The 72,089-nt window shown below is 45.0% G+C and overlaps 1 gene segment (V, D, J or C); it reads right to left on the bottom strand.

The window, feature by feature from the left end:
• Positions 1 to 18,956: 18,956 nt before the first annotated feature.
• On the bottom strand, positions 18,957 to 53,170 carry LOC120231558. The segment is given in 2 exon segments: positions 18,957 to 19,300; positions 53,108 to 53,170. Coding segments are annotated over 2 exon segments (393 nt in total).
• Between the last annotated feature and the right edge of the window lie 18,919 nt (positions 53,171 to 72,089).

Here is a 72,089-nt window from a genome sequence, read left to right as displayed (position 1 = left end):
ACTGTCACAGATCTCCACATCACATTCTCCTTCCCAGAGTGTAGGACAGAGGTCTGCAACACTTGGTCAAAATAGGCATTGAGTGCAGTGGTGTCTTCAGAGCTCTCCCTCTTCATTCTGTGTTCCTTTCTCACCCTCCTTTTGTTCTCACCTGGGATCCAGAGCACCAGCAGCCCCAGCAGCTGAGCAGGGAACCTCATTGTGAGGAGTTTATGTGATGAGTCCTGGTCATTCATGGCAGGATCTGAGCTGATCTTGTATGTCAGGTGCGAAGGTTTTATCTGAGACCCTGTGCCTTAGTCCTCCCTTAGGGAACAGTATGCAAATCTCCTGGTGGGCACAGCAGCCTGGGAGGAGGCGGGGGAAAGAGGGCTCCCACGTGAGCAAAGCAATATAATGTGTCTGTGTTTGAAGGGAAAGTAAGACATAAAGTCCCAGCTGCCTAAAGAGTAAAGGCGCACACTGGGGCACCTGGGCAGCTAAAATGACTGGGACACCCAGGTGCCACAAAGAGGAATGGAATTCTAAGCAAACATTGAACTCTGTCACTTGGAGTTCTCATTCTCAGATATAGGCACTGGCAATATTTGATCACCTTCTATATAGTTCAGGATTGAGCAAATAAGTGATCATTCTGTAGATCATGGGAGCCCACGGTTGTCACCAGCAGGCACTGGAATTACAGCCAGAGAATGAAGGAAAAATAGAAAGGGACTTATGCTCTTTTCTTACTTTAAGTTATTTTTATTTCGATACCATAATGTGTTTGGAAATAATTTAAAAAATTTTTTTAATGTTTTATTTATTTCTGAGAGAGACAGCATGAGCAAGGGAGGGTCAGAGAGAAAGGGAGACAGAATCTGAAGCAGGCTACAGGCTCTGAGCTAGCTGCCCGCACACAGCCTGACACGGGGCTCGAACACACGAACTGTGAGATCATGACCTGAGCCGAAGTTGGACGAATAACCGACTGACCCACCCAGGTGCCCCTAGAAATAATTTAGACTCACCTAAAATTTCACAATGAAAGTGGGTTCCTATTGATGCTTGCTCTGGCTTCCCCTGAGGTTATCACCTCACATAACCATTGCCTCCTTAGCAGAACTGAACATTAGCACTAACGCTGTGCTGAGAACTAACATCAAAGCCATGTGCGGACCTCACTGACTTTCCGCTACTAAAGGGAGGTCCTCAGTCTTGGTGCCATGGAGAACAGGGGACCCTTCCTTCAGGGTTGGCACTCCTGAGAGTCAAGAGGAAGAGCGATGGGGAGCCATCTGAGAGCCACCTCAGGCACGCTGTCCTGGACACGGACCTTACAATGAAAGAGATGCTGGGGCTTGGGATCCCACTCTGAGGATCTCCCTGATGGCCTCCAAGGGTCCCCTGCCATTTGCACCTCCTGAAGCTTGGTTCTTCTCTGAGAGAAGCAGCTGATGACTAAGGCCTGGAGGAGACAGCTGCTCAGTGAAGCAGAACAGCCGACCCCTCTCGGGAGGGTTGTGTTTAGTGCTGTCATGCTATGCAGGGTCCCTGTGTGCCTTCTGTGCCAGCCATGTGCACAATGTCTCCACGCTCCATGCTGCTCCATGCTGTTGATTGTGCTTGTGAAATCCGTTCCTGACCCACGGCTGCTAGCCTGGGCTGGACCCCCAGGAGCCCTGTGGACACCCTACATGTCAGTGGTTGTGGAGTTTGGTGTGGCTTCTGCTGGAACTCAGGAAGGAAGGTGTGTCCAGTGCCATGGATGGGACTGAGATTGACCTCGTAGGAGATGGAGACAGTCCCTCCAGCGGCCACAGACAAGAGTGATGGAGCCCTCGGCACAGCTGCCTGTGGGAACCTGGAAAAAGAAAGAAATTCACCATGGAAATGCAAATATGAAAAAAGAGTTCTGAAATGAAGAAATGATGTACCAGGAGCCCCTGGGTGGCTCAGTCTGTGAAGCGTCCAACTCCTGGTTTCTGCTCAGGTCATGATCTCACAGTTTCGTGAGTTCGAGTCCTGCATCAGGTTCTACATGGCTGTGTGGAGACTGGTTGGGATTCTCTCTCTCCCTCTCTATCTCTGCCCCATCCCTCTAGTGTGTCGCCCTTTCTGTCTCTCCCTCTTAATAAATAAACTTTTTTTTTTTTTTAATGTGAGTTTCATGGTGCCTGAATGGCGCAGTCGGTTAAGTGTCTGACTCTTGGTTTTGGCTCAGGTCATGATCTCACAGTTCATGAGTTCAACCCCTGCATTGGGCTCTGTGCTGGAGGTTTGGACCCTCTTGGGAATCTCTCACCCACTCCCTCTACCCCTCCCCATCTTGTGCTTTCTCTTTGTCTCTCAATAAACAAATAACATTAAAAAATATGTGAGTGTGATCTACAGGTCTCAAATGTCATGAGTACTGGCCTGGGGAGAAGTATTCTTCATGCTGCCAGAAGAATACTCTGCACCAAGTTCAGCATGCAGCGACCTCATGATTCAGCAAGCCAACGATGCTTAACGTGCCCGTGGCAAGTAGGGGCGGTGCTTGCAGGCTCCAGGAAACCCAATAGAACCACAGTACAGACTTTGGGTATTAGAACAACAATGTCATGGTCTCTTCTGAAGATGCCCATCCCTTTTAGGTTAATAGCCCTGACCTATTATTAAGCCTTGCTAGAGACTACGTGCAGTCTTTAGGACACAAAAAATCCATGTGATCTGCATTGTCCTTTATAAATTCAGGGGTATCTCATCTGCCCAGAGAGAAATGTATACTACACAACAGCCTCCCATCATGAGGTAGAAGTGGGATATACAGGCTAGTCCCTGATAAAGTCCCCAAGGCACACATGCCGTGCATATTGAAGTTGTTCAATGTTTGTGGGGCCTATGCTTTTTCAGTTCCCTCTGTTATCTCTTCTTGTACCTACAGCCTTATGTGAATTCTCTCTAGACACTGAATGAGAAAGAAAATAATTTAGATTTAATTTATGTAGGATATGCTGTCAACCCTCCAAAGTAGATTTTTAACGTTAATGACTACATTAAACATAATGAGGGGAAGACTACGTGTGAAGAAATTCATCTAGTGTACAGGGCTTGGAGTTGTGTTTTACAATCCATGTTACCTCTCAGATAGAACCCAAATCAGAGATCTGCAACATTCAAAGGGAGTCATTAACAGTGTGGTCACATGTTCAGAAGGTTGGATCAAATGACCTGGGAGGTTGGTGACAAGATGCTCAAAAATAGAGTTTTATGAATGAATCTTTGGACCAGACACTTACAGGAAGAGTATTTGTGTCCTGTGCAAATACTCTGGACAATGCATGCCCTGTGCAGGGAGCTCTCAGTCATCAGGCAGTTGCAATGACCAGCTCTGAGGATGCAGTTAGCCTCTTTCCCAGACACCCTAGTGCTTGTACATTGGGCTCGGGCATTAGGTGGCCATGATGGTGAGAATGGCAGCAATGTATGGGCTCCACAACACAGACTTCAACTAACTGAGATTTACATGTCATTTTCCCACCAGGTCATCCCACAATAGTTGAAAAGAAAAGATTGATCCTATCCCTGAACACTGATAGGGCTTCAGTGCCCAGGGGATCCAGCTACATCTGGAAGTAGCTATATTTTATACACCCCTTCCATCATGAAGGGGACAGCCATTTGTTGTCTCTACAGTAGACTCTAAGCCTGGCTACTGGTTGCCATCCTTGTCTACCATGCTACTGTCAGCACCTCTGTCTGTGCCTCACAAGGTCCTTTTTCAGCATCACGCTACCTGACCAAGAAACTGTGTCAGCAGGAGATATGAAGGAATGCTTTTGATTGAGAACAGACTGCAGGTGGACGAGGGGAGAAGCTGGCCACGTTTGTGGAGAGGGCAGCCCTGTCCCAGGGGAAAGATGATGGAAGCTTCCACCAGATCAGGCAGTGGGAATGGTGAGAGGTGCTCAGATTGGGGATATATGTGAGGCTTCAGATTATTTATTATGTGACTGTCCACCACCAGATGCTATGGCCTCTTGGACAGTTTTTCCAGTCAGCCAGATGTGCCCAATTCCTCTGGGCAGTTACACCACCCACCACCCTTCCATGAATCAGATTTTCTGATTAGAATCCTGACTTACTGTCTGAATGACCTTGGACACATTTCAGAACCTCTCTCTGCCTCATAGTCTTCAACTGGAAGTTGCACATGAAACATCTCATATCAAGACTTAGCTCAGTTACTGCACATAATAAGCATTAAATACACTATGCAGCCATTCTTCTCTTTATTGTTGTTATACTTGTAATTGAAGACATGAATAGTAGGTTAGAAGATCACTGCCACATGTTCCTTCCACTGAGAGTGGAATTGATATCCTTATGACTATAAATTCTATCTCTTGATTTTTTATAATTGGTCATTTATTTTTGAAAGAGTGACAGAGCGTTAGCAAAGAAGGGAGGACAGAGGACAAGACACAGAATCTGAAGAATGCTAGGGTCTGATGTGGGGCTCACTCTCATGAACAGTGAGGTCATGACCTGAGCTGAAGTCAGACATTTAACAAACTGAGTCACCAAGACAGTCTTATTTCTTAATTTCTTGAATCAAATTGCATCTTGGGCTGGGCTTTGTCAAACAGCATGTGGTGAAAGGGGGGCTTGGACCAGTTCTGGTGTCAGGCCTTCGAGGGGCCTTGCAGCCTTCACCATCTGCCTTACATGTAACACAGCTTATCAGACTCATGGCTGATGAGAGGCCATGTGGAGCACAGAGGCACCCGGCCAACAGCCTGTATCAACAACCAATCATGTGAGTAGACCATCCAATGGTGAGACAGGGAGTGTGCTGTGGGGAATGGAGTGGTCCTTCCTGTGGGCAGAGGAACTTCCCATTGACATTGTTCACATTTGCCAGTGGATGGTGATAATAAAAGTAGCATTGCTATTAATTTATAAATTTCTACAGTCACTTCCATCCTTAGAGCCTGCACGTGAGGATGGAGGTGTCTAGCCACACCTGCCCTTGTGTGTGACTGAGAGGAGACTCAAGGCTCCCCAGGGAACAACTAGCATCACCAGGTTGATATGGAGAGAGACCAGTTAGGGTCTCTCAGGCCAGCTGACCTTCCAGCTGCCCGCAGCTGCATGAGAGAGTCCTGGCAAAGCAGCAGAGAGACCACCCAGGCACCCCTGGAATCATGGGAAATAATAAACTGTTATTCTTGTAAACCTTTACCTTTTGGGGTGCTTTGTTCTGCTGCAATAGATCACAGGACAGTACTAAGTAAATCCATCTGCAGCATCATCCCGGATCGCTGCTTGGCTCTGTCCACTGCCTCCGTCTCCTCTAAGTAGGCCTGGCTTCAGGATGGGGCAGTAACTCTCCAACATGCCCCTGCCTCCCCAGGTCAGGAGACAGAGATTCTGCGAGTGTGGAATCTGAAGTTCACACATGCACACTTCTCACCCCTGACCTCCTGCAGGAAGCAGTGTCTTGGTTCAAGATCTGGCATCCACGACCCAGACGGTATTTTTGTGTGAGGAGGACCCGTCGCTGTGGAAGGTCAGCTGATGTGCTGCTGGCAGAATCCAGCCCGATGCCCTCAGCCTACAGTCCTTGGATGGTGAGTGTGGAGTCGGAGCCGGAGCCACTTCCTCGGAACCTGGATGAGCTCAGGCAGCCCGGGCAGAAGCCCCAAGGATGGGCAACCAGGGAGGCTCGTCGGGCCTCTGTGGGAACCAGGCCACGGAGGGACCTACCTCCATGCTGCTTCCACGGGGATGGAGATGAAGCTGCCCTGAGGCCCCGCCAGGGTCTCTGGGGACAGAGTCTGGACGTTCCACCCTCCCCAGTCCACAAAGACACCCATGCAGGCCCCACTGCGTATTCCTTCCGTCATAGGCTTCCAGGCAACGTGGTTCCTCAGAAAGGCCATGTCAGGCTTAAACGTGGCACAAACTGGAAATCAAGTGCCCCTGGGCCTTCCCACCTTTGCTGTGTCCAAGAATTCATGTAGTTGTTGACGTTCCTCAGGCCCAGGACATGTTATGAAATGTGACCCAACAGGGCACAGCCCCACCGCATGAGGCCGATGGACGAGTCCCTCCCTTGTAACCAAGCTCACAGACAAACCCTCTCCATGGCCTGGTCACAGCCTCCTGTGTGAGTCCAGCCAGGTCTGGTCTCCATGCCCAGCCCTCACTGCCACAGTGCTGCCAGGACCTGGGTCTCAGTGGTGTCCCCATGTGGTGGCTCAGTCTGCCCCCATGTGACACTTCTGAGATTATAGTTTACTTTCTGGTTTTCAGAACCAGCACTTACCAACAGAGAATCCTGAGGTGGAGTCAGAACCGCAAGGGCCGGGATGTGTGAGGGAAGGAGGCTGCTCTCTGAAGGCACTGATGTAAGGCCTGTGCAGGCAGTGAGGGGAACTGGGGGAGGGGAATTCAGAGCAGCTGCTGCACAAACACCCTGCAGTTCCAGTCAGTGACCAAGAGAAGACGCACTGGAGGTGCTTGGAAGAGGAGGTGGGGAAACAGTGCCAAGAGAAGGAGGGGGGATGTCATGTCAGAGCTTTGGGCCCCTCCCCTGTCTCCCAACAAGGTCCCAGACCCTCTGCAGCCTCAGGGCAGAAGTGACAGCTGGGTGAGGTTTGTGCCCCAAGAGGCTAAGGGAAGAGGAGGACTGTGCTCCTGAAAGCATCTTAGCATTGTCGGTGAGGGTGACTTCTGTCCAGACCAGCTGCCCCTGAACCAGGCAGGAATCATGCCCTGGGGGCCTCATGAGTGAGGAGGAGCCCCGGGAGCTCTTCCTGGTTCCTGGGGAGTTCAGGCTCCAGCTGTGTTGATTTGCTAGCCTGTTGGCTCTGCAGAGGATGGTGACCCTCTCTCCCGGGACCTAGGAAGGGAGGGATGCAGGACATGTCCACACAGTGTCCCCACAGGCACCTAAGAGAGAAAGCCAACAAGGGCGTCCCCAAGTCTTAATACCAAGCAGAGAGCTCATCAACCAGTTGGCTGTATTACTGCTCCAAGGTTCAATGTGCAAGTTTAATGCAAACAAACGAGGAGGAAGACTGAGTCCTCCTTCCTCACCAGAGTCAGGTCTGCAGGAAGGAAAGGAGCAAAGCTGGGGCCCCCAAATCCCCAAGGTTCCTGCTGAAGCTGATCCTGCTCCAATAAGGGAGGGAAGTGCTCTGAGACACAGCCACACAGAGGTGATGGGGCAAGGCCACGTGGGCATAGAGCACAGCCACGCAGGGGTTTTTCTCCATCCCTGGGCACACAGGCAGCTCCTCCCAGTGTCCCCATCACACCCGAGACCCATTCAGCCTTCAGAGCTCTTGGGGGATAACTGGACAGTATCTCTTTTTCTGTCTCAGCATTTTAGCATCAGGACTATGTTTCTTTGGTTTACTGTGGGGTCTGTCTGCCATCTAATGGCTGTGTGGTGATATAGCAACTGTCAGGATTTTCTGATGTGGGGTCCTGAGTCTGGGCTGAGAGACTCTTCAGTGTCACTCATGAAGTTGACATGACATCACTAGGTGACATGATGGAGTGACTTCCATCACTAGGCCAGAGTCTGTAGGGAACACACATGATTCGTCTCCTTAATAAACCTTCACCTAGTAAAGAACAAAAGACTCATATGTAACCCAGTTTGGAGATTGGAGACAGTCACACCTAAGGTCACCATAAATGCCTGAGGTTAAAAAGGAATAAGGAAAAAAAAAAAAAAGACAAGAAATAGCATACAGTGGTATCTCCCTCTGCGTTTGGTCTTCATAATGTAAAAACTTGTGAAATATGTTCCATTACATTATCTTTACTTATGATAAAAAATTGTGTACATGAATGTTTAAAAATCTGAAAAAATGCTAGAAGTATTTCAGTAAAGGATTTGGATTCACTGCCAATCTGTAAAATATCTCAGGTGGCTGGGTGGCTCGGTCAGTTAAGTGTCCCACTCTTGATTTCGGCTCTGGTTATGATTTCACAGAACCGGCCCCACGTGGGGCTCTGTACTGATAGCACGGAGCCTGCTTGGGATTCTCTCTCTCCCTCTCTCTTTGTCCTTCCCCATTCACTTTCTCTCTCTTTCTCTCTCTCCTGTCTTTCAAAGTAAATTTTAAAAAATGTATATAATATCGATAGCGAGTTAGAGAAGATTTTGCTATATAGAGACATTTTCTACGTTATGACAGGAAAGGTCTCAATATTATTAAGTTTCCACTTTCCCCAAATTGATATAAATATTCAATGTAATCTATAAAAATTCTCAAAGGACTTTTTTTGAATTTGAAGAAAATGATATTCTAATATAGGTTAAATTTCTATGATCTACAATATCTAAGAAACTCCTAAGAATCAAAATAAAGTCAACAAAGTAATAACATGAGATTTTAAAAGTTGTTATATAGCTGCCTAAAACACTGTAGTGTATGTGACGTATAAAAGAGAAACAAATAGAACAAAACAGGAACTCTAGGAAATGACCCATGTGTACACAGTCCCTTAATTCCTAACAAAGAAAGGTGGATTACTAGTCATTTTTCCTTTTTAATAAATTATAAAAATGGAAATAAAAAGCTTGATCCATCTCACAATATGCAAAAGCTTGAGTCAATGGAAGATCATATTTCTCCACATAAGCATTAAAGTAATTATGTTTCATGAAGAAAGCATAGGAGGGTACCTTTGGCTTCTAAATGAGGAAAATGTTTTAATATATTTTTAAAAATTTTAAATGTTTTTATTTATTTTTGAGACACAGAATGCTGGGGGCGGGGGGTACGGAATGGAACAGAAAGAGAGTGACACAGAATCTGTGGTAAGTCCAGGCTCTGACCTGTGAGCAGAGACCCAGATATGTGGCTCATACTCGTGTACTCAAGATTATGACCTGAGCTGAGTTCAGACATGCTGTGAAGCATGAGCAGATTCTCCAGTATGATAAAGTTATTTTTCTGAATGTGTAAGGAACTCTCTAGAAGAGAAGAGACAAGCTATGTATATTTATATATAAACATGCAAATTATGGATTATATCATTATGAAGATATGGAAGTATACATAATATATAATTTAAATAAGCAAAACAAACACTTCCCAAAAAACTGATATCCAAATGGATAATGAAAATTAAACATGAAAAAAAATTTCTCAACATCCTGGTCATCAAGGAAATGTACATTTTTACCACAATACCATTTCAGGATCTAGCAACATGGAGATAATAAAAGTCTGATATAAAAAGAATTGCAAATGATTTATAGCAACTGGAATGTACACGTAGGTGATGGAGCATAAACACGTTCTCCAACCTCGGAAACCGTCCCACTTCCCGAAGCCAAACATCGCCCAGCCTGGGAGGCCGACATCCATCCCTAACAATACACCCAGCAGAAACGACGGTAAGGCCACAGGCCCATCCCAGGACCGGTTCTGCCATTCTAAGGCTGTGGTACCTGAAAGGGACTTAGCATGTGGTGCCCCAGGGGGGACCAAAGCCCTCGTGGTGTGGGGCCCTCAGCTGCGATCTAGTCCCCTGGGGTGTCCAATGTCTTCTGCTTACACACACTCGGATGACCTGCTGTGGGCCCCCCAGACAAGCAACACTTTGGAGCAGTATAAATCCCCAGCCAGGCAGGTTTTTGTTCAACGTTTAATCACCATGGGAGGAGTTTGTAGAGCTTACTGGCAGTAATAAACACTGACGTCCTCAGCCTCCACCCTGCTGATTCTCAGGGTGAAATCTGTCTCTGACCCACTGCCACTGAACGTGCCTGGGACCCCAGAATCCCGGTTGGAAGCCCTATAGATGAGGAGCCGTGGAGACTGGCCTGGGTTCTGCTGGTATCAACTTAAATAGTTGATTCTGTAACTACCCTGGAGGCTCTGACTGGCCTTGCAGGAGATGGACGCCGGCTGTCCAGAGGTGATGGGCAGGGACAGAGGACTCTGTGTCATCACAATATCCCCACTGGATCCTAAAATTATGAGAAAGAAGTTCAAGGATGCATACAGACCTTACAAGCCATTTTCGTGATTTTCCTTTTGTTAATTACTTCAGGTTAATCATTTTGAAAAAGAAAATGACCCACATCATAATTAAAACAATATTATTTACAAGGCACAAAGGTGATTCTTTCTTTTTCAAAGTCTTCATCCAACACTGGTCATTGTTCATTTTAGGTGGTTCCTAAATCTCGTAAGATCAAGTTCTCTTCCTTGGAGCATGAACATGTATGGTCAGAGTACACATGGGGAGCAGTGGGGTCACTCTCGCTCACCCTCCACACCCCATTCTTCTCTCTCATCCCCCCTCTGCACTCACCTGGGATCCAGAGCATAAAGAGCCCCAAGAGCTGAGCAGGGAAATTCATTTTGAGAAGTTGAACTGATGAGCTCTCATAAGTCAAGGCCAGTTTAGGAGTGACCTTTTATCTCAGACTTGCAAGGGAAGGGAAGATCCTCCCTAGGGGACACTATGCAAATGTCCTGTGGCTGCAGCAGATTTGAAAAAGCCAACAGAAGGTAAGGCTTTATCATGTGAACACATTCACATAAAGCATGTTGTGGGGTTGGAGGAAAAGCAATAAAGACACAGTTCTTGCTGCCTGCAGAGTGTGAAGTAAGATATGATTGTGGAAATCCGGGTCTGCGGTGAGGACCCGGGCACTGGCCTTGACCCTCTAGAAAGCAGAGACACACTGAATATGTAGACATGTGTGTCTAGTTAGGTTCAACCACTGGGAAGTGAAGGGCCATCTTCTTGGCTTCCTGCCAGCTCATCTACAGACAAAATAGTTCCCATCAACGCTGCTGGTGATCAAGAGGGTGTTTCCTCCAGCAGAGGGTGTTCTGCTCCTTCAAGTGTTGTCAGCTCTCTGTGGTCCCCAGGGTAACGGGTTCAGAAAGTGACACGCAAGTGTAGAAACTGCCATTGTAGGTCATGTGGGGAGGTAAGCACCATGAAAGCACTCTGGGAGAGAGAGGCCTTGACAGGAAAACCAGGCCGTGTCCTCCGTATAGAGAGCTAACAGCCCGATTCATGTCAGAGAAGGACAGGGAAGATTCATGCACCAGGCAGTGAATATAAAATCCTGGACTGGACATCCACTGACCGGTGTACCTCCCATCATACTTGCCTCACACGTACCAGAGACACCAAAGGAATTTCTTCATGGAAGGCATCCTAAGAGAGCGGAATCACAGAAGCAAGGACTGTGTTTTCTGTGTGGTGGTTAGAAATCTCTTCTCGTACAGTCTTTCTCATCATGGAGGACAGGTTCTGTCAGGCCTTCCAGGTTCTCGTTCCTTCTGTGTGAAAACCTGAGTCTCTCCCCGACCTGAATGAGTCACGGCCATGGCCATGAACGTAGAGTTCAAGGAGATTTGTATGTGAGAAGAGCAAGAACTGGAGACACTGTTTGAACGTCTTGGGGTAACCCTTTCCTGTGACTGATGTTTCCCTGCCTTTCCCCCCAAAGATGCCACTGCTCAGGGCAAGCCGGATACCCTGCCGCGGGGCATTCAAGTAGGAGAGGCACCTGAGTCTCTGTCCCTTGTCAGTGAAGTGAGTCAGGATGGATTGAACAGCTCGTGGAAAATGGAGCTGATTTTAATTCATCCACAAGGGTAGTCACCATCCTTTGTTACCCAAAACAAAACAAAGAAGCCAGCCTAGAGCAATTGAAAATTAGAGTGTGTGGCTCTAGGTCATCTTGGGTAACCAACCCCAAGTCAGACTTACTGCCAAAGAACACAAACAAATAAACACAGTTCTCCATGAGTTTCTCAAAGAGAGCTTGGCTTGACTCTCTTCTGGGCAATCCTCCAAAATAAGAATTTTTAACAAGGTTGGAAAATGTGATTCAGTAAAAATGATACAGGTATTTCACTTTTGAGCTCTATGGGAAGAATCTGGGTGGCCAGTGACACATGATGGTAAGGAGACAGGAATACAATAAGTGTCTCCTATTTCACGACTAACAATTTCATTTACCTTTTTCATTTCATAACCTTTTGGAACTTCTGTGTGCCTTTTAGTTTTATTTATTATGCTACCTCCTTCAATTCTGAATCTTACTTCAGAAAATATCAGACCCCTAATTAACCATCTTGGAGTAAGAACTCACAAACATATGCAGCTGAACAAGAAAAAAATGGCATTGAACATGAAAACAAAGATGACAACAGAAAAAGAACAATATCATATATCTTCACCTATTTTTAAAGGGTCATTCTGCAAAGGTATAAATTAATTAGTTTTACCTACTCTCCAGGATAGAAACACAATTTATGGGGAAATGAATAGCAGCAAGACACCTGTCATGCTTTTGTTTAATTACACATTGATTCTTAAAGTATTATTAGTTACAAAATATTTTAAGTTACTTAATTTGATAAAATATTACTACTACCTATGAAAATTGATTCCTCCTTAAAAGTCTGCCATTTTAACTGGTTGTTTTATTTCAATCTGTTGCCCTTAAGAATTCAGAAAATTCAAAATAAAAGAACTCTTTTCTGATAAAAAAGACTTTGTTTGGGGCGCCTGGGTGGCTTAGTCGGTTAAGCGTCTGACTTTCGTTTAGGTCATGATCTCGCGGTTCGTGGGTTCGAGCCCCGCGTCCGGCTCTGTGCTGACAGCCAGCTCAGAGCCTGGAGCCTGTTTCAGAGTCTGTGACTCTCTCTCTCTGACCCTCCCCTGCTCACACTGTCTCTCTCTCCTAGAAATAAATAAAACATTTAAAAAAAAAAAGACTTTGTTTTACTTATTTTAAAAATTAAACCCAAGGGAATTAACATATAGTGTTATATGGTTTCAAGAGTAAAGTTTAGGTTTTCATCTCTTCATAGAACACCCAGTGCTCATCCCAACAAACGCCCTCCTTAATGCCCACCCCCCATTTAACCTGTCTCCCACTCAAAACCCCCCCAAAACCCTCAGTTTGTTCTCTACATTTAAGAGTCTCTTATGGCTTACCTCCGTCTATGTTCTTATCTTATTTTTCCCTCCCTTGCCCTAGGTTCATCTGTTTTGTTTCTTAAATTCCACATATGAGTGAAGTCATATGATATTTGTCTTTCTCTGACTGTCTTTTTATGCTTAGGAGAATAAACTCTAGATCCATCCATTTTGTACAAAATGGAAAGTACACTTTTTTGATGTCTGTTTTGTATTATTCCAATGTGTGTATATATATATATATGCACACACATTGAATATATGTGTATTTCTTATACATTCATCAGTCTATGGACATTTGGGCTCTTTCCATAGTTTGGCTACTGTTGATAGCGCTGCTATAAACACTTGGAAGCACGTGCCCCTTCATATCAGCATTTTTGTAATCTTTGGATAACTACCTAGCAGTGCAATTGCTCAGTCTTAGCCCAACTCTATTTTTAATTCTTTAAGGAACGTCCATACTGTTTTCCACAGTGGCCGCACCAGTTTGCATTTCCACCAGCAGTGCAAAATTGTTCTCCACGGGTATCTAGCTCTGTTGAAGACAAGAGGAAAGGACAAAAGAAATGTATGTTTCTGGGAGTAAATATGATGGAAGAAAATGACCAAGGAACAATTTCAAATTAGTTTTACTGAATGGTTCTACAAAATCTCTTCCCACATCGACTCTTTCTTGTCATGTATTTTGCACAGCCACAGCCATGAGTTCCCAGTTTAACAGGAGGTTCTGTGTGTTAGAACAAGAGAAACAGGATTCACTCCCTTCAAGTTTCAGTGTATCCTGGACATTTCCATGGACTTGCATCGAAGATGCTCACTAGGGACCTGGGTGCTGGGTCAGAGGTGCTCCACAGCATTGATTTCAGGCTTCTTGCCCCCCAGAGCTCCAGCATTGAAGAATGGTGCCCTTTTGACCCCCCACTTTGTGGAGCTTTGTTCTGGCAGGCATGGAGTTGAGTCACCCAAATTGGAAACTTGTATTGTGAGGAAAAGAGTAACAGTGAGAAACATGTGTTTTCTTTTGTTAAAAATCAATATCTGATAAGGCTACTCTTACAAAGTAGTCTTTAGGATGCTTCAGTTTCGGGCAGTTTGTTATTCTCTGCAAAATTCAGGTAAAATCTTTAAGAGTCTCTTTTTCTGGCTGTTGTTTTATCAACATAATCTGTTGCCCTGAAATACACCGCACACGTAACTTTCTATAGAATTGGTCACACAGGCTGCACGTCTTTCCTATACTCCCTGTAGATAGAAAGTGTGATGCTCTTAATTCTAACAGACCATCCTGTGCCCTGGACACCAAAAGTGCCCAATAGCCAAGTCAAGTCATCAGGCCTGGACACAAATGGTTACATCTGGTGAATGGATGTGTGGGGTGGGTGTGGGGGAGAGAGCAGCTCTCTGTGTCTCTATACTTGACCATCAGCGACTGATTGAGAAACAATCCTACTCAGGTGGGTGTTCCTGTAGTTTTGTGTGTGTTGTCAGAGGAGACTAGTTCAGGCTCAATGACACTGGAAGCGTGAGTGTGACATGGAAAGGCAGTCTTGCAGGGGGCACCTCTGAGTCTGTGTCCTGTCACAGGTGGGGAGTAAGAGACTCTCCCACATTGTGGACATGTGTGCTGTACACTTTGTGGGTCCAAACAGCCCAAACCCAAGCTGATTTGTTGAAGCTCAGACACACACAGAGGCCTCCTCCCTCCATGGACATGAATGGAGGTACATCGTGATTAAAGATCCGGTGACGTCATTCTCAGAGCACTGAGATCAACCTGGCCATTGAGAACACCCCCAACCATAGGTGAACTAGAGGGGAGTCCTGCCCCTGAGGCCCCTGGGATTAAATGTGTCCATCTCTTGGGAACAACTACAATGTTTTACCCATGAAAGGATGATTCCTGGTGCACAGGGAGGTCGGGGAGGCTCATGCATGTGTTTCATCCTCTGAGCAGGGAGGTTCTCTCAGAGCACTGAGACAGCCAGGTATGTTACACATCTGACTTTTCTGAATTCTCAAGACCTTACTCTTCCTCTGCTGATTATGAATCTGTATCCAACTATTCATCTCAGTTTTGTTTCCTTTTTCTTAAAATCAATATAAAAATCCTACTGTTGCACATGAATTTAGCCTCAGTCCTTCCATCTTGACCCAGAGTGTACCCTCTGGACTTGCACTCGGACGGCTTCGTGACTATCCCCAGGTGCAAAGAAAAAACACAAATAAGAAGACAAGGGTTAATGTTCCCTATTAACGGTTATGTATGACAGAGTTTGCATACTGTGTCCTTGAGATCACGGCTATTCCCTGGAAACTGCCCCAAACCAAAGGCCATGCATTCAAAATAACCAGTGTTTTCCTGCACACCAGGACAAGGGCTGCTCTCTTTATCATTTAGAGCTTTTTTACAATAACTGCTCAATTATGCTTCCATACTGCCCACTTTCCTCTTGCTCATTATAAAAAGCCCTAAATCTTTGGACTCGGGGTGCACATTTAGAGTTCTGTGTTAACTCTGTGTGGCCCGGGCTGGTAATAAAGATGCCCTTAACTAGACTTTAGTGGTCTTGGGTGGTCTCTATGTGTCGGCATTGCAGTAGAGAGGCACACAGTTCATCCATCAGGTGGGAGAATCATGTGCTGGACACAAGGCATTTTGTCTGTCAGTGTGAAACTCTGCTGTGTGCAGACTAACCAGGTAAAGTAAGACAGTACTTCTATTGCCACCCGAGCTTCTCTGCCTGGCAAGTTTTCACCTCCTCTAAGACCTGCCCTAGGCTCTGGGCGCCTGGGTGGCTTAGTTGGTTAAGCGTCCGACTTTCACTTAGGTCATGATCTTGGAGTTCGTGGGTTTGAGCCCCACATCGGGCTCTATGCTGACTGCCAGCTCAGAGCCTGGAGCCTGTTTCAGTCTGTGACTCCCTCTCTCTCTGACCCTCCCCTGCTCATGCTGTCTCTCTCTCTCTCCTAGAAATAAATAAAACATTAAAAAAAAAAAAAAACCTGCCCTAGGCTCACCCTGGCAGAAAGGAGAGTCCCTGCTCCAATGGTCTCAAAGCCACAGCTTGTCTGCAAATTTAATAATTGTTTACACCGCCTGTTAGTACCTTGTAAAAGACTGGTTCACATGAGATGTGAGCATCCTCATCTTTTAAATTTAAGTTGAGGCTGCCTTTGAACAAAGAATTTGAGACTTGGAAGAGAGAAATTGAATTTTCTATTCCAGGAAAAAAGAATTTTCTTTGGATTTTTTGTATTTAGAAAAGCTACTCTATTTGCAGAAAAATGGAGATTATAAGCTGAGAATCTCAAAGGCACTGTTTCTTCCATATTCAGCTCTTTCACGAATCTACAGAATGCTTATATAAATTTTGAAGAAGAGGGGCGCCTGGGTGGCTTAGTCGGTTAAGCGTCCGACTTTTGCTTAGGTCATGATCTCGCGGTTCGTGGGTTCGAGCTCCGTGTCGGGCTCTGTGCTGACTGCCAGCTCAGAGCCTGGAGCCTGTTTCAGAGTCTGTCACTCCCTCTCTCTCTGACCCTCCTCTGCCCACACTGTCTCTCTCTCTCTCTCTCTCTCCTAGAAATAAATAAAAATATTTAAAAAAAAAAACAAATTTTGAAGAAGAGAATATTAAACCCTCTAGAATAATAAAGATCAGGTTAAATCACTTAAACTGATTTTTAAAAATTGCCACAAATTCCTTTTGACCTCCTCCTTTTATTCAGTTCTTAACACAAATCGAACTTCAGACCAAGAAAGAGGCAAGAGCTGAATGGAGTGTTCAGTGGCCACTGACCATACAGGTTCCGTCTGCATGAGTAAATGAAGAGAGTGACAGAGTGACCTATGGGAGCCACAGCTGCACACCAGTGACCTTTACATCCATTTGGCCTTTTGTAGCAGGAGCCCAGGGGCACCCAAGGTTCAAGTGCTGCTTGAAGCTTCACCTGCCTTCACTTAGTAGTGCTTCCAGAAATCTGCACGTTCATTCTTCTAAAGCACCTACTCGGCCTTGCACAGAATAAAGATCAGAAATAAAAGAAATAAAATACAAAATAACATAAAAATAGAATGAATGAGTTCTGAGTACCCTGGAGCAGTCACATGATGGAATTATGAGATTTCACAAAAAACTATAGGCTGTAATAATTGATGAGACCCTCCTCGGGCACATTTCCCCCCCACATTTCCTATTCTTACCCTAGTGAGTGGGGATCAACCTCAACCCACACAGCGGCTCTCTTATGTTCTAGCATTCCAGCCGCCCTCGATAAAATTTTAGACTGATTATTTCCATAAAATTTTTTTCCCATTGGTGAGAGATCTAGCTTGGGGACCCCATGACCAGGATTGGGGGCACCTCCCCTTCCATTGTGTTTAGCGTCTGTCTTTGCTTCTCAGAAGGAATCACCTTTAGTGTCCCTGATGATGGGCAAGCCCATCCACCTCTAGGAGGACTGGTCTGGCCCTGGGACCTGGTGACATGAAGTCAGGTGGCTTCCAATGCAGCCAGAGCAGAGGAGGGCACTGCAGCAGGTCCAGTCCCCAGTGCAGAGAGTCCTGCCCCTGGGCTAGTGAGGATGCAGAGGTCTTGAACAGTGACATCAGTCAAGCATGGGAATATAATTCATAGTTGGAGGATGCAGTGCTGAAGATCATAAAATACACATTCCCTCAGGGCATTCACTGTGATAGTGCACAATGTGGGCCACCGGCTATGTCAGCAAAATTAAAATGGATACAAGTCATAAAAAGTTACTTTATGGAAACAGGGAAATATATTCAAAATCAGTAACAGAAAGTTATCTAAAAAATGCCCAAACATTTAAAATCTAAGTAAGAAATTGCCATGTAAAAAGTCAGGTCCAGAAAGAATAAAAAGGGAAACAGAACGAACAAAGAGGGAAACTGGAGAGTTTACTGAGCTGAAAGAAAACACCGTTTACCAAAGTTTGTGGGAGACAAGAAAGCAGTGGGTTTGTAGGCCTGAATCAATAATGATGAACATGCATCCTAGGGGTTTCAAACTCATCACCCAGGCTGCCATGCTGTGTGAGCTCCGGGCGGCCTGATTTCTATGTACGTTTTCCCACTGGATGTCATAGCAGCCAGAATTGATACACTGGATCTAATTGTACCTGTCATGATGTTCATTATTTTGGAAGAGACAATCATCCCTAGTAGACTTTATTTTCTTAACTAGGCACAGGATTAGATATTTATGGACTTAATCACTCTTGCTTCTGTCATGTGTGTGAGGACCTAACGACATGACCCGTGATTAGGTCACGATTCATGTGGAAGGTCACGATTCTGTTGAAGGGAATGTACCCAATGCATGAATTTACTGTACTTTTCCCAAAAATAGATTATTCAGGGTCATCACTTTTGAAATTGCAAGAATCTCCTTTTCACTTAGAAAAAATGCAGTGCAGGGAAAGCAAAGAATCTTGGTACTGGAATCTTTCAGAAAATTTTCAAAAAGCTAATTGGATCAGAATTAAACATGCTACTAATAGTTCTCATCCATTCTCTCAGGGAGGGAGCTTGAGCAGGGTGCTCTCTTCAACATATGAATGGAGAGGTAGGGAAAGAAGCAACGAAGTGAAAAAAAAAGACAGTGAGAAATACCACCATTACCAATATTAGCAAATGATGCTGTGGAAAATGGACCCCACACTGTTCATCTCCAGTATGGATTAATCTGTCACCAAATATCTATATGACTTGACTGGTGATTAGACTGGCAATATTTAACTGACAGCACAGGCTTGGGACCAGGGATGGGGCGGGGCTGTCATTGGCTCTTTCCTTCACAGTGACCCATTCCTCACAGGTCAGGATCGCCTGCCATTTCCCTGCTGGTTCTGCCCCCAGGCTGTGCCGCTGACGGGCCTTACTGGGCAGCTGCAGGCTGTCCCCGAGTCTCCAGCACCTTCCTCTCACACAGCCTCAGAGAACGTTCTGTGTGTTCCCCAGAGAAGCTACCGGCTGGGGCAGCTGACTGTCATGTTTGTGTTCGGGGCTGAACCACTGTGTGAGGAGATTGTAGAGCTTGCATGCAGTAATAAACTCCAACATCCTCAGCCTCCACTCTGCTGATTGTCAGGGTGAAATCTGTCCCTGACCCGCTGCCGCTGAACCTGTCTGGGACCCCAGAAGCCCGGCTGGAAGCCCAAGAGATGAGGAGCCATGGAGACTGGCCTGGCTTCTGCAGGAACCAGTTTAAAAGGCTGCCTCCATTATTGTACAGGAGGCTCTGACTGGCCCTGCAGGAGATGGAGGCCGGCTGTCCAGGGGTGACAGGCAAGGAGAGAGGGGTCTGCGTCAGCACCACATCCCCACTGGATCCTGAAGGAATGAGCGGGAAGCACAATTTTATGCCACTTTTTCTGATTTTAAGTTTTTTGTGTGTGTGTTTTAGGCAAAATCATTTTTTTTGTGATTGGATTCATATTTAATTATATTCAGTGTCCAAAGGAAACCCAAGAATTGCAGGCACAAAGCTGCCTCTTTATTCCCCAGCATCTCACTAAAGCACTGTTCCTTGTCCTTTGTGTTTGTTCTTGATTTCCCAGGCCCCCAAATTAAATTCCCCTTGCTGAAGGGCAGTCCCACCCAAGGACAGAATACACATGGGGAGCAGGGGCGTCCCCAGAGCTCCTCCCCCACACCCCGTGCTCCTCTCTCACCCCCTCCGCCCTCACGTGGGATCCAGAGCCCCAGCAGCCCCAGCAGCTGAGCAGGGAACCTCATTGTGAGAAGCGGGACTGATGGGTCCTCACAGGTAAAGAGAAGGACAGAGCTGAGCTTTATGTCACAGGCCAGGGCCTCCCAGGGGACCACATGCAAATCCCCTGGGGTGTGTGGCAGAGGGGAAAGAGCCTAAGGCAGGGCCACAGAGACCTCTCCTATGAGCAAAGTACCTTCCAATGCGTTCTGTGCTTGGAGGGAAACTACCAGAGACAAATTCCTTACTGCTGAGTGGGAAGAAGGATCTGAGTATCTGGGAAGACACAGTGTTTATATCCCTGCCCTTCTGAGAAAGCTGCAGAGACCCTGAAGATGTGGACTTGAGTGTCCCGAGTCACTATCTGACAGGAGAATGGCCTTTAGGCTTGGAGTCCTCTCAGCTACTGTCTTGGGCGAAACAGAGCCGCCCCACTCCGGTTGATTGGATGAGTATCTCCAAACCACAGGATGAAGTAGAGAGTTCTAGAGCCTCTGGTATCTGCCGTTTCCAAGCTAATGTTTTAAGATACTTTAATAATCATTAATTAATGAATTATACTCACCCTGGGACTTTCAAGAAGATGAAAGTAAAAAGATCTAGACAAGGAGAAAAGAATCACTCACAAGTAGAGAACTAATAGCCCTGCTTAGGAGACGAGGAAAGGAGTAGAATTTTATGCTTTAGGCAGTGAGTGTTCAATTTTTGGTAACCATTTGTTACAACATGGTGTGTATCCTGTATTTCTTCTCTCTTTCACCCTAGATATTTAGACAAAGAGACAGGTAGATAAATAGAGAGATAGATAGATGGATGGATAGATAGATACATACATACATACATACATACATAGACAGACACACACACCATATGGTATATATGAGCTGTGGAATATACACAGAAACACACCCCTCATCTCCCCCAAGTCAGGGATTTCTTATGGGAAACAATTGCTAAGCAGATTGGAGAAAATGAAGAATGTTTAATTTTGTAATGTATCCTTTTCTTTGCTATTATTTTCTTTTAGATGCTTAGGAAATCCTTTCCTATATGCAGTCTTCTCATCATGTATAACCAATTTCTTCAAAAAATGTATCATATAGTTTATTTATTTTTGAAACAGAGAGACAGCACAAGTGGTAGATGGGCAGAGAGAAGGGAGACACAGAATCTGAAACAGGCACCAGGCTCTGAGCTATCAGCACAGAACCTGACGAGGGTTCGAACCCACAAACTGGGCAATCAAAATCAGAGTTAAAGTCAGACGCTTAACGAATGGAGCCACCCAGGTGCCCCATGTAAAATCAGTGTCTGTCAGAGGTTCTGGGGTCCTGTTAGTACCGTGGGAGAAGCTGAGTCTCGCACTGGTTTATGTGAGGCGGCAACAGCTATGAGTCCCTGAGTTCAAAAACAGATTCTGTATGTGAGAATAACAATACCTGGGACAACAATTTAATGTCGGGGTGTAACCTGCGTCTATGACTGACATCTTCTTGGGTCTCCACTTAATGACAGTCACTGTGGAATCAGGTCCAGGTTCAAAGCTGCTGGAGGCATCAGTTTACCAACCATCCTGAATGAAAACAGGGACATGACCTGATGAACCTTCCTGTATCAGCCTGATGTATGCCATATGGAATCGTTTGTGAGAATTGTGTCTGCTTCAAGTGGCCTCACAAAGGGAGTCACAGTCCTGTAAACAAAATCCTGGAGAAACAGAGAGAGGATTTGTGGTTTTATTACATCTCAGGAAATTTAAACCCAAATCATACTGAACTGAAAAACAAAAAATAAAAAAACAAGAAAACCTTGATAACATACAATGGTAGGCATGATTACACAAGCAAGGTCAGCGTGAAAACCTTCTAGAAATCCTCCAGGAAGATTTTGTACCAGGGCGGGAAAAGATATTGTATAAAAGTGATTTTGAAAGTAAACCCTGAACTCTGTGGAGGGACTCGATTGCTATTGAAATATTGTGATAGAATCAGGCTTATAACAGCCCATGTCCCATATGTTACTAGTTGGCATTTTATTTACCTTTTTGTGTGGTTTTCCTCATTGATCTCTCTTATAGGGGTAGCCCATGCAGTCATGTTGCCCTTGAAAATTGCAGTCCTCTTAATGAATCCTTCTCATGAATGAATTCAGAGAGTTAAGTAACTGAAAATAAAAACCATGAGGAAAAATATGAACCAAACTTATCCATCTTAAAGTGAGTTTGAGGACTATTCATTTTAGATGTCAGATCATGCATCAAATTATATAACAGTGTGTTAACTATAATAAAAAAATAATTATATCACACATTATCGTACATGAAAACTAAAAGTTTGGAATTATGTCTGGAAAATAGTGATCTATCATGTTTCTTTTACTGTATATCCATTTTAAAGAGATTAATTTTAGACAGTTTTCTTTAGAATGCTGGAATTTCAAAGAGTATTGCTATTGCCTATGAAACATAACATGGAAAGTTAAAAGTCCCCTTTTCTGTTTGGTTCCTGGTCTTGTAATTTCTTGCCCGAAAATATCCAGAAAATGTAAAATCTTATAAAAATTCTTTTGGGATCTAGAAAAGGCTTGAAAATTTCCTATACTCTCTGTTGACCAAAGGAAGAGGGCTCCTCATTGTAAACAGGTATTTTTTTCCCCTGCATGTTTACAAACTCTATTGTGCCCTGGACATAACCCAGAGCCCACCAAGCTGGTCACCGTCATTACCCAGAAATAATAACACTTGTAAGTGGTGTTTCAGAACTTCCATGAGGTCCAGGTGGGAAACAGGACTCTAGGTGTCTCAAATCTATACTCTTTGTAAGTTTATTTATTTATTTTGAAAAAGACAGAGAGGGTATGAAGCATTAACATATTCAGTCAATGCAAGACTCTAGAAGAAAATTCTGGCACCATCCAAGCCAACTAAAGATTTACATATGAACCCTCTGTTTCATTCCTTCTAATTTCTTAAACACTGAACACTAAGCACAGAGAAAAGTTTCCTTCTCCACCCACTGGAGCATGGCCTTCTCCTTGTCGCCTCCTAGCAGCGAGCTTCCTCATCAGGGCAGAGAAGGGACATTCTGAGCACAGGCCCTGAGCCCTGAGTTGCTTAGGGAAACTGAGGGAGCAAGATGTGCTCAATATATCTCTGGCAAAGCTTCAGGGTCCTTCCTTCAAGACCTGGCCTTGCACTCAGTCCATGAGCTTTGAGATGCTGACCTGGCTGAGGTGGAGGAACTGAGTCAGAAGCAGTGACTTTAGGCTTCAGCTCACCTGACCTAGTTTTCCAGTAAGAGAGACAAACTTCTCTAAGTGGTTGTGCACTGATTTATTTCTAATAACATGTGATCAAGGTCTTTTGCCACCGATCCCAATTTCTGCTATTATTCTGTCCCTGTTGATTTTGGACAATGAACACCTCTTATGTCTGAGGGTCATTATGACAATCTGGCCTGTGCCATGGACATCATCGGTCACAGTCATTGGTCCCTGCACAGCAGCCTCATATTGAATTTAGCACTGGTTGGGGAATATTCCTTTTTTTAAATTTTTATTTTTGATGTTTATTCATTTACTTTGAAAGACAGAGAGAGAGAGAGAGAGAGAGATTGCAGGGAATGGTCAGAGGAAGAAGGAGGTAGTGTGAATCCCAAGCACACTGCATATTGTCAGGGCAGAGTTGGAGATGGGACCCTACCCCACCAATGCTGAGATCATGATCAGATTTGAAATCAGGAGTCGAATGCTTAACCTCTTGAGCCACCCAGAAGCCTCTGCTGAGGGGATATTCTTAGGATGAATATCTCTGGAAAGAGAAAGCTGTATTGGGCAGAGGAGGACAGAGGACGTTGTGCTGTGATGCAGGCAGACAAAAGCCTAAGCCACCCCCACAGGGGGGTGCAGAGCCGGGATCGCTCTCCAGAGTTGACCCAAATTGGACCCATGGGCCAGACCCTTATCTGTGATATCACCTCTTCCTCTCCATCCTGTACCTTTTCCCACCGCTTTGGTCCACTTTACAGAGAAACAGGCCCTTTAATATTGGTTCCTAATTTCTACTCAAATATCTTCACTTTCACTTTAGTTTTGTTTTTTATTCAAAGTGATTTTTTTCTATCACTGAAAGATTTTGTTTATATATTAAAGTAAGTTTCAATTTTGTTATTGGGGTGAAAAGTGACTCTCAGCTTTGTTCAGGTATGACCTGAAATATGGTCCATACCCATTCCTTGTGAATATTTAGTGGGGAGGCAGAGTGCCCCCTGCACATTGTGGAGAAGGTGTCACGGCTCTCACAGACACAGGGCACCGATAGCCACCTGGTGGTGGAGAAGCTCCAGTCCCTAAAAGCAAGGTGGCTGTGCCTGGCCTGCTGTGTGGACGACATCAAGTCCATACACGATGAAGCCTCGCAAGGAGCACAGCCTCCTGGGTACGGGTCTGCTCTCAGGAAGCTTCTGTGTCCGTACTTCATCCTCTACAACAGCTGCCTGTGGTTCTACAAGGCGGTTGGAAGTCCAGCTTGAGATGGAATAGCCCACCAGGAGTCTCAGCGTCTCCCTGTGGGTGAAGAAGGGACTCCAGCCTCTCACCAACTGTGGATGGGGGCGTGGGGGGTGGGGGGAGGGAAGAGTTTCACCCATGTTGTCGAAAATGGCAAGATGTCCTTCCCTTTCACGGCTGAGTAGTATATCATTGTGTGTGTATATGTATATATCTCATCTCCTTTATCCACTTACCAATGTATACTGAGGTTGTTTCCCTAACATGGTTATTTTAAACAACGGGGCAATGGCCACGGTGGTGCAGATATCTTTTCGAATTACTATTTTTGTTTTCCGCAGATAAATACCCATAAGTGGAATAGCTGGATCATATGGTACTTCCATTGTTAAGTTTTTGAGGAAACTCCATACTGTTTTCCACAGTGGCTGCATCAGTTTACATTCCCAATAGTACCTGAGGGTTTCCCTTTCTCCACATCCTCTCTAACACTTGTTATTTCTTCTCTTTTTGAAAAATGGATCCTGAATTTTATCAGGTGATTTTTCTTCATCTCTTGAGACAATTCTCTGTTTTTTACCTTTAATTTTGTTAATATGATAGAACATGTTGTTCGTTCTGTGGATGGTGAACCATCCTTGCATCCCTGGAAGAGTCCTACCTGATCATGGTGTGTGATCATTTTCATGCATTTTTGAATTTGGTTTGCTATTATTTTGTTGAGGATTTTGTATCTATATTCATCCAGGATATTGACATGTAATTTTTTTCTTGGGGTATCCTTGTCTGGTTTTGGTATCAGGTTAATGGTGGATTCATAAGACAGATTTGAAGCATTTTTCCTCTTCAACTTTTTGGAATTTTGAGAAGAATAGATAAATTTTGTTAAATGTTTATTTGTTTTTGTTAAAGAAGCAGAGACAGAACATGTGCAGTGGAGGGCCAGAGAGAGGGAGACACAGCATCTAAAGCAAGTTCCAGGCTTCGAGCTGTCAGCACAGAGTCTGATCCGGGGCTTGAACTCATGAACCGCAAGGTCATGACCTGAGCCGAATTCAGATGTTTACTTGAACGAGCCACCAAGGCACCTCAAGAAGAACAGATATTAAATCTTTCAATGTTTGCTACAAGTTACCAGTGAATCTATCTGGTCTTGTACATTTGTTTATTTGGAGGTTTTTGATTACTGATTTAAAGATGGTATAATTATGATGAGGAGTAGTTCATGGAATGCATGTGAATGTATACAACTAGGATAGCTGTACCTGCTATCAAGTTGGCTACAATCCTTTTATGACAATGTGTAGATATATGTGTGTGCACGTAGTTGCATGTGTGTATATGTCTTCCAATCCATCCCATTGGCTGTGCTCATTCCTGAAGAAGATCCTGTTCTCTTTCAGGATTGTAACTATGATAAAAATAAATGAATTTATTTTATTTTATTTTATTTTTTAATTTATATTTATTTTTGAGAGACAGTGTGTGAGCAGGAAAGGGCAGAGAGAGAAGGAGACACAGAATCTGAGGCAGGCTCCAGGCTCTGAGCTGTCAGCACAGAGCCCGATGTGGGGCCTCAACTCACGAACTATGAGAACATGACCTGAGCTGAAGTTGGCCGCTTAACGGACTAAGCCACCCAGGCACCCCCAAAATAAATGAATTTATACTTTAAGAAACAGATTTTTAATGACTTAAAAATACCAGTTTTGACAGTCTAAAGAAAATAGTGAACTTCTCCCTGGAAAAGTATGATATCACCATATTGGCTTGCATTTTTCATGGTTTTCCAGGTTAAAGGCTGACCATTATAAACAATGCTACTTTTGTAGTTTCTGTGGTGAGACTTTGTAGGCCAAAACATAAAACGGAGGTATTTCCAACTGCATTACCTTATTAGGTTGGTTCAGAGTGTAACATCTTTTGGCGAGTTTTCATTGCAATTACCAGAAGCCTCAAATTGCACTATATTATATAGGAAAGGGAATCTGGGCACTTATGTTAATGAAGAGTCCAGAGTGGAAGGCTTAAGGCTAGGTTTGATCCTGCCACTTATTTATGTCACTAAGATCCAGTTTCTTCCTCCCATTCCACTTTGACTTCCATTGCACTAGTTCCATATGAAGGGAAGCTTGGCATGGATGCCAAAAGATTCTGGTGTTGTCTGCTCCTTGTACAAACAGTATTCATTCCTCACATTCTATCAGGAATTCTGAGATTCTCTCCGGATGGTCAAGCTTCAGTGATGGCCATTCTTGACAGATCTCTACAGACCACTGCAGTCAAGGAGGAGAACATGATGAACAGAGAATCTACTGTTCTGCATTTCATCCTTGGAATTAGATTGGAATCAGCATTACTCAAACCAAGACTACCAAATAGGAACAGAGAACTGAGTGGAGAAACTAGATAGTTTAGAGGAAAGAATACTAATGTCCATTCTTCCATCTATACCCCATACTCTGTGTTAAGGATTATAGGAGGAAACAGTGAGTGCTTCAAGGGAGAAGTCACTATAATCTGAGGCAAAGGAAGAATCAATGCTTACCTCTTCTATGCGATAAAGTTCATTTTTCAAGAATATATGGGAAAAAGAAAAAATGAAAGATGGTTCCCTTCACTAGAAATGAGTATTAACCATAGAACAGTGCCCTGATGGAACGGGGTCCTGTTCATTTTTATACACAGTGTTTGAGTGTTGATTTCTGTCATTGAACTGTGTCCTGGTTAGTTTCAGGCTACAAGGAAATTATGAATGAAAGACTACTGTCTGTGATCAAGAGATGATTTGGAGACTTGACAATATAGGAGACTACAGTTGATTTTATTTTTCCAAAACAAAACTGTGATCCTGCATGGACTCGTTCTCTCTTCCTCTGACTCTGTGCAGGCTGAAAGATGAGGTTACATAACATGGACTTGGACACCTACTACCCCACTCACCCCAAGTGATGACACTGTGCCAACACAGGGACCTCATAAGGTGGGAGTGGCAGGAGCAGAGAGGGCATGTGTCTCTTTGCTATCTATCTTTTCCAGTGAAAGAGAGCACTAGGAGATCGGAGGTTCTGTCTGATGTGTTTTCAATGCTTTATGCCCAGGCGAGTTCCTGAAGCTGCTTGGGTAATTTTGGAATTATTATTGATTTGGAGTCTGAATAAATGAAGAACTGCCCTGCAGAGCTGGGAACTAAAACTATTTCACCTATGACCACCCCCTCCCAAGGAGTAGTGACCCCATAGGTCACTTAGTGAAGGGGGCTGGGGAGATCTGAGATGTTTCACACACTGGTTGACCGAAGGAGCAGTGACAAGAGTGACTCACAAGTACTTGGTGACACATTTTCTGAGACAGTATTTGTGCAGAGGGAACTACCAGAGGTCTGCTTTGGACAAAAGGAGGCTCCTCTCAGTTGTCCAAGTGCAACTTCAAATATGTATTTAAAATTCAGAAGAGAACCACAGCCAGGGACAAAAATGTGGGCACTATGTCTCCATTCTATCCAACAACTTGAGTAGATTCCATGTGCTCACATCACATTTATACTGTTTAAGTTAGGTTCTGAACTTATATGCTCGTAAACATACATTTTACTACAAAAAGAGATGTATGTTTTAAAGTTGACTTCAGCTGATTTGAAATAGAACACTTGGTACTAACAAGAATTTACATTTGGGGATTTTGGTGGATAATATTGTGAATCATAGTTTGATGTGACTTCTGGGTCTCTTGGGCATACAAATCCCATTCCCTGGGGTCGTGATATTTTGTCTCTTTCTTTCCATTCTCTGCTTCACAAGGCAGTGACCAGACACTTTCATACTCTTTGATGCTTTGCATAGGCTCCTGGGGCCCTAGGCTGGCTGCTCAGAGCCCTATTAATAGGGTTCCTGGGGACTGGGCCTGGGTGCATCGGACGGGTGACCAGCTGCAAGATGATGCCACAGCCCCAACGGTTCCTCTTCTTGGTGTTCTGCATCTCAGGTGAGAGACTCCGAGGAGAAAGATCTTTATAAAATTGGCCAATGACTCTACCATGTGGTATGGATAAACCATTTCAATAAAACAGTCTGGTTTCCTACAAAAATAAGAAAACATTCATTTTTGAATACATATTTTACTATATCAGTGATGCTGTGTATGGCCACTGTCTACTTGTGATTTCAGGGGTGTCTGGGGACATCGAAATGACCTAGTCTCCAAGCTCTGAGAGTAGGTCTATGGGAGAGAGCATCACCATCAACTGTAAGTCCAGCCAGAATTTTCTCTACAGCTCCGACCAGAAGACCAACTTAGCCTGGTATCAGCAGAAACCAGGACAGGCCCCTCAATTGCTCATTTCCTGGGCATTCACTCAGGCACCTGGAGTCCCCGACCGGTTCAGCGGCAGTGGGTCTCAGACAGATTTCACTCTCACCATCTACAACATCCAGGCTGAAGATGTGGCAGATTATTACTGTCAGCAGTATTATAGCACTCCTCCCACAGTGCTTCAGCCTCGCACACAAACCTCGTCCCCAGGGCCCTGGGTCAGAGAGGCTTTGCTGCACCTGCTGCTGCCTCCCTGCTCGGCCCTGTTTCTCCCTAAGCTGTATGAGTTGCAGGTCTTCTGGCTAAATCGTGGAAGAATGTGCAAAGCTCAAGGGGAGGTGAAGGGCAGTCACCTCTTCTATGTCTCTTGGACAAGAAAGTCTGAAGACCGTAATGACTTTCCATGGACCCTTGACTACATTTTCCAGATTTTTTTGTATCATCTGAATCTGAGTTGTTCACCCAGATAGATTTATATTATTGACCTGCTCATGCCCTCAGCTGCATCTCTTGGAGAAGGGACCAGGGTGCACCCGCAGTAGGATGCCCTCCTTGGAAGTGGCATGTCAGCGCTCCCTGTGGCCATCCCAGCACCTGCCTCTCTGCCCACCTCAAGACACCATTACTCTGTAACTTCGGAAGACCGCCCTTCACTCAGCTCTCTTCTGTCTCCTGGCCAGAGGCTATTGGAAGATGGGAGAATGGGAATGGAAAAATAGTATCTCACTGGGTCTCAGCTGAAGACTTGCAAAAGCACTTAAGGTCACAGAGAGAAGGAGCGGGATTATGTGGGGTTTAGAGAGGCTGCAGACACCTCACAGGTGGGGCTGGAGGTGACATCATAGTTCTATCTGAGATGAGGAGTCTGGATTTAGGCCCAGGATCTCTAGGACGTGTCTGCATTTCCTGTGTGCACAGTGCAAAATACTTGCATATTCTTCAGGACTCTTTGGAATGTATCATCCCTTTGCCACCGGGGCTCTGTTACGAAGTCTTATCCACTCTCAGTACACTGATCTTGAGCATACATGAGTGTGGGAGGGGTATTGGATGCTTACTGAGCATATAGACAGGCTTCACTCTTGACCATCTCAGTAGCTTAGGCTTTTGGCTTCTACCTCTTCTCTGGGCTCGTGGCAGGCTGACATCACCCCAATCTGTACTGAGTACAGAGCAGCAGTGTATGCAGTTATTGCTGTGGTTCTGGGTTGCTCCGGAGGACTCAAATGAAGATTCAAAAATTGTATTTGATGTTCAGTAAACAGATAGGGTTTCTTTCCTGTGGTTTGACAGAAAGTGGTATGTCAGCCACTTCCCCATCACGAGGTACCTGTTATTGATAGATTTAGGACAGAAGAGCAATGATGGGGAACTGTTTGGTCTTTAAGTCATTTATTAGTCAACTCTGGAAGCAACACTTTTTGTAACACCCTGTTACTTGTTCGGACAGCATACTACATGATAACGAAAATTTGGTTCTCCATTATGAAGTATTCTAGATACACAGGTCTCCTTGTTCTTGTGTGTGTGTGTGTGTGTGTGTGTGTGTGATGCTTGTCCATTATTTCACAAGCACTAACTGAAGTGTGTGGAAACATGCATCATCAAATCTTCCAAACACCGGAGCAGCTCTTTCCTTGTGTTGGAGTGAAAGGGGCAGATTTAGTGCTCAAGTACAGCACCACACAGGCCCTGCTCACCTGTTCACGTTGTAACTAACGCTGAGTGGAAGACCCAGGGGCAATGACCTCTCTCCAGACAAACACCTGTGAGCTGAGAAGTGCAACCTTCCTTTACATGGTGCACACTTTTCACCAAAGAAAGCAGTGGTGCTCCCTTCAGTGCAGTTGCAGTGGTAAAGTGGATCCAGTATCACAAAAGAGTCTCCCTGCCCCGCGGGACTGGGGACTGTGTTCAGGGCTGGGACCCTGTGGGGAGTTGGACATGACATTATAGAGAGCAGTAAAGAACAACGGTGCTAGTCTGTCCATTGTTGATGCTGAGAGTGTAGACAGTGTTTGAACCTCCAATTCTCTGCCTCCACAAGGGTTGGGACACCGTGTTGGAAGCTGCTTTACAGGTGTCCTGAATCAAGTTCAAGTGGAAGTTGGCTACAAAGTTAGGTCCTTGGTTGCTCTGTAGTTTTGGTGAGAGTTGGTAATGGTATTCTCGATGGAGCGATCGCCAAAATTTTGTTTTCTCAGGTAAGAAAATATCATGTGGAATGAAGAAAAAAAAATATAATATAAGAGCATATGACAGTCACCCCTTTTATTAGGTCTTTTCAATCTACCAGAAATGGGAATTCTCTTGGCCTACAAAACTTCAACATTCTAAAATGGCTGATGGAAGTATTTGCCCAAGACTGTGTGGGATAGAATACCTCTCCAGTGATTCTTAGTTGATTTCTTGTACCCTTTTAACATCTAAGACATATATCCAGTTATAAATCATTCTCACCCTTCATTCAATACTTCTAATACAAATTCTGTCACTATTCCCAATGACTTTGAGACATGGTCACTTGCTGTAGGAGAACAGGAGTTATCTTGGTTCAAGCTATCAGTGACCAAGTTGTAACAATAGGAAGTTAGACCCTGGTTTTCCCTACGAATGGCATCCAGGGGAGTGACCCATTTGCCTGGGAGGGCTTGAAGGGGACATGACATTGGTTTTCAGGACTAGGCACATGGAGAGTCCCTGTCTCCTTCCCAAGGAGACAAGGTCACCCATTACTGTAGGTTTCCAGCCTTCACCAGGCTTCCATGCTCATCCTTCTTACCCTTTCTTTCCTGGTCCTGATGACATTTCAGGAATGAATTCAAGGCCATGTACTCAGTGGGGCCGACTTCCACTTCTCATGTGAACCAGGCCACCATCTATTGTAATTGCACAGCCTTCTCTTCGGACAAATATCACAACTTGATTCGTCTGAGCTGGGATGATCTCAGTGCATCGATTCAATTTGTTGTGTTTATCCTTTTAGGCTCCAGAAGGGACAATGTGCTCAGTCTCCAGTCTCTTTGACTGTGACTCCAGGACAGAGGGCCACCATTCCTTGCAAGGACAGTCAGAAAGTGAGTGATACGTGGGCATTGCCAATGTATTACCTGGTATCAACAGAAATCAAGACAGTGTCCTAAGGTCCTAATCCATTTAGCATCCTGGCGAGAGCCTGGAAGCTTTGTTCCCACATTCTGCCCCAGGTGTCTGCCTGTCACGCTGACTGAATTGATGACGGGAGGCCAGGCAGGGAGATTTAATAAGGGTTTTCAGTCACCTGTGCATTTTCTCATGACCGCCTGCTCCCGGGACCCTCGGGCACCTTCACCCCTGTTGCTTCCGCCAACAGGTACGTGCCGTTTCCGGGGCCTTGCTGTGTGGTGCCTGAGCTGCAGCCTGTGGCCCAGAGCCCACAGCTGCCACCTAGTCCCCTGGGGTCTCTAGTGTCTTCTTCTTCGACTCAGAATGTGCGGTGCCTGCTCCCCAGAATAACAGCACGTGTGGGCAGCGGGGCCGTGATAGGAGGGAGGTTTGTGTTCGGGGCTGAATCACTGTGGGAGGAGCGTGTGTAGCTTGCTGGCAGTAATAGACTCCAATGTCCTCAGCTTCCACCCTGCTGATTCTCAGGGTGAAATCTGTCCCTGACCCACTCCCACTGAACCTGTCTGGGACCCCAGAGTACCGGTTTGAAACCTTATAGATGAGGAGCCGAGGAGACTGGCCTGGCTTCTGCAGGAACCAACTTAAATAGGTGTTTCCATTACTGTGCACGAGGCTCTGACTGGCCCTGCAGGAGATGGAGGCCGGCTGTCCAAGGGTGACGGGCAGGGACAGTGGAGTCTGTGTCAGCACGACATCCCCACTGGATCCTGAAGGAAGAAGAGAAAAGCAAGATTACATGCAAGTATGATAAGTCATTTTGAAAATTTTACTTTAGTAATTATTGCAGGATAAATCTTTTTGGATGATTTTTATTTATATCCCCAAGTATCCGATTTCAAAAGAGATGCTAAGATTTGTAACACACAGAAGGGTGTCTACTCTCGTCTACCACATCTCCTTTTCTCTATGTCATAGTCTTTCTTAGAACATAGATCTTTGTTCCTTCCTGAATGTTCCTGACTGTCAGAGATCTCCACATCACATTCTCCTTCCCAGAGTGTAGGACAGAGGTCTGCAACACTTGGACAAAATAGGCACAGAGTGCAGTGGTGTCCTCAGAACTCTCCTCCCCCCCACACCCTTCCCCTCTCTCACCGCCCCCCCACTCTGCCCTCACCTGGGATCCAGAGCTCCAGCAGCCCCAGCAGCTGAGCAGGGAACCTCATTATGAGAAGTTTATGTGATGAGTCCTGGTCACTCACTGCAGGATCTGAGCTGATCTTTTATGTCAGGTGCGAAGGTTTTAGTTGAGACCCTGTGCCTTAGCCCTCCCTTAGGGAACAGTATGCAAATCTCCTGGTGGGCACAGCAGCTTGGGAGGAGGCGGGGGGAGGGGGGCACCCACGTGAGCAAAGTAATATAACGTGTCTGTGTTTGAAGGGAAACTAAGACATAAAGTCCCTGCAGCCTAAAGAGTAAAGCACACATTGAGGGACCTGGCAGCTTAAATGACTGAGCCATGCAGGTGTCACAAAGAGGAATGGAATTCTATGCAAACATGAACTCTGTCACTTGGAGTTCTCATTCTCCACGTAGTCACTGGCAATATTTGATCACCTTCTATATAGTTCAGGATTGAGCAAATAAGTAACCATGCTGTAAATAATGGGAGCTGGTGGGGTCACCAGCAGGCACTGGAATTACAATCAGAGGACGAAGGAAAAATCAAAGGGGACATGTGGAACTCTTCCATAAGCACTTATATTCTTTTCTGAGTTTGAGTTATTTTTATTGCTATGCCATAAGGTACTTGGAACTAATTGAGACTCACCTTGTGTTTCACAAATGAAAGCAGGTTCCTATTGACTCTTCCTCTGGCTTCCCCTGAGGTTATCACCTCAAATAACCATCACCTACTTAGCAGAATTGAACATGAGCACTAACACTGTGCTGGGAACTAAAGTCAAAGCCATGTGCAGAGCTCACTGACTTTCCCCTACTACAGGGGGGTCCTCAGTCTTGGTGCCATGGAGAACTGGGAGCTCTACCTTCAGAGTCCATACTGCAAAGAGTCAAGGGGAAGAGCCCTGGGGAGCCATGTGAGAACCGCCTCAGCCACGCTGTCCTGGACTCGGGCCCTCTAATGAAAGAGACTCCGGGGCTTGAGACCCCACTCCGAGGACTTCCCTGACCTCCTCCGAGGACTCCCCACCATTAGGATCTCCCCCAGCTTGGTTCTTCTCTGAAAGAAGCAGCTGATGACTTAGCCCTGGAGGAGACAGCTGCTCAGTGGAGCAGAACATCCAACCCTGTCAGGGAGGGTCGTGTTTAAGGCTGTCATGTTGCGCAGGGTCCCTGTGTGTGTTCTGTGCCCAGACGTGTGCGCGATGTATCCACGCTCCATGTTCGTGATTGGGCGTGTGACTACTGTCCCTGACCCACTGCCGCTGGCCTGGGCTGGGCCCCTGGAGCCCTGTGGACACCATATGCGTCAGTGGTTACAGAGATGGGTGTGGCTTCTGCTGAAACCCAGGAAGGAAAGTGTGTCCAGTGCCATGGTTGGGACTGAGACTGGCCTTGTAGGAGATGGAGACAGTCCCTCCCAGGGCCAGAGACAAGTGGGATGGAGCCTGATTTAGCACAGCTGCCCATGAGAGCTTGGAAAAAGAAAGAAATATATCATGGAAACTCAAATATGGAAAAAGAATTCTGAAATGAAGAAATGATGTACAGGAGCACCTGTGTGGTAGTGTCTGTTAAGTGTCCAACTCTTGGTTTCTGCTCAAGTCGTGGATCTCACAATTTCATGAGTTTGAGTCCCAAGTCATGCTCTGTGCTGTGTGGAGTCTGCTTGAGATTCTCTCTCTCTTTCCCTCTCTCTGCCTCACCCCCTATCATATGCACTTCCTTTCTGTCTCTCTCTTTCAGTTAATAAATGAACATTTTTATAAAAATGTGAGTCTCGGGGTGTCTGGGTGGCTTAGTTGGTTAAGAGTCTGACTCTTGGTTTTAGCACAGGTCATGATCTCATGGTTCATGAGTTTAAGCCCCGAATTGGTCTCTCTACTGGAGGTGTGGAGCCTGCTTGGGATTTGCACTTCCTCTCTTTCTGCTCTTCCTCATCTGTGCTTTCTCTCTATAAACAAATAACATTAAAAAATATGTGAGTGTGATCTACATGTCTCCAAAGCCATGAGCACTGGCCTGGGGAAAAGCAGGGTTTGTACTTTGTTGTGCTGCAGGAAAGGAGAACCTTGATCTGTATCTTTTGCGGGTTCCTTATAATAGTTCCGAGCTCTTGTTATAAATCTCAATCTTGTCACCCCACACATTATGCATATACCATCCTAGCACCTAATATCTATAAATTGAGGGGTCTGTTTCTGTTTCCTGGTTTCTTTTTCCTGGATTTTGGCACCCTAGAATTGTTGGCTGAAAACCATACTGTGTTTTGTATGTGTAACACTTTTGTCGATTTATACACCTATTTGCTGTGAAACAGGTTAGTGGCGATTTTAGGCTCTGGAATGATTTTATCATCCAGAGAGAAATGACATTTGATTCTGGCAGCCTGAGATGCTAGGGTGTCACCCTCGTCCAATCAAGGATCGCACTGTGAGTCTGGGCTATAGCCTGGGCGGTAGGTTGCTTGCTGGGCCTGGTTCTTCACTCCTCCTGAGGCGTGGCCCTGCTGGGATTCCAACTGAAGCTCTTTCAAGTTTGTCAGAGTCCCTCCTTCTTTTTATTCTTTGGAGATTAATGTAAAAATTTGTTTTTAAGGTTTTTTTAATTTATTTGGAAAGAGAAAGAGAACAAGTGTACAGGTGGGTGAGGGGCAGATAGAAGGGAGACAGAATCCCAAGCAGTCTCCAAACCATCAACCCAGAGCCACATGTGGGGCTCGACTCATAGACTGTGAGATCATGACCTGAGTCAAGATCAAGAGTCAGACATGTAACGAAATGGGGCATCTAGGTTCCCCGAGATTGATTTCTTCTATGATGGTATGAGATTCCAGAACGCTGTACTCAGCTCTGAGACCTCTCAGCCTTTCCTTTATCTCAGATTCTCACTGAAGAAAGAAAAGCGGGGCTCAACTCTATGAGCTTTCCTTCTTTCCTTATCTCCTTCACTATTTATGTTGTAGGGATTTTCCATGGAGGTGGGAAAGACCCCTTTTCCAATGACTAGGCATTATTTGAAGCTGAAGTACTCCACCAACCAAGAGAAATTGAGAGGGTGTTTATTATCCCTACAAGGGACCCCTGGAGAGGGCAGCATGTGCACAATCAGGTCCAGGCTGGTCCATGGTACAGAATGTTGAGCATTTCTAATGGCCAGGGAGGGGAAGGGGGTGTAGTTCAAGCTTGAGCTAGAGATTCATAGGGTGTGAACTTGCTAGCTTCTTTTTTTTTTTTTTTACAAATAGCTTATTGTCAAATTAGTTTCCACATAACACTCAGTGCTCATCCCCACAAGTGCCCTCCTCCATGCCCATCCCCCCATCCCCCCCACATCCATCAGTCCTCAGTTTTTGTCAGCATTCAAGAGTCTCTCATGGTTTGCCTCTCTCCCTTTCCCCCACCATTTCCGCCCTTCTTCTCCCCCTTGTTCCTCCGTCAAGTTCCTCCTAATCCTCCTATACGTGCAAACATATGATATTTGTCCTTCTCTGCCTGACTTATTTCGCTCAGCATAACACCCTCAAGGTCCATCCATGTTGCTACACATGGCCAGATTTCATTGTTTCTCATTGCCATGTAGTATTCCATGGTATAGATAAACCACATCTTCTTGATCCATTCATCTGTTGATGGACACTTAGGCTCTTTCCATGTTTTAGCTATTGTGGAGAGTGCTGCTATGAACATTGGGGTACATGTGCTCCTATGCCTCAGCATTTCTGTATCCCTTGGGTAAATTCCTAGCAGTGCTATTGCTGGGTCATAAGGGAGTTCTATTGTTAGTTTCCTGAGGAACCTCCACACTGTTTTCCAGAGGGGCTGTACCAGTTTACATTCCCACCAACAGTGTAGGAGGGTGCCCGTTTCTCCACATCCTCGCCAGCATCTAGAGTTCTCTGATTTGCTCATTTTAGCCACTCTGACTGGCGTGAGGTGGTATCTCAGTGTGGTTTTGATTTGTATTTCCCTGATGAGGAGGGATGCTGAGCATCGTTTCATGTGTCTGTTGGCCATCTGGATGTCCTCTTTGGAGAAGTGTCTGTTCATGTCTTCTGCCCATTTCTTCACTGGGTTGTTTGTTTTTCGGGCGTGTAGTTTGGTGAGTTCCTTATAGATTCTGGATATTAACCCTTTATCTGATATGTCATTTGCAACTATCTTTTCCCATTCCGTTGGTTGCCTATTAATTTTCTGGGTTGTTTCCTTGGCTGTGCAGAAGCTTTTAATCTTGATGAGGTCCCAACAGTTTATTTTTGCTCTTGATTCCCTTGCTTTTGGGGATGTGTCAAGTAAGAAGTTGCTGCGGTGGAGGTCAAGGAGGTTGTTTCCTGCTTTCTCCTCTAGGGTGTTGATAGTTTCCTGTCTCACGTTCAGGTCCTTTATCCATTTTGAGTTGATTTTTGTGCATGGTGTGAGAAAATGATCTAGTTTCATTCTTCTGCATGTTGCTGTCCAGTTCTCCCAACACCATCTGTTAAAAAGGCTGTCTTTTTTCCATTGGATATTCTTTCCTGCTTTGTCAAAGATCAGTTGGCTGTATACTTTTGGGTCCACTTCTGAGTTCTCAATTCTGTTCCATTGGTCTATGTGTCTGTTTTTGTGCCAATACCATACTGTCTTGAGGATGACAGCTTTGTAGTAGAGGCTGAAGTCTGGGATGGTGATACCTCCCGTTTTGGTTTTATTTTTCAGTATTACTTTGGCTATTCGGGGTCTTTTGTGGTTCCATACAAATTTTTGGATAGTTTGTTCTAGTTTTGAGAAGTATGCTGGTGCAATTTTGATTGGAATTGCATTGAATGTGTAGAGTGCTTTAGGTAGTAATGACATCTTAACTATATTTATTCTTCCTATCCATGAGCATGGAATGTTTTTCCATTTCTTTGTGTCTTCTTCAATTTCCTTCATAAGTTTTCTATAGTTTTCATCATACAGATCTCTTGTATCCTTGGTTAGGTTTATTCCGAGGTATTTTATGGTTTTTTGTGCAATTGTGAATGGGATCAGTTTCTTGATTTCTCTTTCTGTTGCTTCATTATTGGTGTATAAAAATGCAACCGATTTCTGTACGTTGATTTTGTACCCTGCAACTTGGCTGAATTCTTGGATCAGTTCTAGTAGGCTTCTGGTGGAGTCTGTCGGGTTTTCTATGTAGAGTATCATGTCATCTGCGAAGAGTGAAAGTTTGACTTCCTCTTTGCCAATTCTGATGCCTTTGATTTCCTTTTGTTGTCTGATGGCTGATGCTAGGACTTCCAGCACTATGTTAAACAACAGTGGTGAGAGTGGACATCCCTGTCGTGTTCCTGATCTCAGGGGGAAAGCTCTCAGTTTTTCCCCGTTGAGGATGATGTTAGCTGAAGGCTTCTCATAGATGGCTTTGATGATGTTTAAGTAGGTTCCTTCTATCCCAACTTTCTCGAGAGTCTTTATTAAGAAGGGATGCTGTATTTTGTCAAATGCTTTTTCTGCATCTATTGACAGGATCATATGGTTTTTATCTTTTCTTTTATTGATATGATGGATCACATTGATTGATTTGCGAATGTTGAACCAGCCCTGTAACCCAGGAATGAATCCCACTTGATCTTGGTGGATGATTCTTTTGATATGCTGCTGGATTCGATTTGCAAGGATCTTGTTGAGAATTTTTGCATCCGTATTCATCAAGGATATTGGCCTATAGTTCTCTTTTTTTGCTGGATCTCTGTCTGGCTTGGGAATCAGAGTGATGCTGGCTTCATAAAATGAGTCCGGGAGTTTTCCTTCGACTTCTATTTTTTGGAATAGCTTGAGAAGAATTGGGATTAATTCTGTTTTAAATGTCTGGTAGAATTCCCCAGGGAAACCATCAGGTCCAGGGCTCTTATTTGTTGGGAGATTTTTGATCACTGATTCGATTTCTTCACTCGTTATGGGTCTGTTCAGGTTTTCTATTTCTTCCCGTGTGAATTTTGGTAGTGAGTGTGTGTTTAGGAATTTGTCCATTTCTTCTAAGTTGTCCAATTTGTTGGCATATAATTTTTCATAGTATTCCCTGATAATTGCTTGTATTTCTGAGGGGTTGGTTGTAATAAGTCCATTTTCATTCATAATTTTGTCTATTTGGGTGCTCTCTCTTTTCTTTTTGATAAGCCTGGCTAGAGGTTTGTCAATTTTGTTTACTTTTTCAAAAAACCAACTCTTGGTTTCATTGATCTGTTCAATTGTTTCTTTGGTCTCTATGTTGTTTATTTCTGCTCTAATTTTTACTATTTCTCTTCTTCTACTGGGTTTAGGGCGTTCTTGTTGCTCTGCCTCTAGCTCCTTTAGGTGAGCTGTTAGATTTTGGACTTGTGCTTTTTCTAATCTCTTGAAATAGGCCTGGAGAGCAATGTACTTTCCTCTTAGGACTGCCTTGGCCGCATCCCATAGATTTTGAATTGTTGTGTTTTCATTTTCATTTGTTTCCATATATTTTTTAATTTCATCTCTAATTGCCTGATTGGCCCATTCATTCTTTAGAAGGGTGTTCTTTAACCTCCATGTTTTTGGAGGTTTTCCAGACTTCTTCCTGTAATTGATTTCAAGTTTCAAAGCATTGATCTGACAGTGTGCATGGTATGATCTGTATTGTTTTGTATTTATTGAGGGCTGCTTTATGTCCTAGTATGTGATCTATCTTGGAGAATGTGCCATGCGCACTTGAGAAGAAAGTAAATTCCCTGGCCTCAGGATGTAGAGTTCTAAATATATCCGTCAGATCCATCTGGCCCAATGTGTCTTTCAAGTCCATTATTTCTTTAGTGATTTTCTGTCTCGTTGACCTATCCATTGCTGTAAGCAGAGTATTAAAGTCCCCTGCTATTAGCACATTCTTATCTATAAGCTTGTGACGTTGCTCCAGTCCCTTCTTGAACCAAGCGCTGCACCTCGCTTTTTTGGGCGTGTAAACTCCCTGTACCGGGGGCGCAGCCGAAGTTGGTTGCACTCTTCAACCCAGGTCAGTTCCAATCTCCAAATCCTCTTCTTCTCGCCCCGCTGAAATTGCCTTAGACACAGCTTCCCAGGCAACCCCCTCGGGCAATTCCAGGCCCCCTGTGGAGCTCTGGGGGTGGAGTCAGAATCGCTGCTTCCTTCTCTGTGTCGGGCTGGCGCGCATGCGCGGGGGCCTGCCTGCCAGATGTTCTGAGCCCGAGCTCGCTGGAGTGAGGAAAACCGGGCCCCTCTATGGCTCGTCACCCGAAACACAAACTCACAGGCTAATTTCCCAGTTTTTAGTTCCTTGCCTTCTCTCTCGAGTTCCAGCCCGCCAGGAGCGCGGACGCCCGGTGTCTGCGCGGCTCTTTCAAGGGCCCCAGCCCCCCGGGAGCTACAATGGTGGCAGGCGCGCCCCCGCTCTGAAGTCCAGCCTCCAGGAGCCAGCACAAAGAAGCAGTTTGTGTGCTTAGCACCCCCCAGGACCAGTTGGCGCGAGGGTACCTGGCGTGCAGGTATTTGGCAAGTACGGTCTTTCTATGCACCGAGCGGAGGTTTTTCTCCCCCGAGCAGAGGTTTTTCTGTTTCGGACTCTCTCCTTTTCCCCTCTCACTCCCTGTAGAGGGTAGAGGGGGATCGTCTCCCACCCTGGAGTCTCTGATTCCGGCCCGATTTTATCTTCCCCAGTTCGCACTCACGTTAGAAGGCTCTTAGTGGATTCTGCGTCCTTTTTCTCCCAATCTCTCAGGTTTTGTAAGGTTTCCAATGGCTTCAGATCTTTTCTGTGTGATGTATGGGCGCGAGTGCAAGTACGGAGCTCCTTACTTCTCCGCCATCTTGCCCTCTCTCCTGAACTTGCTAGCTTCTATACAGACATGGGCAGCAGGGGAAGACAGAATTGACACGTTCACAATACAGAGGCTTTCAGTCCTTGGACATAATATGGTCTTCTGCTTACGTAGGTTTTGTGGGGATTTTTGAATCATATTCTGGAACTTTGAGTGTATTTTGTTTTTTCCCTAAATATTGGACGCTTTTGAGGCACTTATAAATCAGGTGCTCTCTAAGTTTACTTTTTAGGTATTTATTTCAGTTACATAGAAATCAAACTGATTTTTGCATGTTGACTTTGATCCAAGGATGCCCTATTTCTCCAATTATTTCTAGTAGCCCCTTTGCAAATTATTTTGAATATTCTCTGCATACAATCTTTCCATCTGTGAATTATGATCATTGCCACACTCCCTGCAGGTCTCTGTCTGTTGTAAATGTGGGTGTCTTCTCACACAGGCTGGCACCACAGGAGTTGTCCATTCATATACATCTCATCTGATGCCCTTAGTGGTGAAATAAGTTTGGAACCTGGGGGTGCAGTGAAGTCTGAGGAACATCCAGAATTCAGAGTTCAAATCCTGTCAAGGACGCACTTTTCACAACCTCAGGATTTCCAAACAGAGCAGACAAGGTAGGCTGAGCAACACCACACCAGCTGCTTATAAAAGAGTACCTGTATAGTGAAGTAATCTCTGAAAGTCTTACAGAGGTTTTGTCTCATGTTAAATCACACCCGCTATTATATTCCTGACAGTGGAAAGTTGCAGCGTCATCAGGCTCCAAGAGGCTGATGGTGAGGGTGAAATCTGTCCCAGGTCCACTGCCGCTGACTTTGGAGGGGACCCCCATGTGCAACGTGGATGCATCATAGATCAGAAGCTTAGTAGTTTTTATTGGTTTCGGCTGATACCAGGTCACCCACGTGTTACTGTTTTGACCTGCCCAAAAGTGATGGTGATTCTGTCTCCTGGAAATGCAGACAGCGAGGATGGAGACCGTGTCAACTGGATATCACAGCTAGCTCCTGAGATTGGACACAGAGACACACATATCCACACTCTGAATATTGTGTTAAGAATACATTGCTGGAGGGCGAGCCAGTGCTGAGCACACAGGCTGGGTACATTCCCAGTGTCCCCTTCCTTACCTGGGAGCCAGAGCAGCAGGAAGTCCAGGAGATGAGGGGCAGGGGGAGCCTTCATGTCCATGCTGTGTCCTGACTGGGTATGAGTCCAGTACAGGGGGTGACCAGCCTATCAGTCGGTGTTCAGGGAAGTGGGCAGTGTCTCAGTAATATGCAAATCAGCAGAGGAGGGGACAGGCTGGGCACAGCTGCAAGGCTAGCTAATCTCAGTAGCACAATCCAGATGCTTGTCTACTAGGTGCCCACACCTGACCAGGGCAGCATAGATGGATGTGCACAGGACATGTGTTTCCATTGCGGGGTCATGGGCCAGAATTACTCTACTGTCCTTTGAGTAACGTGACATGTGTTCTCTTCCATGCTCATAGCATGCTTCCCTTGCTGCTTCTCCATCTAACATAGGTTCTATGGAGAAGGACACAGTTCAAGAAGAGAACTCTCTGCATCTGGTGCCCCGGGATATTACTGAGGCAGGGCAGCTTTGTCTTTGATCTGCTTTTCAGATGCCCTTGTTATGGTATGTTGTCAACACAAAGACATAACCCAGGGTATCTACAGATTTTCTCCTTTATATTTGACCATGTACTGACTGATATACATGTGTGAAGAATCTACTGCGTTCGTAGAAAACACCTTCTGAATTTGGGAAAAATAAAACGAACAGAGCATCATGGGCTTTCGTGACACCTTCAAGCAGTCTGTGGTTGTATATTTGGAGTTATAAGAAAAAAATGTGTAGAGGGGGGTACAACATTATTTTTAAAGATATTGGCCAGATTTTTTCCAATTTTAAGAAATCCTTCCTAAGGTTTGTATACTTAAAAATCCAGAGTTGGTTGGATTGTTTGGTTTTTTAGTTTTGAGTGGTATGAGGCCTTTGTATATTTTGGACATTATCCCCATGTTGGATAGGTCATTTGCAAATATCTTTTTCCATTCATTGTGTTGCTTTTTTGTTTTGTTAATGATTTTCTGTGCTTTTTAAGCTGGAGTGGATTCAATAGTTTAGTTTGCTTCTTTTCCCCATGCCTCAGGAGACATATTGATAAATATGTCCAATGTCCAAGAGATTACTACCTATGTTATCTTTAAAGAGGTTTATGGTTTTGAGTTTGACATTTAGGACTCTAATCCATCTTGCCTTTATTTCTTTTTTTTTTTTTAATATTTTTATTTATTTCTAGGAGAGAGAGAGACAGCGTGAGCAGGGGAGGGTCAGAGAGAGAGGGAGACACAGACTCTGAAATAGGCTCCAGGCTCTGAGCTGGCAGTCAGCACAGAGCCCAACGTGGGGCTCAAACCCACGAACCGCGAGATCATGATCTAAGCGAAAGCCAGACTCTTAACCGACTAAGCCACCCAGGCGCCCCATTGACTTTATTTCTGAGGGTGAAACAAACAGAAGAAATAAACACAAGAAAGTGGTCCTGTTTCATTGTTTTGCATGTAGTTGTCCTGTATTCCCAGTATCATTATATATATACAGACATAATTTTTGTATATTTGTTTGTTGGTCAGTTGCTGGTTTTGGGAGGTGGAATGACTGAGGGAGATGTACAAAGTCTTGAGCAGGCTCCATGCCCAGCTTTAAGCATAGCATGGGACTCGATCCAACCACTGTGAGATCATGACTCCACCTGAAATCAAGAGTCAGATGCTTAATTTACTCGCATAATCATTATGGGAGCCCGACAGTGACCACGAGAATGAGTGGTTAGGGAAGTGGGGATGTGCCTGCAATCGGGACTCTCTGCTTGGGCAGATCATGCCTGCAAACAGGTTGTTCTGCCTAGCGGCGTGCACACAATATCCAAGGTTAATGATCTGTTCGCATACGAGGGAACATGCCCTCCTTAGAAATAAGGAGGAGGCTGGAGTTGTGGGCAGGCCTCTTAGTAAACATGTTGTGGTCACTTCCTCCCTTTGCTTCCCCTCGTCCTTGGAATGTGCTTGGCTTCTTGTCCTTATTTGGTAAAAGAATGCATTTTGTAGATTTCAGTATGTATCCAGCTACCGGGGTATAAAAATAAACCGCAAGGGGGCTTGCGAAGAATTTCTCCTCCAGCTGGAGTTGTGTCTTTGTCTGTCTTTGTCTGTCTTTTGTGTGTCTTGTCTTTGTGTCATTTTGTTCGCTATAATCATTTTTGAAAAGAACGTATTTCCCTCCTTGTATATTCTTGCCTCCTTTGTCATAGATTAAATTCCATGACTAAAGAGAGAAGTCTGAGACAAATCACACAATTGATCTCCGGCTCCCCTCCTGGTTCTGTTTATGGTTGTACATAAGTTTCTAGCAGTTGCATGGTCTGGGGAATATTGATAAATTATTTCTAAATTAAAGACACCAGTCTCATAACTAAAAGATAAAGTCCACCCTAGCTAGTCCTCTTTGGATTCTGAAGGCAACAGGTCCATTTTTGAGTGAGTATCTCTGACTCATTTATTGATTCCCTAGAAAGGTTGCCAGAGTCGAGTGAGTCCCAGAGCAGAAGAAGACTCTGCACTAAGTTCAGCATGCAGTGACCTCATGATTCAGCAAACCAATGATGCTTAACATGCCTGTGGCAGGTAGGGACAGTGCTAGCAGGCTCCAGAACACCCCGACAGAACCACAGTCCAGAGCTTGGGTATTAGAACAACAATGTCAGGGTCTCTTCAGAAGATGGCCCATCTCTTTTAGAGATAATAGCGATTAGCTATTATTAAGCCCTGCTAGAGACTACCTGCAGTCTTTAGGACACAAAGAAGCCATGTGATCTGCATAGTCCTTTATGAATTCAGTGGTATAGCATCTGCCCAGATATAAACGTATACTGCACAACAGCTTTCCATCATCAGGTAGCAGCAGGATATACAGGCTAGTCCCTGATGAAGTCCCCAAGGTACACATGCTGTGTGTATGGAAGTTTTTCCCCCTGTCTTTGCACCTGTGCCTGTAGAATTCCTCCTTTTCCCTCATCTCATACCTAAAGCCTGATATTAATTCTCTGTAGACATTGAATGAGAAAGTAAATAATTCGGATTTAATTTATGTAGGATATGCTGTCAGTCCTCCAAAGTAGACTTTTAGCTTTAATGACCACTTTAAACATAGTGGGGGGAAGATCATGTGGAAGGAAATTCATCTAGTTGGCAGCACTTGGAGTTGTGTTTTCTGATTCACGTTATCTCTCAGAGAGATCCCGAATAAGAGTTCTACACTCATTCAAGGGCAGTTATTAACAGTGTCGTCACATGGGCAAAAGGTTGGATAAAACGACCTGGGAGGTTGGTGATGAGAAACTCAAAAGTAGAGTTTTATGTATGGACCTCTGGTCCAGGCACTTAGAGTAAGATTGTTTGTGTCCTGTGCAAATGCTCTTGACAACCCACGCCCTGTGCAGTCATCAGGCAGACACGATGACCAATGCTGGGGATGCAGATAGCCTCTTTCCCAGACACCATAGTGCTTGTGTATTGGGCCCAGGCATTAGGTGGCTCTGATGGTGAGGATGGAGGCAAGGCACGGGCACAGACTTGTGCTAACCAAGACTTACATGGCATTTTCTCTCCAGGTAATCGCACAACAGTTCAAAGGATAACATTGATTCTATCCCTGTACCCTGATAGGTCTTCAGTGCCCAAGAGATACAACTACTCATCTGGAAGTAGCTAAATTTAATGCCTGCCATAAGGCAGCTAAATTCCCTGCCTAAGGGGACAGCCATTTGTTGTCACTGCAGTACACTCTAAGTCTGGTTACTGGTTGTCATTCTTGTCTACCATGCTACTGTCAGCACCTCCGTCTGTGCCTCAGAAAGTCCTCATTCAGCATCACCCTGCCTGACCAACAAACTTGTGTCAGCAGGAGATGTGAAGGAATGCTTTTGATTGAGAACAGATTGCAGGTGGACTAGGGGAGAAGCTGGCCATGTTTGTGGAGGGGGCAGCCCTGGTCCAGGGGAAAGATGATGGAAGCTTGCACCAGGTCAGGCAGTGGGGATGGTGAGAGGTGGCCAGATTGGGGATATATGTGAGGTTTCAAATTATTTATTATGTGACTGTCCACCACCAGATGCTATGGCCTCTTGGACAGTTTTTCCAGTCAGCCAGCTGTGCTGAATTCCTCTGGATGGTCCCACCACCCACCACCCTTCCATGAATCAGATTTTCTGATTAGAATCCTGACTTACTCGCTGAATGACCTTGGACACATTTCATAACCTCTCTCTGCCTCATAGTCTTCAACTGGAAGTTGCACATGAAACATCTCATATCAAGACTTAGCTCAGTTACTGCACATAATAAGCATTAAATACACATCGCAGCCATTCTTCTCTTTGTTGTTGTTATACTTGTAATTGAAGACATGAATGGTAGGTCAGAAGATCACTGCCACATGTTCCTTCCACTGAGAGTGGAATTGATTTCCATATGACTGTAAATACTTTTTCTTGATTTTTTATAATTGGTCATTTATTTTTGAGAGAACATTAATGGAAAAGGGAGAGAGAGAGCAAGGCACAGAATCTGAAGGAGGCTTGGGTCACACCCTGATGTGGGGCTTGAAGTCATGAACAGTGAGGTCATGACCTGAGCTGAAGTCAGACATTTAACCAACTGAGTCACCAAGGCAGCCCTATTTCTTGATTTCTTGAATCAAATTGCATCTTGGGCTGGGCTGTGTCAAACCGCATGTGGTGAAAGGGGGGCCCTGGACCAGTTCTGGTGTCTGGGCTTCAAGAGGCCTTGCTGCCCTAGCTCTCTGCCTTACATGCAACACAGATGATCAGACTCATGGCCGATGGGAGGCCACGTGGAGCACAGAGGCACCCGGCTAACAGCCTGTATCAACAACCAATCATGTGAGTAGGCCATCCAGTGGTGAGACAGGGAGTGTGCTGTGGGGAATGGAGTGATCCTTCCTATGGGCAGAAGGTTTTGTCATTGACATTGTTCACAATTGCCAGTGGAAGGTGATAATAAAGGTAACATTGCTATTAATTTATAAATTTCTACAGTCACTTCCCTCCTTAGAGCCTGCACGTGGGGATGGAGGTGTCTAGCCACACCTGCCCTTGTGTGTGACTGAGAGGAGACTCAAGGCTCCCCAGGGAACAACTAGCATCACCAGGTCGATATGGAGAGAGACCAGTTAGGGTCTCTCAGGCCAGCTGACCTTCCAGCTGCCCGCAGCTGCACAAGTGAGTACTGGCAAAGCAGCAGAGAGACCACCCAGGCACCCCAAGAATCATGGGAAATAATAAGCTGTTATTCTTGTAAACCTTTACCTTTTGGGTGCTCTATTCTGCTGGAATAGATCACAGGACAGTACTAAGTAAATCCATCTGCAGCATCATCCCGGATCGCTGCTTGGCTCTGTCCACTGCCTCCGTCTCCTCTAAGTAGGCCTGGCTTCAGGATGGGGCAGTAACTCTCCTACCTGCCCTTGCCTTACCAGTCAGGAGACAGAGATTCTGCGAGTATGGATTCTCAAGTACACACAGCCACACTTCTCATGCCCTGGCCTCATGCAGGAAGCAGGTTCCTGGGGTCAAGATCCGGCATCCACGACCCAGACGGTATTTTTGTGTGGGGAACCGTCACTGTGGGAGGCCAGCTGATGTGCTGCTGGCAGAATCCACCCCGATGCCCTCAGCCTCCAGTCCTCGGATGCTGAGGGAGGAGTCGGAACCGGAGCCACTTCCCCGGAACCTGGATGAGCTCCGACAGCCCTGGCGGAAGCCCCAAGGATGGGCAACCAGGGAGGCTCGTCGGGCCTCTGTGGGAACGAGGCCACGGAGGGACCTACTCCCATGCTGCTTCCACGAGTGATGGAGACGAAGCTGTCCTGAGGCGCCTCCAGGGTCTCTGGGGACTGAGTCAGGACATACCACCCTCCGCAGTCTGCAAAGACACCCCATGCGGGCCCCACTGCGTATTTCTTAAGTCAAAGGCTTCCAGGCAACGTGGTTCCTCAGAAAGGCCATGTCAGGCTTAAACGTGGCACAAACTGGAAATCAAGTGCCCCTGGGCCTTTCCACCTTTGCTGTGTCCAAGAATTCATGTAGTTGTTGATGTTCCTCAAGCCCAGGACATGTTATGAAACGTGACCCCACAGTGCACAGCCCCACCTTGAGAGGCAGATGGATGAGTCCCTCTTTTGTAGGCAAGTTCACAGAGAAAACCCCTCCTTGGCCTGGTCACAGCCTCGTGTGTGAGGCCCAGCCAGGTATGGTCTCCCTGCCCAGCCCTCACTGCCACACAGGGCTGCCAGGACCTGGGTCTCAGTGGGCGGGTCTGTCCCCACGTGGCGGCTTTGGAGATTTATAGTTTACTTTCTGGTTTCCAGAACCAGCACTTTTCAACAGAGAGTTCTGAGGTGGAGTCAGAACCACAGATTAACAAGGGCCCGGATGTGTGAGGGAAGGAGGCTGCTCTCTGAAGGCACTGATGTAGTTCCTGTACAGGCAGTGAGGGGAACTGGGGGAGGGGAATTCAGAGCAGGAGCTGCACAAACACCCTGCAGTTCCACTCAGTGACCAAAGGGACATGCACTGGAGGTGCTTGGAAGAGGAGGTGGGGAGCCAGTGCCAGAAGGAAGAGGGGGGATGCCATGTCAGAGCTTTGGGCCCCTCCCCTGTCTCCCAACAAGGTCCCAGACCCTCTGCAGCCTCAGGGCAGAAGTGACAGCTGGGTGAGGTTTGTGCCCCAAGAGGCTAAGGGAAGAGGAGGACTGTGCTCCTGACACCCTCTTGGGCTGACATTCTCACCCTGTTGGTGAGGGTGACTTCTGTCCTGACAGGCTGCCCTGAACCAGGCAGGAATCATGCCCCGGGGCTTCGTGAGTGAGGAGGAGCCCCTGGAGCTCTTCCGGGTTCCTGCTGAGTTCTGGCTCCAGCTGTGTTGATAAGCTAGCTGGCTGGCTCTGCTGGGGATGATAACCCTTTTTCTTAAGAAATAAGGAGGGAGGGTAGCAGGACATGTCCACACAGTGTCCCCACAGGCACCTAAGAAGAAAGCCAACAAGGGCGTCCCCAAGGATTAATACCAGGCAGAGAGCTCATCAATCAGTTTGCTGCATTACTGGTCCAAGATCAATGTGCAAGTTTAATGCAAACAAAGGAGGATAAAGCCTGAGTCCTTCCTCACCAGAGTCAGGTCCGCAGGAAGGAAAGGAGCAAAGCTGGGCCCCCAAGCCCCCGAGGTTCCTGCTGAAGCTGATCCTGCTCCAAGAAGGGAGGGAAGTGCTCTGAGACACAGCCACACAGAGGGGATGGGGCAAGGCCACGTGGGCATGGAGTGCAGCCACGCAGGGGATTTTCCCCACCCCCAGCACACAGGCCGCTCCTCCCAGTGTCCCCAACACACCGGAGACCCATTCAGCCTTCAGAGCTCCTGGGGGATAATTGGACAGTATCACTCTTGCTGTCTCAGCATTTTCGCATCAGGACTATATTTCTTTGGTTTACTGTGGGGTCTGTCTGCCATCTAATGGCTCTGTGATGATATAACAACTGTCAAGATTTTCTGATGTGGGGTCCTGAGTCTGGGCTGTGAGACTCTTCACTGTCACTCATGAAGTTGACACTATGACATCCATCACTAGGCCAGAGTCTGTAGGGAACACACATGATTCATCTCCTCAATAAACTTTCACCTAGTAAAGAACAAAAGACTAATATGTAACTAGGTTTGGTTTAAACTGGATAAAATATGTTTGTCATCTTTCAAGTTTTATTTACATATACTTCATCTCGTGACTTCTTTCAAGACAAGACCTTTTTTCTACCTTCATGCTACTGAAACTAAATGTAAGACATTATTTAATTCCAAGATTATTGAAATGGCACTGGATGGTCCTTGACTAAAGTTCAGCAGAGTTTGTTCCTAGCCCTGGGGTTTTGGGGTTTGGTTTTTGTTTCAATTTAATAGTCACAGATTAATCAAGTCACTGATTGAGACACAACAAGAAGGGCCCGGAGCAGGGGAAGAAACTGAGCATGGAGTCTCATGGAGGTGGGTTTTGTGGAGTGTGTGTTGGGTACTTCATCACTGTGGGAGGAGGGAAGGAAGATGGCGGCAGCTTCAGCCTCCTGGCTGCTGATGGTGCGTGGGAAACCCCTGCCAGACTACCTGCCGCTGAGCCATCCCGGGACCCCAGGCTGTAGCTGGGAAACCTGGTAGATGAGGTGCTTAGTTTTTTTCCTTTTCTCTTGGAACCAGTTCAAATATGTTTTCCCATGAGTGTCCTTGACACTTTCATTGTCCTTGTGGGTAATGAGGATTCTCTATCCAGGAGCTCCAAATGGAGACTGAGGACTCAGTCAAACATACTGTCACCATAAATACTTGAGGTTAAAAAGGAATAAAGAAAAAAGACAAGAAATAAGATGTAGTGGTATCTCCCGCTGCGTTTCGTCTTTGTAATGTAAAAACTTGTCAAATGTGTTCCATTACACTAGCCTTACTTATGATAATAAACTGTATATATAAGTGTTTAAACATCTCAAAGGAAACTCTAAAAATGATATACTAACGGCTTTGGGGTCAATGTCAATCTATAAAATATCTAGGAGTTCCTGGGTGGCTCTGGTTATGATTTCACGGTTCATGGGAACCAGCCCTACGTGGGGCTCTGCACTGACAGCCAGAGCCTGCTTGGGTTCCCCTCTCCCTCTCTCTTTGTCCCTTCTCCATTCAGGTTCTCTATCTTCTTTCTCCCCTTCTCTCGTTCAAAATAAGTAAGAAAAATATGTATAATATCTATAGCAGGTTCGAGAAGATTTTGGTCTATAAGACATTTTCTATCTTAATAAATGACTCCATATTATTAAGTTTCAGTTTTTCCCAAATTGATATAAATATTCAATGTAATCCATTAAAATCTCCAAGGATTTTTCTTCAAAATTGAAGAAAATGATATTTTAATTTAGGTTAATTTTATATGATCTAGAATATCTAAGTATCTCCTAAGAAGTAAAATAAAGTCAGAAAATTAATAATATGAAGTTACAAAAGTCTTATAAAGCTGCCTAATACACTGTAGTGTGTCTGAGGTGTAAGGATAGACAAACAAATAGACCAATACAGGAAGTCCAAGGAATGACCCACATGTACACTGTCCCTTGATTTCTAACAAAAGAACGAAGGTGGATTATTGGTCATTTTTCCATTTTAATAAGTTATAGAAATGGAAATAAATGCCTTGACCCATCTCGCATTATGCAAATGCCTGAGTTATGGGAAGATCATATTGCTACACATAACCATTAAAGTAATTATGCTTCCAGAAGAAAGTATAAGAGGGGCACCTTTGGTCTCTAAAGGGGGAAAATGTTTTAATGTATTTTTAAATTATTTAATTGTTTTTATTCAGGTTTGAGATACATAAAGTTGATGGTGGGTGGAGTGGAAAGAAGGGGACATAGATGTGAGTCAGGTCCAAGCCCTGAGCTCTCAGGACAGAGCCAGATGTGTGGGTTAAATTCATGAACTGCTAGATTACGAATGAGCTGAAATCAGACATTCCATCGACTGAGTCACCCAGGAGCCCAGAAAGGGGGACAAAGGTATTTTAAACAACATGCCCATATACACAGAGACATATAATTGTGAGAGAACAACATTCAATAAGTTAGACTTCATAAAAATTAAGAATATCATTTCAGGGGCGCCTGGGTGGCTTAGTCGGTTAAGCGTCCGACTTTTGCTTAGGTCACGAGCTCGTGGTTTGTGGGTTCGAGCCCCGCGTCGGGCTCTGTGCTGACTGCCAGCTCAGAGCCTGGAGCCTGTTTCAGAGTCTGTATCTCCCTCTCTCTCTGACCCTCCCCTGTTCACGCTGTCTCTCTCTATCCTAGAAATAAGTAAAAAAAATATTTAAAAAAAAGAATATCATTTCAAATAATTATTAAGAAGGTGAATAGACATTGCATAAAGCATGAGACAATTCTCCAATATGTATTTTTTGTGTTTATGACAAAACTTATTTCTGAATGTATAAGGAACTCCATAGAAAAGAAAAGATACTCTCTCTATATTTATGTATAAACATGCAAATTATGTATTGTATCATTACTATGATATGCAAGTATATATAATATGTAATTTAAACAAGCAAAACAAGGACTTTGCAGGAAAAAGGATATTCAAATGGCTAATAAAAAATGAACATGAAACATTTTCCAACATCTTCTTCATCAAGGAAATGTACATTTTTACCACAATACCATTTCAGGATCTACCAACATGGAGATAATAAAAGTCTCATATAAGAAGGATTGCAAAGTACTTATAGCAACTGGAATGTGCAAGTAGGTGTTGAAGCATAAACACATTCACCATCCTGGAAAAACGTGGGGCAGGGCTTCCAGAAGCCAAACATCCCCCGCCTGGGAGGCCGACTTCCATCCCTAACAATACACCCAGCAGAACCAAAGGTAAGGCCACAGAACCATCACAGGACTGGTTCTGCCATCCTAAGGCTGTGGCACCTGATGGGGCCTTAGTACGTGGTGCCCGAGGGAGGTCGAAGTCGTGGTGCAGGGCTCTCAGCTGCGAACTAGTCCCCTGGGGTGTCCAACGTCTTCCACTTACACACACTTGGACGACCTGCTGTGGGCCACCCAGACAAGCAACACTTTGGGGCAGTTGAAATCCCCAGCCAGGCAGGTTTTTGTTCAAAGTTTAATCACCGTGGGAGGAGTTTGTAGAGCTTACTGGCAGTAATAAACCCTGAAGTCCTCAGCCTCCACCCTGCTGATTCTCAGGGTGAAATCTGTCCCTGACCCGCTGCCACTGAACCTCTCAGGGACCCCATTTTCACAGTAGGAAGTCCCATAGATGAGGAGCCTTGGAGACTGGCCCGGCTTCTGCTGGTACCAATTTAAAAGGTTTTTTCTAAATCTATCCTGGAGGTTCTGACTGGCCCTGCAGGAGATGGAGGCCGGCTGTCCAGGAGTGACAGGCAGGGACAGAGGGGTCTGTGTCAACACAATAGCGCCAATGGATCCTAAAGTAAGGAGAGAAGGGAAGAGTTCATACAAATATTATGAGCCATTTTCATAATTTTACTTTGGTAATTACATCAGGCTGAAGCACTTTTTGTGTGAAGTTGATTCACATGACAAAAGCATCCAATTTGAACACATGCTGGAAATTTTCCAGGCACGAAGGAGTCTCTGGAATTCTACCCCATCTCCCCCTTCTGTCTGTGTCACAGTCTTCGCTAGAGCAGGGAGTCCTTATTTTAGGTCCTTCTAGTTGTCATAGATCCAAACATCGCATGCCGCGTCCCAGAGACCAAGAAATACGAATCTCAGAGTGTACTGAATACACATGGATAGTGGGGGCGCCCCCAAAGCTCTTCCTCCCCACTCTGTTCTCCTCTCTCACCCCTCTGCCTTTACCTGGGATCCAGAGCATCAGCAGCCCCAGCAGCTGAGCAGGGAACCTCATTGTGAGGAGTGAAACTGGTGCCTTCTGATGGGTTGAAGCAAGACTGGAGCTGACCTTTTATCTCAGACTTGCAAGAGGGTCCTGCCCAGGGAACAATTATGCAAATCATCCCCTGATTGTGCCTTCCTGCCTGTGGAGAGGGCCACCAGGAGGGCTGGGGAGCCCTGGTGTGAGCCAGGTGAAATAAACATATTCTCTTTGGACAAAATCCAATGGAGACAGAATTCCTGCTGCCTAAGGTGATGGGAAAATGGTCTGGCTGTAAAAGTCTAATTCTGTGGCAAGGACACGATGTGTATTTCCCTTCTGATGTAAGAAAGCATCAGAAACAATGACAATGTAGATATGTGTGTGCATGTCAATCTTCCAGAGGCCCACGGATATCTTGCGTGGCTCCCTCCAAGCTAAACGTGGCAGCAGCTCCCATGTCCGTGTCCATTGCAGGCTAAGGGCATGAGAGTTCACTAGCATCTGACTTTCCTCTCTCTCTCTCTCTCTCTGTCTCTTTTTGTGTCTGCCAGTGACCTTGCCGTGTGGCCCCAGGCATGACGTGTCCCCTCTAGGAACTGTGAGTAATAATCCTGGTCTTTCCCAGCTCCCAGACGTTGTTGCTGAGGGATGTCTTGAAGACAAAAGAGCCATAAGGGTTGACAAGGCTTAGTTGGTTATGTGGCAGACTCTTGATTTCGGTTCAGGTCGTGATCTCATGTTAGTGGGATGGAGCCCCATGTCAGGGTCTGCACTGACATCACAGGGCCTACTTGGGATTATCTCTCTCCTCTCTCTCTGCCCCTATCTCCCCTCAAGATAAATAAATAAACATTAAAACAGAAGGCACCATAAGGGTTGGTTTCAGCAAAACGTGGGTGGATCAACATTTCCCAAAAGGGGAGTGTCTATGGGGCATGCTGTCCACCCCAGAGTGCCCACAAGTGTTGCCAGCCAGTAGCATCACTTTGGATATGCAGAGACCAGCACAAAACACATACCAGTATGGATCATGAGAGTTTTCTCCCAATAACATCATAACCTGCCGGTTATTAAAAAATGCCTGGTGTCTGCTATTAATAGGATAACTTTAAAAATGCTAGACTGTTAGAAATTGACTTTCCTTGGGAACTAGTGAATTCAACTCTATCAAGAACTGAAGTCGAAGGGAATTGTAAGAAATAAAGAATCCCACTTATAGCCTGATATCTCATAGTCCTGTTTAAGGCAAGAGGAAAAGGGAAAGAATGGTATGCCTTAGTGACGCCTCAGATCATCCTGGTGATCGGTTGTTACACCCTGGTGACGTTCTATCATATATATCAAATATCTATCATCTCTTCGTATACAAACATACATCATAATATGCATATATTGGCATATGTATATATTACGTGCACATATAGAAATGTGTATATATCACATTTACATATTAGAGTATTTGAAGGATTTCTTAGTGTTAAAATTCCCTCAGAACTGTTGTGGACGAAATGACACAAAGGACAAAACACACACAAAAGACAGACACAGACACAACTCCGGCTGGAGGAACAATTCTACACAAGCCCATCTTGTGGTTTATTTTATACCCCGGTAACTGGATACAAACTGAAATCTACAAGATGCATTCCTTTACCAATTAAGGGCAAGTAGCCAAACACATTTCAAGGACAGGGGGGAGCAAAGGGAGGAAGCGACCACAACATGTTTACTAAGAGGCCTGCCCACAATTCCAGCCTCCTCCTTACTTCTAAGGAGGGCATGTTCCCTCGTTTGCGAGTGGACCATTAAACTTGGATATTGTGTGCAGGCCTCCTGGCAGAGCATCCTGTTTGCAGGCATGCTTTGCCCAGGCAGGGAGCCCCGTGTGCAGGCACATCCCCGCGTCCCTAACCACGCTTTCTTGTGGTCACTGTTGGGCTCCCATAAGAACAATAGGATAGAACGAACAAGGAACAACTCTATATTATTATCTTACTTTTTCCTGCTTTTGGTTATCATGTATGTTGGGCAACCACAGACACGAGGCCACAGTTTAAAAGGAGATTCTCTGTGTTAGAAAGATGGAAACAGATCCACTCCTTTAAAGTCACAGTGTAACCTGTACCTATGATCGACATTTTCCGGGGCCTTCTTCATATGTGGTCTGAAGCCTTTCAGGAGCTGTGGTCAGAGCCTTTCTGACTGTGGTCAGAGCCTTTCAGGGGCAGTTATCGCAGACTTTCTGCCCCTGACCTGCGAAAGTAAACCTAGGTTGTTTTTAGCCGCCAAGTTTGGACCACGTTTGTACGGTAAGGCTAGGAAGGTGACACACCCACTATCCCAGGAGGAAACTTCATTATGGGGAAATGGGCCACAATCACAATCAGAAATCTGTCATGTTTTCTTTGATTAAAAATCAAGTCTTAAAAAGGATATTTTTCAAGGTGTTATTTAAGATGCTCAAATCCTGGAGTGTATGGTTCATTTCTGTGAAATTAACAGAAAGCCTCTAAAAGTTGTCAATTTTTATTATTGTATCTCACCATCTGTTTCTGTGTGGAGACAGAAAATTAGGTATCTTATAAATAGCATTTCTTGGTCAGAAAAAAGGCGTTGCAATTTTCCTATACTTCCTATAGACAGAAAGTACGTTCTTAATTGTAGAAAGAATCTCTCTCTCCTGCCTGTACCTCGTCTTCTGTTAACCAACCAGGCTGTATCCTGGACGACCAAACCGACCAGCAACTAAAGCTGGTCCGTTTCTACTGAACACAAATAGTATGAGTGGCAAGGTGGGTAAGAGTAGGCTCCACGAGGTCCAGGTTGGAGAACAAAACTCTCTGAGTCTCTAACCCTGACCATCAGCAACTGAATGAGGAAAGACTTAGGCACGTAGGTTTTATTGTAGATCTGTCTATGTTGCCAGATGCTGTTAGTTCGAGTTCAATAAAACCAGAAGCGAGCACGTGATTTGTATGATCTGGAAGGTAGCCCCGTGGGTGTCATGGTTTGTATCTGTTCTCCTGGAATCAGACCTTTAGGTTTACAGACATGCTGTAGACTTTGATCTATCAACTTTGTCACCACAAATTGTCCAAACACACACTGTTTTGGCCAGGACTGAATGCACAGAGGGCTGTTTTCCTGACGACGCCCACATGAAGGTTCCTTTGATGAAAGGTGAAGTTTTCTCAGAAACTGGAAGAACACACAAACCATTGGAAGGATATGCACTCAGGGACAAGAAGAGGTAATGTTATTAAAATTTCCATATTGCCCAAAGCCATCTATAGATTCTATGCGACCCCTATCAAAACTCCAACATTATTTCCACAAATATAGGAAAAAATAACTCTAACCTTTTTATGGACCCACTAAAGACCCCAAATAGCAAAGGAATCTTGGGAAAATAGAGTAAAGCTAAATGTCTCGCACAATCTCATTTCAAACTATACTACAAACAGTATGGTACTGGCATAAGAATAGACACATAGAACAATGGAACAGAATAACGAGCCCAGAAATAACCCTCCATGTATATCGTTGACTAATATTTGACAAGGATACCAAGAACGGTCAAGGAGTAAAGAATAATCTCTACACCAAATGGTGTTGGGAAGACAGGATATCCCCGTGCAGAAAAGTGAAACTGGATCCCTATCTTATACTCCTCACAAAATTGACTTGAAATGCATTAGAGAGTTCACGTAAGATCTGACTTCCATAAGAACATAAAACTCATAAAAGAAAACACAGAGAAGAAGCTCCTTGACGTTGGCCTAGAGAATGAATTTTTGGCTATGATGCCAAAAGTATAAAAAACAAAATCAAAAATTCACAAGTGGGCTGCATCAATAAAAATGCTTCTGCACAGTCAAAGAAAGAATCAACCATTTGATAAGGCAACCTACAACGTGAGAGACAATATTTGCAAACCATATATGAGATAGGAGGTGAATATCCAAAGTATATCGAGAAATCATATAACTCAACAGCAAAACCCACAAAAACAAGACAATTTGATTTAAAACATGGGCAGAGGAAAGGAATGATATTTTTCCAAAAAAGACCTACAACTGTCACCAAGTACCAAAAAGATGCTCAACATCACTAATCACCAAGGAAATTGAAACTACAATGACATATCACAGTATTCCTGTTAGAATGTTCTCCTCAAGCAGACAAAAGATAGGTGTTGGAGAGGATGGGAGAGAAAGAACCCCCTGTACAGTCTTGGTGGGAATATATGCTGGAAAAGCCACTATAGAAGATGATATGTGGCTACTGAAGAAACTGAACAGAGAACTACCATATGATCCAATTTTAGGTACCAGCAATTCCAACTCTGGGTACAATTCCAAAGAAAAGAAATCAGATTCCCAAAGATACCTACACTCCCAGGTTTATTGCCACATTATTCACAATAGGAAGATATGGTAACAGCGTGAGTTTCCATCAATGGACGAACAGGTAAGGAAGTTGTGGTATATGTACACAATGAAATATTGCTCCGCCATGAGAAAGAAAGTTTTTCTGCCTTTTGTGACAAATTGGATGGGCCTTGAGGTCATTATGCTGAGACATGTCAGACAGAGAAGGGCAACTGTTGTATAATATTCTTTTTATGTAGAATCTAGAGGAGCAGGTGGGGAAATTGGAGCGGCGTTGTTTAGGGCTATGACAAACTTAAAATGGCCAGTTATTGTATCAATAAATGAGTTTATTCAGGGATAGCAGAGGACAAGAAACCTATGACAAATCATAGGTAAATCCAAAGAAACAAAGTGAAAGTCATTTAAAATAACGGTTTAGCAGGATGTTGGGGAGGGTTGTTTTGAACAAAATTCACTGGAGAAGGAGAATCCCATTGGCTACTAGCGGTGGTTGTGTGTTGTCACCCTTCCTGGGGCAGGGAGGGATCTTCCTTCTTTCTTTTAAGTGCAGGAAATAAAATTCCTATGTGAAAATGTTAGATAGATAGATAGATAGATAGATAGATAGATAGATAGATAGATAGATAGATCAAATATATTTATGGACACATGGACACCGGGCTATTGTAGATCATAATGCTCTAAACATCAGGGGGCATGTATCCCTTTGAATTAGGATTTTCATATTCTTTGGGTAAATACCTCGTCGTGCCATTTCAGGATGATAGGTGAGTTCTATCTGTACCTTTTGAGGACCCTCCATGCTGTTTTCCAGAGTGGCTGCCTAAGTTTGCATCATCTTCCTTCTTCTTGAAGGTTGTGCAGGCTGCAAGAGTGGTATATGTGTGAGAGCTCCCCCTTCAGGCCTTCCCAACACCATTTTGAAAGAGGTTTTCTCTACTCATTTCACAGGCACAAGCTTGCAACCGGTAGATAAATAAATCTTGGAGATCGAAAGCACAGCATAGGCATTATAGTCAACAATAATGTATTTCTAAGCTTCAAAGTTGCTAATAGACTAGATCTTAATTGTTCTCACTATTAAAAAAAAAAAAGATAATTGTATGACCTGGTAGAAGTTTTAGTGTACCCTAAGGTGGTAGTCATATTGTAGCATATGAATCTTCCATATCAACACATTGTATTCCTCACACTTACACAATATTCTAGGTCAAATATATCGCAATGAAAAAAATCCATTGCCAAAGGCTTGGTTCATGGAAAAGAGTGGTATATAATGGAGTGGATGTGACAGGCACCCGGTACACCTTTAGACGTGTTTATAAACAGAGGTGATGAAGACAGACCTGAGGATGTTACCAGCATGCTACTTTGAGAAGAGCATTACTTTAAGGAATGTATGTGAAAGCCATTCTGCATGGTATATAGAGGGGTACTCAAAACCACAGGTGAGAAAGATGCTTAGAACAGTGAGAACAGGAAAAAAGAATGGGGAACCTCTCTCCTGAGAATGGAGATCAAGCTCTACAGCAGAGAAAGCCCCCCCCGCCTCCCCAAGCCGCAGGTGGGTTGGCGTGGATTCCTGAGCTGTTGGGACCAATGATTGAAGCTGCTGGTCTTTTCTAAGTAACTGCAACCTGTCACCCCCTAGAGGATACATTCATGGATACTTATTCTGGTTGACTCTGTGCTCACAAAGCTTCTGTGGAAGGGCGGATGTTCTGAGTTTCTGTGTTCTCTCTAAACACCGTGGGAAGCATGTATATTTACACGACTGAGTTTTCTCCTTTCTCAGGATCCCATTATCCATCTGCATAACCTGAATGAGCAGTAATAAATGAAGTTAAATCAAATTAATTTTATTCAACAGAATAGTCCCAAAGCATTATGATAAAGCTTAACAAAGAAGTGACTGGGGTGCCTGGGTAGCTCATTGGTTGAGCATCTACTTCTTGATTTCAGCTCAGATCATGATCCCAGGGTCGTGGGATTGAGCCTTGGGTCAGGCTCTGAGCTGAGCCTGGAGCCTGCTTAAGATTCTCCTTTTTTTTTTTTCTCTCTCTGTCTCCCTTAATCCCTCTCTCCCACTAGCCTTCTCTCTCTAAAATAAAAATAAGAAAAAAAAAAAAAAAAGAACAAGAAGTGGAGTCTTGGATAATTTGCTAGAAATGGACTTGGGCAGACATAACTTATCTTTCATATCTTTGTCTTTGAGAATTAGGAAACACCTCAGTCCATTAACTGGATCACTCATATTCTGCTCTCTTAGAAGCCCTATGTGGAATTGAAAAGCAACTATAATAATTTACTTTAAGAATTGACAGCATGAAAGGCGATTGCACCAAAGTTATCTATGTAAGGCAAATAAAAGGGGAAAAGCTGTAGCCTACATGGCAGAAACAAACGTGTGTTGGGTGGTCTATAATGTTTCTGGCTTAATTCTAAGGTTTTAAGATTCAGTAAAATACCTTACCTTCAGAACTCAAGAATGAAGAGATAAGAAGGTTACCGTATTTTTCCCAAGTAAGCATTTATGGAGAGCGGTAGAGATACAATGAGACACAATCTGATGAAGCATCCACGTACTATTTGTGATTTTGATGAAGGGCAAATACAGAACCACTTTGGGCCAGACTTGGAGGAAGGGAACCAGGTCTATTGAGAATTTGTCTGGGGTGTTCCCTAGTGGGCTGTTGACAGAGAAGCCTGTAGGCAGTAGGCACAATGGAAGTATGGAAATCATTCGGTCAAACCTTAGACAACCCTAAGTAGAGCACAGTCTATGTAAAAAAAATAAGGAGAACCCTCTGAAGATAACCTAGGAACTCTTTCTGGGTGGCCTGGTCTCATCCATGCCGAGGTCTGTTGGCTGATGTCCCCTGCCTGGTGTTGCCACGCGCTCATATTTCTGACTCTGTACATCTGAAAACAAATCTTATGAAAGAAACATTTTCCCCCAATGATGAGAACTCTCACGCATGCTTCATAAACAGGTGAGAGGAGGACTTCCATTCCATTCCACCGTGTTCAACAGACGTCTTTTTCGTTAAAGGAAGGAAACGCTGATGGATTCTTTCAGCTTCTGGAGGCAGCACATTCCACGTTAGGAGGACTAGCCCAGGCCATGCAACAGGTGACTGAAGTCAGGGAGCGTTGAGTAGGGCTAGAGCAGCACCGGGCTCTGCAGCTAGGCCCCCTCACAGTGCAACACCCTGGATGCTCAGGCCAGTGGGGACACAGAAGGCTCGAGGAACTCCGAGAGGCTGGGCCTCCTTGAGAGGTTTGTCTCTGGGGCTGTGACACTGCAGGGTCCCCAAGTGTTTTGCTCACAGAGTCTAAGTGGCGTTTGTAGCCTCCACTCCAGTGATCATGGGGATGAACCTGTCCCAGACCCCCAACTGCTGAACTGGGCTTGGACCCCAGGGGTCAAGGTGGAAGTTTCACTACAGAAGAGTAGGGGAGACTGTCCCGGTTCCTGTCGGAGCCACCAATGGTTGTGGGCCCCCTGCGCTGTGGAAAGATGTCCCCAGCTTGCACATCACAGTGACATATTCTCTTGGTGCTGCAGAGATAAAGGCTGGGGACAAGGTCAGCAGAATGTGGCCACCAGTTTCTAAACCAAGTAAGGAAGCAGAAAGGTTGACAGTCTTTTTCTAACTGAAAATTCCTTATGAAAATTTTAAAAGGATGTGACTATTATCTTATAAATATATTGAATTCAATTTTTAAAATTTTATTATAGCATAGAATCTAATTTTATACTATAAGCACTAGAAAAAGAAGAGCAATATAAACGCAAAATCTGCAGAAGGGAGGAAATAATAGATATTGGAAAAGATATTAATAAAATAAACTTAAAATATAGAGAAAACAAAATATACTATCGTTTGGGTCTTTAAGAAATCAATGTTGAGGCACCTGGGTGGCTCAGTCAGTTAAGTGTCTGACTTTGAATCAGGTCATAATCTCATGGTTTGTGGTTCAAGAACCGAGGTGGGCTCTGTGCTGACAGTCAGCTCAGAGCCTGAAGCCTATTTCCACTTCTGTATCTCCCTCTCTCTCTGACTCTCCTCTGCTTATGTTTTCTCAATCTCTCTCTCAAAAATAAATAAAACATTTAAAAAATTAACAAAAAAAAAAAAAAAAAAGAAATCAATGAGATTGGCAAGGCCTTAGGTTGCCTAAGAAAAAAACGAGAAGGCTCAAAAGTCTAAAATCAGGTTTGCAAACGTAGACATGACTACGTTTTACAGACCTAAATGCATGGTAACGGAATCCTAGGAGTCACTGTACATCAACACACTGAATTATCTGGATGAAATGAACACTAGACACATACGACCGAATAAGAACAAACCATGAGGAAGAAGTAGAAAAGTGAAAAACCGTGTAAGTGGTATGGAGAGCGAATCGGTGGTCAAAATCCAAACAGTTAATCGCCAACATGTATTCCACTTACATTTCCAAGAATGCCCCCCCTTGTCTGCTTCTTCTGCTCAATGTAACGGACAACCCTACACGAGGCGGGATGATTAGGAAGCACTTCCTTCAGCTCCTTCCTTTGTCCTGATCCGCCGTTCAGAGCTCCCGCAGTCTCCCTGATCCCACATCATACCAAGGCTGCTTCCACTTTCGGGGTCATAAAGGTGGTGCTGGGGTGGCTGGTGGCCACATGGTCCAGAGCCCTGGCCTCAATCATTCCCTTAGTTCCCCACCATCTTCCTCTTCCTCACACTCAGAATGTGCGGTGCCTGCTCCCCAGACCAACAGCACGTGTGGGCAGCGGGGCCGTGACAGGAGGAAGATTTCTGTTCGGGGCTGAACCACTGTGGGAGGAGCGTGTGTACCTTGGTAGTAGTAATAGACCCCAACGTCTTCAGCCTCCACCCTGCTATTTGTCAGGGTGAAATCTGTCCCTGACCCGCTGCCACTGAACCTGTCTGGGACCCCAGAGTCCCGGTTGGAAACCTTATAGATGAGGAGTCGTGGAGACTGGCTTGGCTTCTGCTGTTACCAACTTAAACAGGTGTTTCTATTACTGTGCACGAGGCTCTGACTGGCCCTGCAGGAGATGGAGGCCGGCTGTCCAGGGAGGACGTGCAGGGAGAGATGAGTCTGTGTCATCGCGACATCCCCACAGGATGCTAAAGGAAGAAGACAGAAGTGCAATGTCATGTGCAAACTTTGTGAGGAATGTTCATAATTTCCCTTTTGCTGTTTATTTCAGACTTAAAAATTGCATTGTATGCGACTTTGATTCGGGACTCAAAACTTTCTAATTTCAAGAAAGAACCAGAGATTTGTAGGACATAATAGGGACTCTAAAAGTCATGTATGCCATCCCCCTATTTGGTGCTTAAGTAATCAGCAGAATACACACATGTCCTTTTCCTTTGGGAATCTTCTTCTCTCACAGATCTAACGTTCACCTGCCAAGTCCCAGAGGGCAAGACCACCCAGCCCACAGGCCACCACAATTAGTGTGGGAAGCAGTGTCCCCTCCGAGTCCACTCTACCAGCCCCGATTTCCTTTCTCTTTGGGCACTCTGCCCTCACCTGGCGTCTAGAGCAAAAAAGCCCGCGGAGCTGAGCAGGAAACCTCATTCTGAGGATTTATGTGGATGATCTCTGCTAAGTCCAGACGCTTGAGAGCTGATCTTTTATCTCAGACTTGCAAGGGAAGCTCTTCCCAGGGGACACTATGCAAATCCACTGTGGGTGCAGCCATGTGGAAAAAGCCAGCAGGAGGGCGGTATGGCCTCTCATGTGAGCAAAGTGACCGAAAAGATTTTCTGTGTTTGGAGCAAAACTAATCGAGATGCAATCTCTGTTTCCTGAGTGGGAGAAGGGACGTATTCAAATGTTTCGTTCTGAATGGATTAAGATGTGCTTTATCTATACAATGGAATACTACATGGCAATGAGAAAAAATGAAATCTGGCCTTGTGTAGCAACATGGATGGACCTTGAGGGTGTTATGCTGAGTGAAATAAGTCAGGCAGAGAAGGACAAATATCATATGTTTGCACGTATAGGAGGATTAGGAGGAACTTAACGGAGGACCATGGGGGAGAAGAAGGGGGGAAATAGTGGGGGAAAGGGGGAGAGGCAAACCATGAGAGACTCTTGAATCCTGACAAAAACTGAGGACTGATAGATGTGGGTGGGGGATGGGCACGGAGAGGGGCACTTGTGGGGGATGTGCACTGGGTGTTATATGGAAACCAACTTGACAATAAACTGTTTGTAAAAAATAATAATAATAAAACAATAAAACATTAAAAAAAAACAAATGTTTCGTTCTGTTTCCACTGTCATATTTCTAGTTCTTTAGCTTTTTCCCAGGCAAATTTTACAGTTCAATGTGAAAAGGTTGACCTTGAATGGCATGAGCGATCTTGAGAAAGAAGAACAAAGCTGGAGGTATCACAATCCGAGATTTCTAACTAGACTACAAGCTATAGTAAGTAAAACAGTATGTTACTTGCACAAAACAGAGACAAATAGATCAATGGAACAGAACAGAGAACCCAGAAATAAACCCATGCTTATCGAGTCCATTCATCTATGACAAAGGAGGCAAGGATATACAATGAGGAAGGCTTTTCAAAAAATAGTGCTGGGAAAACTGGACACCTACATGCAAAAGAATGACACTGGATCTATTTCTTACACCACACACAAAAATAAACTCAATACGGATAAAGACCTAAATGTGAGACCTGAAACCGTCAAGTTCCTACAAGGAAATCTAAGTGGTAATCTCTTTAACATTAGCCTTAGGATCATTTCCATGGATATAGCTTCTCAGACAATGAAAACAGAAGTAAAGATAAACTATTGGGACTACACCAAAATGAAAAGGTCTTTCACAGTGAAGGAAACCATCAGCAAAACCAAAAGGCAACCTACCAAATGGAACAAGATATTTGAAAACGATACATCCAATAACAGGTTATACCCAAAATGCATAAAGAACTTATACAACTCAACACCGAAAAAACAAATACTCTGATTAAAAATGGGCAGAAACCCTGAATAGACATTTTTCCAAGGAGACCTTGGATGGCCAGCTCATGCAAAGATGCTCACAAACCATCATGAAACGTCAGGGAAATGCAGATCGCACCTGCAAGTGAGATAGCACCAGATCCCTGTCTGAATGACTGCTATCAAAAGACAAGAAAGAACAAGCAGTGGTGAGGATGCAAAGAAAGAGGAGCGCTGCGAACTCTTGGTGGAAATGTAAACTGGTGCGACCACCTTGGAAAACAGTATGAAGTGTAAACAGTACGGAGTTTCCTCAAAAGATGAAAAGTAAGAATACCATAGATCCAGTAATTCCTCTACTGGGTATTTATAGGAAAGAAAATGAAAACACCAATTTGAAAAGATCATATGCAACCCTGTGCTTACTGCAGCATTGTTCACAATCGTCAAGTATGGAAGCAAATTAAGTGTCCATCAATAAATGAATGAATGTGTCAGGAAGAGGTAGTGTGTGTGTGTGTGTGTATGTGTGTATACAACGGAATAATACTCAGACATGAGAAAGAGTGAGATCTTGCCATTTGTGACAACATGGATGGACCTAGAGGGTATCACACTAAGTGAACTGTGTCAGACTGAGAAAGCCAAATGCCATATTGTAGCCGGATTCTCGTACAGAGAGTCATGACACACAGGCTTTTCTCTCCAGGACACAACTTTAGTCCTGCCGACACCGCTCAGTTGGGTTCCTACCCGAAAATAGAGCCTAGAATGCCACGTGGTCTAGTTTTTAATATATTTTTTACTTCTTTGTCTCCCATACAGTCTGATAAGTGGACTCATGTTACAAGGTCGTGAGGGATGTTGCCTTGAGGGTTTTTTTCTTTCCTTAGGGTGGGGAACCAACCACAATATGATTTTGCTCGTATGTGGAATCTAGAAAACAAAACAGATGACAAAAAACATACACAGATCCATAAAAGCAGAGAACAAACTAATGGTTGCCAGATAGGAAGGAGGTGGGAAGATGGGAAAAATCGCTGAAGGCGAATGCGAGGTGCAGGAGTCGAGTTATGGAATGAAGAAGTCACGGGGATGAAAGCACAGCACAGGCAATACAGTCATTGGTATTATCACAGCATCATATGGTGACAGATGGCAGCTATGCTGTGGTGAGCATAGTGTCTTGTGTAGGGTTCATGAGTCACGATGTTGTGCACCTGAAACTAAGGTAACATTGCCTGTCTACTACACCTCAGAACATAAGTAGGCAAAATAACAGTAAATCAAATCATAGGGAATTACACATAGGTATATAATGAAAAAGAGAATGACACTGGAGAGCAGTGCAATAAGAACTCATACTCTTGCCTTATTTTATTTTATTTTATTTTATTTATTTTTTTAATTTCTAGGAGAGAGAGAGAGAGAGACAGCGTGAGCAGGGGAGGGTCAGAGAGAGAGGGAGACACAGACTCTGAAATAGGCTCCAGGCTCTGAGCTGGCTGTCAGCACAGAGCCCGATGTGGGGCTCGAACCCACGAACCGCGAGATCATGACCTAAGCCAAAGTCGGACGCTTAACCGACTAAGCCACCCAGGCACCCCACTCTTGCCTTATTTTAAATTCTCTTGGCTCTATATTTCAATTTATTTTGAAATCACTTTAGACTTCCAAACAATTTCAAAAGTCTTAACATTGTTTCCACACACTCTTTCTCCAGCTTTCCCAAATGCAGACATCTTACATGACCTCACTAGAATTATCTTAGCCAGGAATTTAACATTGGTGCAAGGCTATTAACTAATTAATAATCTGTATTTGAATTCACTAATTTTTCCATCGAGGACCTGCATCCTTTGGGGGCGGGGAGTGATGGCCATCCGCTTTGACAGACCACATGTGGTCCTCTGTCACCACCTCTGATGCTGCCACCCTGAGAAGCTGAGCCTCCTGGGGAGGTTTGTTTTGGGACTGTGACACTGCAGGGTCCCCCGGTGTCCCTGCTCCTAGACATGGGCAGCTTCCCCAGACCCCACACCAGTGACTGTGGGATGGATGAGGACAATTTAGGATGGACGTGTGTGTCCACTGTGAATGTGTGTGGAAACACACTGACGTCTTGTCATTTTTTAAAACTTTTTCTTAAAGTTTATTTTGAGAGAGAGACAGAGAGGCAGAGAGAGCACTAGCAGAGGAGAGGCATAGAGAGAGAGGTAGAGAGAGAATCCCAAGCAGGCTCTACATTATCACAACCAAGCCCATTGCAAGGCTTAGACTCTCAACAACCATGAGATCATGACCTGAGCCACAGTTGGATGCTTAATTGACTGAGCCACCCCCGTGCCCCTAAATCATTCTTTTACTTCTAAAGCACTGTGTTATGACAGACAATTGGCATGAGCCCAAGTTAGGTCAGATATAATTTTAGAGCACTATTTAATTGAGATCCAGTCAAAGCATATAATTTATTTACATTTTCAATGAGAATATACAACACAGGTACATTTTTAGGTAAGACTATGTTCTGTAAAACTAATGTATTTACCTATTGCTTGAAATAGTTTTTGACAATATTGTACCAAATATGTCATCTCCAAAGTATTATTTAGGCTAGGTGATCTTAAAATGATCCCTTTTTTGAAACAAACTGTATGTCATTGTGTACACTTGCTGTGGTCTATCAGGTACATTCTATGCTCTGCATCATTGAGCTTGATTTGTTTTCTTGGAACCTACTTTGGAGTTCTAAGAACTCTCTTTTTGTCTCAGAAAAAGGGCACTGAGACAAATAAAATCTTCCTGGACAGGTTCTTCTGTGTGTGCATGCATGTATGTACATACATGTGTGTTGTTGTTGTTGTTGTCTTATGAAGTATGGAGACACACATGTTACATTGGGTTCAGGTGTAGGACATAGACATTAGACAAGTCCATATGCTATACTGTGCTCACAGGTGTAGCTGCCGTCTGTCCCCACGGACACCATGACAAGAGTACTGACTGTGTTCCCTGTGCTTTTGTCACAGTGACCTATTCATTACATCACTGGAAGGCTGTACCTCTCTTTCCTTTGCAAACGTTTTTTCCATCCCCTTTGCCTCTTCCCATCTGGCAACCACCAGTTTGCAATCTGTATTCATTTGTCTGCTTATGCTTTTTTTTTTTTTTGCTGCTTTTTATTTGTTTTCTTTTTTACACTGATATATAAATGAAATCCAAATCATATGGACAAATATGGTATTTGTGTTTCTCTGCCTGACGTAGGTCACCTACCATAATACCGTCATAGGTCATCCACGTTGTCACAAATGCAGTACTTCATTCTCTTCTATGGTGAGTGACATCCATTGTGTGTAATGACCGCATCTTCTTTACAGGAGCAGAAGCTCATCTGTGCTATGAAGTTACAACAGCGTGTTTGGGTCCTCGAACACCAAACGCTCTGACAAAATGTTCTCAGCCATGTTTGCTGTGGGGGTAGTGTGCATGGAAAGTTGTCTGGAGAACATTGTACAAAAGGGATTCGTGTAACTGGTAATGAAGACGTTCAGAACGTGCAAAAATGAGACATGATATATGCACGATACCAAATATTCTCGTGCTAATAGCAAAACTTGTTAACTTCAAATGTATTCAACTTGTGTTGTCACAAATATGCCTCCGTTTGCTGAGTCTTCAGCTGACTCGATGTCCTTTACCCATGCACAAGGCGGGGAGGGTGTGGATGGGGTGCATGTCCGCTCTCCCTTCCCTCCTACTGCTCAGAGGGCACGTCAGTCACCTCCGTTCCAGGGCGGGTCCTGCCGCGATGGGCTGGTGGAGCTGAGGGGCCATGACACCGTCCAGAGCCCTTAGCTGCACGTGATGCCCTGACGTCCCCAGCACCTGCCTCTTAGGGCAACTGAGGCTTTGCTGTGCCTGATCCCTACATAAGCATCACATGTGGAGGGTTGGTGATGCGCCACACAGGTTTGTGTTCAGAGCTGAATCACTGTGGGAGGAAAGTGTGTAGCTTGGTAGCAGTAATAAACCTGATGTCCTCAGCCTCCACCCTGCTGATTGTCAGGGTGAAATCTGTCCCTGACCCGCTGCCACTGAACCTGTCTGGGACACCCGAGGCCCGGCTGGAAACCTGATAGATGAGGAGCCGTGGAGACTGGCTTGGCTTCTACAGGAACCAATCCAGATAGGTTTTTCCATCACTGTGAAGGAGGCTCTGACTGGCCCTGCAGGAGATGGAGGCCGGCTGTCCAAGGGTGACAGGCAGGGAGAGTGTGGTCTGTGTCATCACCACATCCCCATTGGATCCTAAAATAATGAGAGAGAAGCACAATGTTATGCCACCTTTACTGATTTTAATTTTTTGTGTGTGTGTTTTAGGCCAAATCATTTTTTGTGGTTTGATTCATACTTTAAATATATACACGCTCCAAAGACAACCCAAGAATTTCAGGCACAAAGCAGCCTCTTTCCTTCCCAGCATCTCACTAAGCACTGTTCCTTGTTTCTTTCCATTTCTCCTTGATTTTCCAGGCCCCCAAATTAAATTCCCCTTGGTGGAGGGCAGTCCCACCCATGGACAGAATACACATGGGGAGCAGTGGCTCCCCCAGAGCTCTCCCCCCATACTCCGTGATCCTCACTCTAAGGCATTCTTCTGCTGGAGTTCGCATTCATTTGTGGTGAACAACGGGTCACATCCTCAGTCCTGGCCCAGGGCTAGTGAACCCTCTGCTTCTGTCACACATACCACCGTGTGAACATACCACAGAGCGTCCCACGGTACCGCACTCCAGTGACAACATCGTGTTCATTAGGACCAGGAGACAGATATCTTGCCAAAACACATGTGCTCCAACAGTGGGATGCGGATGCTACAAACAATGCTGGGGCCCAACTCACTGGTGGCTGTCAGGGGTCTGGATGCCTGAGCATGGCAGGCACATCCTCTTCAAGGTCAAGGAATGGAAATTGCATCTTGTACCTCCGGCCACAGAGAATGAAGCACACTATTTTGTGGACGTCTCTAGAGTATTGAAGCAACACCTTGGATCAACTACACCACTCCGAGTGTCAGCTAACCTGAAGTCACTCGGTTCGAGTGGGCAAAGGACCAGGAGTGAGCCTCGATCAGGTGTAGGTCATGCAGCAAGTGGCTACAGCATCAGGGCCCATTGACTGGCGGTGCAGGCACGTGTGATAGCTGAGGATACTGCGTGGACACCATGGCAAGCCCGGACAAAGGTCGTAGCAGAGACGTCAAGGTTGTACAGCAAGACTCGGCCCTTTTCTAAATTGACTCTTCATTGTTCAGAAAGTAGTTCCCAGGATAGCGCAGGCCCCGTGGACATGTCCTTGGTTCATCAAATAACTGTATGACTGAGCTGCCACCACGCATGGGGAATGTCAGAGACACCAAAGTGTAAGATCATGTGGAGCTCAGCAGCAGTCAATGCCAGGAAGGGGATATAGTACTTTCTTTACTACTGGACCCAGGCCATTCCGTGGGCCACTCAACTCAGGAGTTTCAGTCTCTACAATACTTCCCACTCCTGCCCTAACACCTCTGCCTCCGCTCAGGACGTCAGCCTCGTGAGGGTTTATATCGAATGTAGTTTCTTATTTCTGCATTCTTGGTGCGCCAGGCGTGGAGGAACTGCCTCCCCGAATGTAGCTCGTTCCCAGCGACGGTAAAAGACTTGCCCAGGCCCCCGCCTTCGAGATGCAAGCCCATCTCCAAATCCTCTCTGGCCTCCTGTCAGGGGAAGTCTGGGAAGTGTCCCCTGCCCTAATCACCCAAGGTACCAGGCTGCCCAGGGCACACCAAAGTTGGCAGCCCGCTGAAACTTCCAGACTATCCGATCTTACGGCTAAGTAACTTGCTTACTTGCTTCCCTATTTATTCTCATGGAACACACAGTAAAAATGTATGGCCTGCAGCTCCTCTCCCTGCCGGCCCCTCTCACCTTGGTGCTGCTGTGTTGTCTCGTGCCTGCTGTGTGTTGTGTTTCTGTGCGTATGATAAACATTCTTACTGCATTATAATAACCATGACATTAAGAAACCATCTTTGTTTCTTACCAAATCGGATTAAACATGCAGGCCTCCCTATGCAGCTAATGCTGGAGAAAGAACTCCAGGCTCCGTCCAGGTGTGCATCATATGTTCGTCTAAGTAAAATCGGACAATTCGCATATATAACCATGGTATGGAGGGCTCTGAAGCAAGCTGTTTAGTTAGTAGATATTCAAAGAGCATGCATAGTCATTGACATAATGTGGCTGGAGAAGTGGCCTGAAGGAAGGACGTGTAGGCATTACTGGATGGGGGAGTGTAAGGGCCCAGGAAGAAGACTGGAACCATAAAGGGGGAAAGATCAGAGACAAGAAACTACCCAATCTAAACCAAATGGAGAAACTAAGATGAAAAGAAAGAAAGAAAGAAAGAAAGAAAGAAAGAAAGAAAGAAAGAAAGAAAGAAAGAAGAAAGAAAGAGGGAGGGAGGGAGGGAGGAAGGAAGGAAGGAAGGAAGGAAGGAAGGAAGGAAGGAAGGAAGGAAGGAAGGAAGGAAGGAAAGGAAGGAAGGAGGGAAGGAAGGAGGGAAGGAAGGAAGAGAGTACCGGGGATAATGGGATCAAACAGAAGGTCTAACATCTGTGCTTTGCTATCCCCTGGCTGCCTCCCTGCTCACCTGTTTCTCCCTAAGCTGTATGAGTTGCAGACTTTCTGGCTGAATCAAGGAAAGATGCGCAAGCCTCAAGGGGAGGTTAAGGACAGTAGCTTCTTCTGTGTCTCTTGGGCAAGAAAGTCATTCTGTGAAGACCGAATGACTTCCATGGACTCTTGCCTACATTTTCCAAGATGTTTTTGTATCATCTGAATCTGAGTTGTTGACACAGATAGATTTACATCACTGACCTGCTCACGGCCTCAGCTGCATGTCGTGCAGAAGGGATCAGAGTACACCTGCAGTAGGATGCTCTCCTGGGACGTGGTACATCATCATTCCCTGTGACCATCCCAGCACTGGCATCACTGCCACCTCAAGACACCATTACTCGGGGGGCACCTGGGTGGCTCAGTCAGTTAAGCATCCGACTTCGGCTAAGGTCATGATCTCACGGTTCGTGGGTTCGAGCCCCACGTTGGGTTCTGTGCTGACAGCTAGCTCAGAGCCTGGAGCCTGTTTCAGATTCTGTATATCCCCCTCTCTCTGGCACTCCCCTGCTCACATTGTCTGTCTGTCTCTCCCTCTCTCAAATAAATAAAACATTTAAAAAATGTAAAAAAATAAGAAAGAAAGAAACCATTACTTAGTAAGTTGAGAAGACTGCCCTTCACTGAGCTCTCTTCTCTCTCATGGCCAGAATCTATTAGAATAAGGGAAAATGAGAATGGAAAAATAGTATCTCACTGGGTCTCAGTTGAAGACTTGCAAAAGCATTTAAGGTCACACCGAGAAGGGGCGGGATTATGTGGGAGTTAGAGAGGCTGCAGAGACCTCACAGGTGGAGCTGGAGGTGACATCACAGATCTATCTTAGACGACGAGTCTGGATTTAGGTCCAGGATCTCTAG

Source organism: Hyaena hyaena, unplaced genomic scaffold (assembly GCF_003009895.1).
Source record: "Hyaena hyaena isolate Hyena2069 unplaced genomic scaffold, ASM300989v1 scaffold_57, whole genome shotgun sequence".
Taxonomy (NCBI): domain Eukaryota; kingdom Metazoa; phylum Chordata; class Mammalia; order Carnivora; family Hyaenidae; genus Hyaena; species Hyaena hyaena.
This window is presented reverse-complemented; position numbering and strand designations above follow the sequence as displayed.